Here is a 71,903-nt window from a genome sequence, read left to right on the forward strand (position 1 = left end):
AAGCTTCACATGCTGACCCTCAAGAATTGTAGCAGCTGAAGCCAATTCAGACTAAATTGGGTTGTTGTCGTGGCCTCGGACCCCAATCTCCTCCTTCTGCAACGCTGTCCCTGTTCCTCCAGGGTCAGGGACAACTGAGGCTTTTCTTGTTTAGTCATTTAGTCGTGTCCGACTCTTCGTGACCCCATGGACCAGAGCAGGCCAGGCACTCCCGTCTTCCACTGCTTCCCGCAGTTTGGTCAAACTCATGCTGGTAGCTTCGAGAACACTGTCTAACCATCTCGTCCTCTGTCATCCCCTTCTCCTTGTGCCCTCCATCTTTCCCAACATCGGGGTCTTTTCCAGGGAGTCTTCTCTTCTCATGAGGTGGCCAAAGTATTGGAGCCTCAGCTTCAGGATCTGTCCTTCCAGTGAGCACTCAGGGCTGATTTCCTTCAGAATGGAGAGGTTTGATCTTCTTGCAGTCCGTGGGACTCTCAGGAGTCTCCTCCAGCACCATAATTCAAAACTGAGGCTATATACAAATTAATGGCCACAAATGCAGCGCGGTTGTTCTCTCGCACCACCACCAACTGCATTTCAAGTCTCATTCTTATATCGCTGTACAGACCGGAGAGGGGCAGGAACGTCTTCAACCGATGGCCATTACCTGATCTGTTTCCCAGCTTGGAACTCCAGTTCCCTGAAGCTTTCATCAGCCCAAACACGATGGCTGTCCGAAAAGTTGGTCTCAGGGACTGGATGGATGGCGAAGAGCGGTGGGAGGCTCCAGCTGAGGAACCCACTAGGGAAGCCACAGAAGAAGAAGGCTTAGAGCTAGAGGAGTGATGGTGGGACACAGAAGACAGATCAGAGAAGGGAGGAAGCTGGGAGGTGGAAGAACAAGAAGAACCAGACGCAGGGAGCCCTCCAAGGACAGGGCTGGCTGCAGAGGGGCACACTATGGGTTCAGGATCTGAAGGAGAGGACAGGAAGGGGCCAGGCGTTAGCGACAGCTTCCCAGCAGCAGGTCGGTCCCTCTGCATTGAGCTCCCCTCCCACTTTGACTCCAAGGTCATGCAGAACTTTACACGTAGTTGAGCGGAAAGCTAGGAAAGCCCAAGGGGGGGGTGGGATGTCCTCCTCTCCAGAGCCAGTGTGGTGTAGTGGTTAAGAGGGGTAGTCTCGTAATCTGGGGAACCGGGTTCGCTTCCCCGCTCCTCCACATGCAGCTGCTGGGTGACCTTGGGCCAGTCACACTTCTTTGAAGTCTCTCAGCCCCACTCACCTCACAGAGTGTTTGTTGTGGGGAAGGAAGGGAAAGGAGAATGTTAGCTGCTTTGAGACTCCTTTGGGTAGTGATAAAGCCGGATATCAAATCCAAACTCCTCCTCCTCTTCTTCTTCTCCGCCGGAATTTGTGTCTGCTTGGAAGATCTCCAGAAGAGGATAGGTAGAAGGAAGAGGAGGTGTCAAGAGCCAGACTTGGCAAAGTCTTCATGGAGGCAACTGTGCCCAAGTGATCTCTGTTGTACAGTGGTACCTCGGGTTAAGTACTTCATTCGTTCCGGAGGTCCGTACTTAACCTGAAACTGTTCTTAACCTGAAGCACCACTTTAGCTAATGGAGCCTCCTGCTGTTGCCGCGCCACTGGAGCACAATTTCTGTTCTCATCCTGAAGCAAAGTTCTTAACCTGAAGCACTATTTCTGGGTTAGCGGAGTCTGTAACCTGAAGCGTATGTAACCTGAAGCATCTGTAACCCGAGGTACCACTGTACTGTATACTAATTTCCTAAATAAAACAGCTGACTCTACTTTGAGTCTCCGAGTCTCCCTTCTGACCTGTTGATGAAGCTGCTCCCCTGACAGTAGGCACCTTTTCCATTTTCAAACCCAGTGGAAGCTGGTCGGCAGGGAAGCTAACCAAGCAGGGGTATTTCTCAAGAGGCCACAGGGTGCCTATGGATCGTGGCCAATGTCATGCGTGCTTGGCTTCAGACAGAAGCGGTCGGAGTGCACTGGAGCTACATCAAGTGGTGTTGTGTAGGCAGCCTAAGATTCTGAGTCACAACAGAAAGCTGTTGGCAAAGGGGCCATCTCTTATGACTAAACCAGACCTTCTCTGATGGATTCTCCTGTCTGCCTACCACTACCCCTCCTTTTGGTCTTAGATGTTAAACCCACACATGGCCTGTGCTGTTTGTAAGTGCTGCATAGATCCTGGCCATTCTTGACATCACTATAAACAAGAAGAATTAGTATTTCAAGTGGGGTCTGCAACAAAAATGTTGCAATGTGGAGTCTTCCAGGAAGCTACAACCCTTTCCAGGATATTGCATTCCAACCCGCCTCCAGCCTTGTTTTGTGCCCTGCGCAAAAGAAAGGTCAGCTACAATTCCATGGCAACTGAACATGCAGAATGCTCAGTGGATGGCTTTTGAGGTCTCCCTACCCTCTCCCAAGCTCCCAAAATATTTATTGGACGTCTGCACGTAGGGTTACCCCAGGTCTGCAGACTCCACCTTCTTGTGCGCAAGTGCTGCCTTTGGGGTTGTAGACACTTGGAAAATACAGATTTTCATTCACGGGGCATCCAGCGAAGCTGAATACAGTGGTACCTCGGGTTACAGACGCTTCAGGTTACGTACGCTTCAGGTTACAGACTCCGCTAACCCAGAAATAGTGCTTCCGGTTAAGAACTTTGCTTCAGGATGAGAACAGAAATCGTGCAGTGGCGGTGCAGCGGCAGCGGGAGGCCCCATTAGCTAAAGTGGTGCTTGAGGTTAAGAACAGTTTTAGGTTAAGAACGGACCTCCATAACAAATTAAGTTCTTAACCCGAGGTACCACTGAATTGGAAGACGGAAGTACAGAATGCCATGGCCTGTTCTTAGCATATGTCATTTCTGAAGAAACTGCATTGGCTGCCAATATAACAACAGGCTTAGTTTCAAGTCTCACTGGTAAAGAACTAAGCAACCTAGGACCAAGCAATAATAATTTATAATAATACTAATTTATTACTTATACCCCACCCATCTGGCTAGGCTTTCCCAACTTGAAGGGCCAACTTATTCTCTATGTGCTTGCCCCAATCACTTTGGTCTTTGAAAGAAGCACATTTGACTGTAACACATGCCCATATCCTCCAACATTTCCCCTATGAAAATAGGGACATCCTATTCCATTATTATTATTATTATTATTATTATTATTATTATTATTATTATTATTATTATTCTATTTATACCCCACCCATCTAACAGGGTTGCCCTAGCCACTCTGAGCGGCTTCCAACATACAGCGGTACCTCAGGTTACAGACGCTTCAGGTTACAGACTCCGCTAACCCAGAAATAGTACTGTAGCACCCTGCTTGTGGTTAACGCTTAGCTGGAATGAAATATTCAACGCAGCAATAGAGAAATTAAAATAATTATTTATTTGTCAGACAAATAAATGAGAGGCACAGTGGTATATGGTTACCAAGCTCTGGCCTGGCCTCCTGCCATTATGGCCAGCACTTATATTCCCTTAATCCAGCCCCCTTTGCTCCTCCTTTGGCTGCCTCTGTCCAATCAGCCTGGTTGGATTTCCTATTGGCTGATTGCTATAACCAATCCTAAAAGATACACCCATATCCTCCTGTCCTTATATGGAACACAAAGAGCTATATATTGTTACATCTATAAATGACAAATAAGTAGTAATATATCTTACATGTGTCTCAACAAGGAATCTTAATTACCAGCTCACCTCTTGCCCTCCTTGCCCTATTGCCTTCTAAAACAAATGGTTAATCTTAAATTTTTATCTTAAACATATGTCAAGGATCTTGAGTTTCACATCAACATTGAAAGATCTCCTTCATTTGAAGGTTTCTAAACAAATGTCTGACAGCTTATATATCAGGACAGCTTGGATGGCGTCTTCCTGTCTGGCAGGGGGGCTAGACTGGTGGCTGACTTAATTTCAAAATACAACTCTTACAACTATATGAAATAAAAATCTAGCATTTGTTAAATCCTTTGCATAATTACATCTATGCCAATACACTTAATACACAACACAGGTAGCCTCTTAAAAGGAATAAGGTCTTTGTAAAGTAGAAAAGGGAACTCAGTAAAAAAAGGAACACAGTAAAAAACCGCTTTAAAAGAAGCCTCTTCAGTTTAACACTCCCCCCCTTCAGCCAGCTGCTTTTCCCAACATTTATTGCCCTCTAACTCTCTCAGTTTAAGAGGATTAGAGGGGTCACCTTTGCACGTCCAACTGCCTTCGGACTTCTTCAAACGGGAGTGATGAATCCAGGGGGTCACCTCAGCTACCTTCACCGCTGTTGGAGTAGAGAGCAAGACGGTGTAAGGTCCACGCCACTTAGGTGCAAGTGGATCACGTTTCCACTCTTTCACCCATACGCTATCGCCAGCCTGGAACTGATGAATCGGCTCGGCAATGCTGCACGGCGTGCGCTCGAGGGCCCACCTGTTAAGAGAAACAAAAACACGGGAGAGAGATTGCACTTGTCCCTGTGTCACATGGTCTCCTATTTGTTTAAGATCAGCTGAAATATCCTGAACAAAGGAGGGCGGTCTCCCATACAGGAGCTCAAAAGGTGACAACTTAAGTCTTTTTGTGGGTGCACACCGAACACGAAACAGTGTTATGGGTAACACGTCTACCCTCCTGAGACTTTAGACATATTAGTGGGCTTCTGGCATGCCCTGCAGATACCTTGCACAAGCGTCTGGCGGTAGGTGGTAAGCCTGGCCAGGTGAATTGCATTGTTTGGATCCCAATTAGGATCTTCCAAGGGAAAGTTGTCCTGGAGATGACGGTCAATATTATAAATATTTCCCACTCTGGCCTGCTCACGCAAATATATCTGTGCCTTTTCAATTATGTCTCTCCTTTCCTCAGTGGTGAACAGAGTATTCAGGAGCTGGCGGCAATCTGTCCAAGTAGGACTATGAGTATTTATTATTGAAGTCACCAAGTCCATCATAGCCTGAAGTTTTTCTGCAAAAGATGGGGTGTGTGTTTTCCAATTCATCAGATCCGTAGTTGTGAATGGAATGTACTGGAGGGTCGAAGTTCGAGGTGGCCGTGGTCCGAGTTGCCCGTTAACCAGCACAGGCTCCTCAAGTGCATCAAATACTCTTCTGAGAGGGGCTACTACGTGATCTTTCTCTTCGCTTTGCTCTAGGGGCCTCAAATCATAGGGGATGGTATTTGTCCCAAGGCGTTCTTTTAGCAGCCTTATACGCCTGGCTGTATTGCTTGCTGACCGATTAAGGTCTCCCTGTAACTTCTGTAATAATTCTCTAGGACTTGGATGTACAGGAGTTTGGGGTAGGCAATCAGTTGTTCCACTAAAAGAGACTGTAGATGGAGTTCTACTGGGACTCACAGATGGAATAACCGCTTCTGCTTGGGCTTTATTATAGGCCTCCAATGCCTCCTGAAGATATTTATCATAATCTATCAAGGAATCAAGTTCTGTGACTCCAGCCCCATTATTCATTCCACTTTCTTGCCTTGGGGTTACAACTGGTGGAGTGTTTGGATTAGGCTCCCTTCGATGTGGAGCATAGGGTGGAGGTGGAAGCAGCTCTTCCTCTGGTCCCTCAAAAATGGGTTTGAGTTTATTTGGCAAGATTCCTTTCCTAGCTTCGGCTTTTACAGCCAATAATTTGCATCGTTGGACTTTGCATTCCCTTATCCATGGAGGATTTTTATTTAATGTGCTCAGCCAGGAATCTATATATGAAAATTGTTCTGGGCACCCTCCAGTTTCTTTGGCGATGTTAGACCAAAGTTTGCTTACTAAATTTATATCAAAGGTTCCTTGAGATGGCCATTCAGTATTTTGCTTCGGCCACTCTAATTCACATAACGTTCTCAGGCGCTCTGGCGTCATTTTGACTCCATACGCCCCTGAGAAGGCTTTCTTAAAATTATTTAACATACATTCAAGAGGTGTGTTTTCCCCTTTTGAACCCCCAACTCCCATTGTATGGCCCTGTGAAGTATCCACTCAGTCACTCACACACTCACACACACGCTTCGTGGGTTTCCTTGCCTGGTGAAGTCGCCTTACCAGGAACCGAAGTACTGCCCACTCCACACTCAGGTCAGCTACAGATTGCTCTGTACTTTCTCACACATACAATGCGCTAGATACTTCACCACACACTACCTCCCAACTTTCCTTTCCCTACACCAGATCACCATCTGATGTACCCAGCCACCTAGCGTACTCAGTTCCCCTTTACTGAGACGCAGAAGTTTGATCAGGACTTCTCTTCCTCCCAATTAATTGGAGGGCCAAAACCCCTTAGTGCACTTACCCTTAGCTGGTTGCCTGTTTATTTCTCTGGTCCCCCCCGGTCCGTCGCCGTCAGTGGGCAGGGTATCAGACAGACGAGACTGCTGCGTTCCCCTGGAAAAATTTTTCCAGTGCGCGCTGGGTAGGCAATCAGTTGTCTTCTCTCTTGTACCCCGTCCAGTAAGGCGAAGGGGCTGCGTTCCAGCAGACCACTGATCCGAGTCGCAGGCACCATAAAATGTAGCACCCTGCTTGTGGTTAACGCTTAGCTGGAATGAAATATTCAACGCAGCAATAGAGAAATTAAAATAATTATTTATTTGTCAGACAAATAAACTGAGAGGCACATTGGTATTATTTTACTATTTACTCATTCCTAATTATATTTATCTCTGCCTTTGTTATCTTCTGTAACATGTAGGGTCAGTGTCCTTACTCAGTCTGTAATTCCAGCTTTTACGACTTTGAGATTTGTTTTCTGCTATACATCAAGGGGCCCCCTTGTCTAGGAGGAAAACATTGCCAGTGTTTTCTTAAGCAGCTGGTCTGCCTGGCATGAAACATTTGAAAATCTAAGCCCTCTCTTTAATATACAAGTCCTGATCAAACATTAATAAAATGCAGGCTTATGCCTGATGCCTCAGTACCTCGGGTTAAGAACTTTGCTTCAGGATGAGAACAGAAATCATGCGGCGGTGGCAGGCCCCATTAGCTAAAGTGGTGCTTCAGGTTAAGAACTGTCTCATGTTAAGAACGGACCTCCAGAACGAATTAAGTTCTTAACCCAAGGTACCACTGCATATAAAAACAGAATTAAACATTTTTTAAAAACTTCCCTGTACAGGGCTGCCTTGAGATGTCTTTTAAAAGGTTGTACAGCTACTTATCTCCTTGGCTCAGGGGTTGCATAACTCCATACCCTTCAACATTTCTCCTATGAAAATAGGGATGTCCTAAGGAAAAGCAGAGCATTCCAGGATCAAATCAGAAACCGGGGCGGCTTCTGTAAATCTGGGGCTGTCCCTGTAAAACTATTTAGGCCCTGTTTCTAGAGTTCTTTTATTTATTAATTGTCACAGGCATTCTCTGCAGCGTGACACAGACATGCTACTGCTGAACACAATGCACTGTTTTGTCTTGCATATACCAAGTGTTTTTTAAAGTGCATGCCGCTTAGGTATTTATATCTTGAGAGGTATAGAAATTCTGCTTAGAAAGGTTAAGTGCTACACAGAAAGGAAATGCACATGTACGCAGATTTCCCCAGCGCACTCTGTGGAGCAGTCACACGTCTGCCTAGAAACACCAGCTCTCTTCAGCTGTTTGTTCTGAATGTGAAGGAGCCCTCAGGAATTTTCTGGGACAGTCCCTGTTCCCTTAGGAGTCCTGACCCTGTGCTGGAAACCTGACATGCAGAGAAGTTGGCTCACGTCACACTGAGCCAATTGCACATTGGGCTGAAAGTTTGCCAGCATACCGTGGTGCAATAAATTGGGAAGAGCAAGCCCCACACACTTCCTCGGGCCCCTGTGTATGTTAGAAACACCTGATGAGATCTGCTATCATGCATGCACATATATTCCATAGATCCTGAATCTGGAGGGGGTGGGAAACACAGTCCCACATTTTCTTCTTTCTCGTGGTCCTCGCTTAGCTCCTTGGGACACAGCCTTTCCCAATCTGGTGAACCTTTGGGATGTTTTGGACTACAACTCCATTCAGCCCCGGTCAGTGTGCCCAGTGGTCAATGCCAGATTTACGTATAAACTAATCCAAGCTATAGCTTAGGACCCCACTCTCTTGGGCCCCCCCCAAAAAATGTAAAGGAAAAAACACCTGGATGTGCATTTCCAAAATATAAGATAAAAAGCAAACAAAACATATGAAGAAGAGCCGCGGAAGGGACATGGAAGAGACTTGAGGGCCTCGGATATAAGGTTGCCAGGTTAATGGGCTAGATTGACGGGATAATAAGGACTGACAAAACCCGGAACCAGGAGGAAGGGACGTTGGATGAAGATTGGATTTGTTTGTATCTCTTTTCTCTACCATTAGAACTGTTTTATAAAATTGATGAATGTTAGAAAAATGTTGGAATGAAATTACTTGGCTTTAGCAAAGATGTTTCAAGAATTATGAAAGAATATTATGGTTATGAGAAGTCGGTAAAGATAAGATTTATGTTTTAAGCTTTAAGGTTTATTTTATTATAGAAAGATAAGATTAAAACAGTTTAGGGTAACGCAATGACAGAATATTATGAAACATGGAAAGGATTTGCTGGGATAATTAATAACTAGGATACAAAGAAAGGGAGGAGGAGGAGGTCTAAGAAAGAAGGCAATGACAGTTAAGGATCTGAAAATAATGAATTTGTTTTTAAATGTTTTTAACGGTTTGTGATGTATTTTTGTATTTTTTCCCCTGTCGCCTTTTCTTATTTTGAATTTTTATTCATATGGTGGGAAGGGGTTTGGTGTTTTTCTTTTTCTATTTTGTCAACTATTTTTATTTTATACTTTCTTCTGCTTCTATTTTATTTTTTATTTTTTGTAACATTTTGAAAATTTCAATAAATATCTTTTAAAAAAAACAAAAAAAACCTAAACCTACGTACAGCAACAGTGTTTTGTGTTGCGTCGGCAACACAATGTAAGCCTGCTAGCCTGCTCCCTAAAATATCACTGGTTTGCTCGTTTCTATATATAGGGTGCCTATATTCTGCATGGTTGCACGGCAACATGTAGCATGTAGGTCATGAATGTAGGTCAAGCTGTTGTACAGTCATACCTCATGTTACGTTTGCTTCAGGTTGTGCGTTTTCAGGTTGCATCCTGCGGCGACCCGGAAGTACTGGAAAGGGTTACTTTTGGGTTTCGTCGCTCGTGCATGCGCAGACAAGCAAAATGATGTCACGCGCAGGCGCAGAAGTGGCAAATCGTTACCCGCGCGCGCACAGACGCAGGTTACATTCTTTTCAGGTTGCGAACGGGCCTCCGGGAACGGATCCTGTTCGCAACCAGAGGTACCACTGTACCTCTTCTCTAATATTAAAGAGTGCTTGTAGACTGGTGATCAGGCAGCATAGACTAAGGGTATGAGTCTTATGCCTACTGATTGATTTCATGTAATACATAATTTATTTATTTTGATTCCATTTTGGCTTTAGATACCTATTAGGCCCATAAATTACCATATAGCATCTATTCAACACAAAAAACAGTGACAATTTGCAGTTGACAAAGGACAGCTGGACATATAAAGGGCCCCATTACCTTCAGGAGCTTAGGGCCTCATCAAACCTAAATCCAGCCCTGTCAGTGGTGATGAAATTTGGAGTTCAGCCAAATCTGGAAGGAATGCAGCCCTATCATATTGGAAGAGGACTTTGGATGCTAAGGGCACAATCCAAGGATTAATTCAAGTCTTCTTGTTGAAATGTATGGGAGCTTTGCAAGCGCAGGGTACTGCTCTTCTATGCAGCTCTTAATTTGTGTCGGGGAAATTTCCTTGATCACTGCGACTTCAAAATTAGAGTTAGGCATCCTTTGACAGACATCTTCCTTTCGCTTCTTCCTCAGCCATCTGCACCATGTTTCCACTTCCTTTCATTTGCATTCCGCCACATGTGAGGAGTGAAGCATTCCATTTCGCAACCATGGGGTTTTACCTTTTGGTCGGGAGTTGTGTACAGTTACTGGAAGACGCCTTGTGTTTTCCTGAAAAGGCATGAACAAACAGCAGTGAGACATGCTTCAACCAGGCATGTCAGCAAAATAATCCATCTGGTGATGTTTGTGCAGCTTAGGAAATGATCGGGATGCTATTTATCAGCAAAACAAGCAGTTCTCCCCCTAGATAATGGCTGGAGTTTGTAAGCAAGATGATTATGTTTTGGGAACCATATCTAGCTTAAGCTCACTTGCTGGGCATAGGCAGTCCTCTGCATGTGGTGGTGATGTGCATCTGAATGCAATGTAAGGCTCATCCAAGGCCTTTTCCATTGGCCGGAGGCATCTTTAGGTGTGAGCGGAGATGCACATCTTCATCACTTGTTGCTAAAGGCAACTCACTGTGTGTGGCTACACCTGGGTTGAGGCCAAAGGACAGATACAAGGCAAAAGCATAGGATCTAAGAGAGGTATTTTTGTATGCAACCGCAGCGGCTCGTATACTTGTGGCCAAGGGATGGAAAGATCACGGGGCTCCAAAAATAACAGATTGGCAAATCAAATTACAGGAATTGGTGGAGACGGCTCAACTGACTAGTAAACTCAGAGGAAACTCAAAGCAAAAATTAGCGGGAAAATGGGATGTTTATAAAAAATATGTTCAAAAATACAATAATAGTTTTGACTCCGTGCTAGCATTCGAGTGATAAAGGAACTAAAAGGAGTTGGACTACAATTAATGATTTATTATGTTTTCAGAATGTATTAGAAAAATTATATAGAAAGGTTTATTGTTTTGTGTACATTCGAATGTAAGATAAAACATATGCAAAGGGACTTGACAGGAAGTCAAAGTTGAAGAAAAGACTTGGGAAGATAAAAGGGGGAGGGAATATATACTTTCATTATTATCATTTTCTGTGCGGGTGTGGGTGTGTTGTATGCAATGTTTGGGAGGAAATAAGACGGTAGATAACAAATAACAAACTAAATATTGATGTATGTATTTTTTATTTCTTAATTATATTTAATGGTGGTATGGCTGTATTGTTTTTTGTAACATAAAACCATTCAATAAAAAATATTTTTTAAAAAAGCATAGGATGGGTGAGGCCTGGCTTGGCAGCATTACAAGTAAAAATGATCTAGGTATCTTGATGGATCACACACTGAGCCAGAATTGGGATGTGGCGGCTCAAAACCTTAAAGCTGCCATTGCAAAAGTATGGTGCTCATATCACAGGGCTTGAACAACAGAATCTCTCTCTGCCTCTCCACTGTGGCTTCGCTCTCCAGAGCGTTCTACGAACATGCCTGATCTCGTGAAATAAAACCAATTTCTCTGGAAAGACACTGAATGTGTTTTATTTGCAGACTCAAGATCTCAGAGATATGCACGCAAATATGATGATCACCACACCCACTGGCCTATTGCATAGCCAAAAGCAGTAGAGTTCCCAAAGAGTGCCACATTTTGGGAAACAACCGAATTGATTCATTAAAGGAAACATGAAGTGTATGGCCTACCTCTATTATTTATTTTCGTCACTGAGTAGTCATACAGTTCAATCACTTTTCTGAAGAACTCATTTGGCATAAAAGAAGCTAGGTGCAAGCTTTCATTGATATACGGTATCAAGCTAGTTGTCAATTCTCTCTGAGTGTTGAACATGTATCACTGAACTTAATAAATTCCTGTATAGCACTAGTGATCCACCTACCTGAGCTGCGACTCCGCAGGGTCTCAAATTGAGTGGGGGTCTTTTATAGCATTGCCACTTAAGGACCTTTTAACTAGAGATGCTGCAGACTGAGTTTAGTTTTGTATTCAGGTTATGGTCTTTGAGACGAATCCACCTGTTCCTTCTCCAAAAATCTCCTGAGAATATTGTGCAGTAAGCTAAGGTTTTGCTGGCTGAAGATATTGAGAGACTTGTTCTGTCACTTAAGATGATCAAGGCTGGAACCAAGCCCATTATTTAATGCATGCTCAGAGATCATCTTTTCTTTCTTAAAGCCTCAGTGATTATGTCATGGATGGTGTTAAGTTGTGGGTGAACATATCAGACAACACAGCGATTCTTCAGACAGCTCTTGTTTATTCACAGGCCAGAACAGAACTGAAGTCAAGGGTTCAGCCAACCTGCTTATATAGAGTTCAACTACAAAGCAACAGTAACAACTTTCTGTAACTATCCAATCACTGAACGTCACTTTCAATTCCTTATTTGCATATGTGGACCTGAGTGAAAACTATCTACAGTATCCCCCTGCTGGCCCAGGGTGAGAACTTCAGTACATAGCAGATAGGCTGGAGGCAGAGGTATGGTGGGAGGAACCAGCTGGGGAACCACCAAAGGAAGAAGGCTCAGAGCCCCTGATGGTGGAACTATGATGAGTGGTCAGAGGGAGGAGAGTGGTGTCGGAAGCTGAAGAGGTAACAGGGTTTAGTGAGCAGGGAGAGTCTGTGGCAGATGGCAGTCCAGAATCAGAATCAGAATGGGAGGAGAGGCCAAGAGGCAGAGATGAGTCACGCTGGTGTCTCTCCCTCCTGCTGTGACAAGCTGCCTTCTCTCCCAGAACCAGAAGAGAATGAAGAAAATGGAGGAGAGATTAGTGATGCACAGACCCAGTTTCCAATTGCTTGGGAGGGGGGAACCATGGAGAGGGTAGTTAGGCAGCTGCGGGGAGACAGGGACCTTCAGTCGTTCACCTGCTTCATGGGGGCAAGACTTACCGGAGATGGGTTGCTGTGCCCATTAGGCCTGACACTCCTGTACAGATTGTGTTTTTGCTAATAAAGAGTTAACTCCAACATGCATGGAGTGATTTACTGCTAGCTCACTCCTGACACTTTATAGGTGTAGGATTTTGGCCTGCCAGTGGAAACAAATACTTCCCTTATGCTCTGCTCTAGCTAAGTTTTTAACTTCTGATCTCCACAACCATTTGATACCCTAGCACTCTCTGGGCTTTCAAAAGGATTGCATGACTCAGACCTGGGGTGCCCCAACCCTCAATGTCCTTGCATGCATATCAGCTGTTTTGCAATGCTTCCCCAATGTTATTGCATGATTGCCACCACCTCCATAATGAGATGAGACTCCTTCCTCATTCAAGGAGACATTCAATATTTGGACCAAACCCCTGCCACTCAAAGTGACTTTCACATGATGGACTGGAGAACAAGCTACATGTGGTACCCTTCACAATGCCAAGTGAGTTGTCGGCATCCTTGAGATAAACAGTGCCAAAGTGATTATCCAAATAATTATGGTAAGCTGAACCGTGGCATACAAGTTGGAACAAAGCTGGGTGATTTTATCTGCAAAGAATTGTGTGATACTGTTCCAGCAGGATGTAAACGACTTGTCTTTTGGTGAATCATTTTTACTAGCTAGTTAGAAATCCACCAGAGAAGCTCTGCCAGACACAATTTTGCTTAAGCAGCCATAGTGCGGGAAGAAAAGGTTATTTACCACCACCACCTCCTGGTGGTGGTTCTATGGCATGTCAGATTTTGCACAGGAATGCTCCTGGATGGACTATGCAGAATTAGATAAATTAACAGGAAGGATTCGAAACCTGCGGAACCAGAGATTCTTAGAAGATTGGAGTAAATATATGAACTATTTGAAAAGCAATTGTAATGAACAGATTACGCTAGTAGGACTGCAAGGAGTTCTGTAAGGAGGAGTATTTGAAATATTGCAAGAAAGACCATGAAGAGAATTATTAGTTAATGATTAATTAAGAGCAATAGAGAAATTAAGAAATGCAGAATAAGTGATAAAGAACAGAAAATCATCAGAGGTGGTTGACGGAAGTCTAAAATATTGTATAAGATAAGAAGTTATGTTAAATGATTGTGGAAAATGATATGTAAAAAACCCCAATAAAAATGTATATAAAAAGGGATGCTCCTGGAATAATGTGTGGATCAGTGTGTAATTATCCCTCAGATTGCTCAGTTCTGAGAAGGCAGGAGAAGGCTGAGGCTTACTCACACTCTTAGGAGGTGGCCCAAGAACTGCCTTTTAAAAAATACCGTATTTTTTGCACCATAACACTCACTTTTTTCCTCCTAGAAAGTAAGGGGAAATGTCTGTGCGTGTTATGGAGGAAATGCCTATGGGTGGCATGCCTACAGATTTTCCTCCTCTAAAAACTACGTGCGTGTTATAGTCAGGTGCGTGTTATAGAGCGAAAAATACGGTACTTCACTTCTTTCTTTACGGTCCAACTGGCCATGAGACCTATAAAGGTAAAGGGACCCCTGACCATTAGGTCCAGTCGTGACCAACTCTGGGGTTGAGGCGCTCATCTCGCTTTATTGGCCAAGGGAGCCGGCGCACAGCTTCTGGGTCATGTGGCCAGCATGACTAAGCCACTTCTGGTGAACCAGAGCAGCGCACGGAAATGTCGTTTATCTTCCTGCTGGAGCGGTATCTATTTATCTACTTGCACTTTGACGTGCTTTTGAACTGCTAGGTTGGCAGGAACTGGGACCGAGCAACGGGAGCTCACCCCGTCGCAGGGATTCGAACCGCCGACCTTCTGATCGGCAAGTCCTAGGCTCTGTGGTTTAACCCACAGCACCACCCGCGTCCCTATTCTATATGAGACCTATACATGGACATTAAATATGTGGGCACAGATGCCCCTGCAGACAGTCACCTCTCCCCCACCCCAATACAATGTCCACGGGAGGGATAGATAGCAGGCCACCATGTCTCATTACTCGCAGGGGCATTTGCAGCCACATTTTGAACATCTGTGCACCACTCACAGAGCTTGTACACATCTGGGCACTACTTATATGTCAACCCACTTTCTCCCCACTTGAATTAGACTGGTGTAGTCTGCACCCACAGGTATCTGAATTTGCATATGAGGAGCAACTTCAAAAGGCATTCCCTTTTTCGTTTGCCTACGCCTTCTAATTTGTTGATTCTCTTATATACACCCAGGCTTGTTTGTTTTCTAAAAGCACACAGTTAGACAACTGTAAATCTGCTTGTTCGGTTTTCTGGTTTTGTGAAAATCTGAGGGATAGATAGATCTCAAATCTCAGGGGTCAAAAGCCGGGGGAGAATATTTATCTGTTCAGGAGCACACAGGACATAGTAACAAGCACAGCTGAAAACAAAAAAAAATGAAAGCATTGAGGAAGTAGTGGTATTGAAAGGAGAGCAGCAGAAAGTGACAATTGATCCACCCACCCCAAAACCCTAAAATAAATTGTTTGCAACCTCAAATACCAACCCCAATTTCCCCCAGTTTATTGGGTTATCCAAATATTGGGTAATCCCAAATATACAGGGAAAAAGAATAGAGACTGGTGTTGTTTGAGGGTAAGGTGTGAACTGCACAAATTATATGGGAACACAAACAGCTGCAAACACACAGTTAACTCCAGGGTGGACAAGCCCAAAACTGGATGTTCCTGTTGCTTGAGACAGCAAGAAGGGAAACATTTTTTTAAAGGCAACGCTAGGACCATCTTATAAATCTCTGAAGTGTTGATTTTTTAAACAATATTTTCATGCTGCTTTTTTAAAACAAACAAACAAACAAACAAATAAAAACACACACATTAATGTGTAAACTGAGTGGAACCAAACTTATTTAGGACATGAGTGCAAAAGACACAGTCCAGAACTGTATTGATATATCTATCAAATGCTCAACTCCTCATAAAACGGCAGGGAGCCAGGCTGTTTAGGTGGGAGTGTCAATTGCCCCAGTTAGCCTCCTGCTTCACATCTTCCTGGGGCAGCATCATTCTCAGAGCATTTTGGAATTCAAAGCGATCTTTCAGCTTCTATGGCCGGACCATCCTAGCCCACAGCAAAGGTGGGCAGCCAGATCCACACATATACCATCAGCAGGCAGTGATCTTTCTATGGGAATAGCTTCACGCTAATACACATATCTACCAAATAGTGGCATTCTGTAAGAAAATGGTAGGAATAACTTACTAGCTATAATGAAGCTAGTGATTCTTCCAATTCCAGGAAACTACACTAAAGTTAATATGGCTCAGTCATTAGTACAAAATCAATTTAATCATCATTCAGAAAGAAAGAAAGAAAGAAAGAGAGGTACAGATAGATAGAAAGAGAGGTAGAGAGAGGTAGAGGTAGAGAGAGAGAGAGAGAGAGAGAGAGAGAGAGAGAGAGAAATTAGCTCCCCTCCCTGATACGGAGGAAGCTGGTCCCCCTTTCCTTCCTGCCTCTGAGCCACCCCGCTCGGCCTGCCGCACAGCGCCCCTGTCCCTCTCTCTGCGGCGAGGCCTGCCTTTGGGCGGGCGCAGGGAGGAGCCAGAGGCGGAGCCGCCCCGAAGCCGGCCGGCGACCCGGACCGGCGCGAGAGGCCGGCGACGTCCACGGCCTTCGGATATGGCGGCGGCGGCGGCGGCGGCGGCGGCGACCTGCGTCCCCGTTTGCCGCCGCCTCGTGCTGCTGCTGCTGCGGAGAAGGCGGCGCGGAGGCTCCCCGCGGCTGCCGTCGGCCGGCAAACGCCTCAGCAGCAGCAGCAGCTCCCTCAGCAGCGGCGTCGTCAGGTGCTGAGGGGAAGAGAAGGGCGTCATGGGAGGCGGGGGACGAGGGGGTCGTCGTCGGTGGGGCGGGGGGACCCGAGCACCCCCCAAGTCCATAAGTGGGGATATTGGGGTCAGGGCCGGCCCACCCCTGAGGCAAGGGGAGGCGACGGCCTCAGGCGGCAGGATTCGCAGGGGCGACGAGGCTCTCTTCCCTCACTCCCTCATCCCAGGGCGCCCTCAGGTGGGCTCGCCTCCTTGGAAGTTACCCGCAGCCGCTGCCCAGATGGCTCGGCCCTGGGTCTTCCTCTCAGGGTTCGAGCTGGGAGAGCAACTCATGGGGGGGGGGGTGAGGTCCCTTCAATGCCCCCCCCCTCAATAAAATATTTGAGGGAGCCGGTTCTCCCCCCCCTCGCCCATCGCACAAAAAAGTAGATGGGTTTTGCCACTCAAATGGCGTACACATGCCGTGTTGTGTGATTGATTATGTGGGGCGGAGCTTACCTGATTGGTTATGCGATTGGTTATGTGGGGCGGAGCTTACCTGATTGGTTATGCGATTGGTTATGCGGAGCAGAGCTTACCTGATTGATTATGTGATTGGTAATGTGCGACGGAGCTTACCTGATTGGTTATGTGATTGATTATGTGGGGCGGAGCTTACCGGATAGGTTATGTGATTGATTTTGCGGAGCAGAGCTTACCTGATTGGTTATGTGACTGATTATGCGGAACAGAGATTACCTGATTCATTATGCGATTGGTTATGTGGGGCAGAGCTTACCTGATTGGTTATGTGATTGATTATGTGGGGCGGAGCTTACCTGATTGGTTATGTGGGGGAGAGCTTACGTGATTGGTTATGAGATTGGTTATGTGGGGCGGAGCTTACCTGATAGGTCATGTGATTGGTTATGTGGGGCAGAGATTACCTGATTGGTTATGAGATTTATTATGCGGGGCAGAGCTTACCTGATTGGTTATGTGATTGGTAATGTGGGGCGGAGCTTACTTGATTGGTGTGATTGATTATGTGGGGCAGAGCTTACTTCGGCCTCCCCAATATTTTATTCAAGTTGACACCCCACGTTGGGCAAAAGATTCTTGTGTTGCGGATGTGTGTGTGTAATTTCTATTATTAAATATTTTTTAAATCATGATTTAAATCGTAAATTTGATTTTAGTCAAATCCACCCTGATTTAACCCAAGCCATAATCCCTGGTTCGGTTGTCACCCTTAGCTTGGGACTTGGGTTTGATTTTCCTGTGTGTGAGTGGGGAGAGGCAAATCAGGTGGGCTTGTTCATGTGTAAACGACCATTGAATGCACTCCCAGCTTGCTTTCGGAAAGCTGCTAGATCAGGCTTCCTCGACCTCGGCCCTCCAGATGTTTTTGGCCTACAACTCCCATGATCCCTAGCTAGCAGGACCAGTGGTCAAGGATGCTGGGAATTGTAGTCTCAAAACATCTGGAGGGCCGAGTTTGAGGAAGCCTGCACTAGATGCTATAGGAGCAACAATTCCCCAAGCAATACATGTGTTGCACATGGTGCATTTACTGTGCATTTTAATTAATTTGAAGCATGAGGGAGGCAGCTTGAAGAAACATCGCTTTCAGGTGATGTAGTTCCTTTCCGTGAGGTCTTCTCATGGAAACAGTATTGACTTGATTGTCGGTAACTCTTTTAAGGCAAGAAGAGCGTAAGCCATGCATGCAGCCCGCCTAGTTCTGCACCTGAATTCTGAAAGTAGCATCTCATAGTGGTGTGACACTGTATATTGGCTGTATGCATAACTCCATCCCTCTTCTTGCTTTAAAGGACCACTGACCCTTCAAGGAAAATGAGGATGACCACATGCACAAGCAACATGGGTATGTGTAGTATTTATAGAATATCCAGAGGTCAGAGAGGAGGGAGGGTGAACCAGGCAATCTATTAGTTGTAGTTCCCCATTTAAGAGAAGGGTTAAGGAGCGACGGTTATTGGCATAGCTGTCAACTTACAGATTTGAAAATAAGGGACCAGCAGCCTCGAAAATAAGGGATCAGCAGCCAAAATAAGGGATCAACAATTACTTTGATAAAATACATATTTTGTTGCGTGCAAATGGCTTTAGATACCTATTAGGTCCATAAATTCCATATAGCATATATTCAACACAAAAAGCAAAAATTTGTTGTTGACAAAACACAGCTGGACATAGAAAGGGCTGCATTACCTTCAGTAGCTTATTTAAGGGACATCATCAATAAGGGACAGCAGCGGGACATGGCTCTGGGATAAGGAAGTATCCCGCCAAATAAGAGACGCTTGACAGCTATGGTTATTGGACAAATGCCTATTTGCTGACGAGATGCTTTAATAGCAGTGAGAACTCACTAATGTGGACATTTTATTTATTTTAGATATTTTTTACCAACCTTCTGCCTCGTACCAAAATCACCCAAGGTAACATACATCCTAAAAAGGTTTTAAAAGAAGATAAGTCAGATAAAATTAAAATAAGCAGGAAAAGAACAACAGAAAATGACAACGAAAAGTTATAGGATCTGTTACTTTGAGCTGCTGTCTATGTGGAGGACTGGAATGTGTGGCTTTTTGTTGGCTGTCAATATTGGTTCGTGGTATCTTACATATTTTTTGGATATTTTCTATTCTTTCTCAGAAGTTTTAATTTTAATTCCGACTAGCTTTCTCTTTGAATGTGGAAGGTGGTAAATTTGGGAAACCACATGAAGGGTTGTGTTTGTTCTTGAGCCCAGGAACCAATGCTAAGAAGACAAGATGATTTATTTTTAAACTCCCTCACAAATTTTGGGAAGTCATTTTGTTGGAGGGAAAAAGCCTTGTCTTTGCCTTTTTCTCTAAGGGCGAAAGCTGTGACAACAAATGATTTAAACAACCCTTCTGTGTGCGTTTTTAGCTTTCTTATGCCATATACCGCATTTTTCGCTCGATAACACGCACCTGATCATAACACGCACATAGTTTTTAGAGGAGGAAAATAAGAAAAAAAATTCTGAATGAAACAGTGGATGTATCATTTTTGTGCTTCATGCTGTGGCCACAGACATGTGATTTGACGGTGAGTTTGGGGTAGCCCAATGCAAAAATCCTGAGAATCCATGTGGATCTGTGCTTTGTAACCACGTTTTTGTACCATTGCAGCCCCAGGCAACAGTGGGTGCGTGATTTTATTGGTGCAGGCTGTAGCCATGGATATGCTATGTGATCTGATGTTGAATTTAGGGTGACCCTATGCAAAGATCCCGGGGATCCATGTGGATCCATGCTTTGTAACCACGTTTTTGTACCATTGCAGCCCCAGGCAACAGTGGGTGCGTGATTTTTTTGGTGCAGGCTGTAGCCATGGATATGCTATGTGATCTGATGTTGAATTTAGGGTGACCCTATGCAAAGATCCTGGGGATCCATGTGGATCCATGCTTTGTAACCACGTTTTTGTACCATTGCAGCCCCAGGCAACAGTGGGTGCGTGATTTTTTTGGTGCAAGCTGTAGCCATGGATATGCTATGTGATCTGATGGTGAATTTGGGGTGACCCAATGCAAAGATCCTGAGGATCCATGTGGATCCATGCTTTGTAACCACGTTTTTGTACCATTGCAGCCCCAGGCAACAGTGGGTGCGTGATTTTTTTGGTGCAGGCTGTAGCCATGGATATGCTATGTGATCTGATGGTGAATTTGGGGTGACCCAATGCAAAGATCCTGAGGATCCATGTGGATCCATGCTTTGTAACCACGTTTTAAGTGGGGAGGGAAGGAAAAACATAGAAGGGACAAGGAGCACCGAGAGGGGTGTGCGGAGAAGCAGCTGGCTAAGAATGCAGGAGAGGGGTTTTACCGGAGGGAGGAAAGGAAGGCAAAAGTTCCCCCAGCCACCCACCCAAGCCAGCCAGCCAGCTAGCTCTCTCTCTCTCTCCCCCCCCCCACCTGCATGTTGCCTGCGAGTCCCTAGACGCAGCAGCACCGGAGCACGGAGAGGAATTACGGTAGAAGGAAGGACGCTCTGCTTTCCCCTCTGCTGTCCTGGAGGGGAGGGGTTTTCTCTGCTCTTTGTTCCGTTTGAGCAAACACAGTAACGAAACAGAAGAGGGTGGGCAGTAAGACCCTGAGGCAGAATGCAGGAAAGCAACAGCTTTCTCTCTAGGGAGGCTCCAGTTGCTGCCAACCTAGCAGTTCAAAAGCACGTCAAAGTGCAAGTAGATAAATAGATACCGCTCCAGCAGGAAGATAAACGACATTTCCGTGCGCTGCTCTGGTTCACCAGAAGTGGCTTAGTCATGCTGGCCACATGACCCGGAAGCTGTACGCCGGCTCCTTCGGCCAGTAAAGTGAGATGAGCGCCGCAACCCCAGAGTCGGTCACAACTGGACCTAATGGACAGGGGTCCCTTTACCTTTAACAGGAAAGTGTCTTCCTTTTATTCTTTTTGCTATGCGTTCCCACTGCCTCTCCCTTTCCCTCCAATATGGCAAATTTAGAAAAGGGGTTGTGGGGAACTCAGGGAGAAGCCTAGTTGGGCCTAGTTTTCCATCAAAACAAAGAGTGGTTGAGAGCTAGGCTGCTCTTCAACCTGCCCAGTGCACTGTGGGAAAATCCCTGCATTGCTGATGATAGGAATGCTCTAGAACAGGCATAGGCAAACTCTGGCCCTCCAGAATTGGCCTCCACAGTCACTTAAGAACTCATTGTGAAAACCATGTTTATGGAAGGCAATCTTACTCGGCTATGAATGATCGCCAAAGAAGAAGAGTAGTAAGACCATGATCCCCACAGCACCCTGGCCTAGGGACTTGCAGGAGAATTCTGAAGGTTCGGTTTGTATTGTTCTGTGTAGTTAGGCTCATACAGTGGTGCCTCGCAAGACGAAAAGAATCCTTTCTGTGATTCTCTTCATCTAGCGGTTTTTTCGTCTTGCGAAGCAAGCCCATTGACGGATTAGTGGATTAGCGCTATTAGCGGCTTTTAGCGGCTTTTAGCGTCTTATCTGCTGATCGGATCAGCTGATAAGCGGCTTAGCGGCTTAGAAAAAGGTGGGGAAAGGGGAAAAAAACCAGCAGGAACTCGCAAGACATTGTCGTCTTGCGAAGCAAGCTCATAGAAAATTCGTTTTGCGAAGCACCTCCAAAACGGAAAACTCTTTCGTCTAGCGAGTTTTCCGTCTTGCGAGGCATTCGTCTTGCGGGGCACCACTGTACTTCCAAGATAAAATAGGTCACGAGTGCTTTGGCTAACAGTAGATATGGTTGGAATAAAGTGTCTGGTGCTTACTTAGGTGTCTGCACCATTTGTCTCCACCCTGACATATTGGAAGCTTATTGGAAGCTTGGGGGAGTGGGGGTGCCTAGGAGCCACTTTTCAACACACAGCCCATTGATTTTGTTCACCCTGTATGCAGGGCCGGATTTAGGTTTGATGAGGCCCTAAGCTAAACCACAGAGCCTAGGACTTGCCGATCAGAAGGTCAGCAGTTCGAATCCCCGCGACGGGGTGAGCTCCCGTTGCTCAGTCTCTGCTCCTGCCAACCTAGCAGTTTGAAAGCACATCAAAGTGCAAGTAGATAAATAGGTACCACGCCAGAGGGAAGGTAAATGGTGTTTCCGTGCGCTGCTCTGGTTTGCCAGAAGCGGCTTAGTCATGCTGGCCACATGACCCGGAAGCTGTACACTCCCTCGGCCAGTAAAGCGAAATGAGCGCCGCAACCCCAGAGTCGGTCACGACTGGACCTAATGGTCAGGGGTCCCTTTACCTTTAAGCTACTGAAGGTAATGGGGCCCTTTATATGTCCATCTGTCCTTTGTCAACAACAAATTGTTGCTGTTTTTTGTGTTGAATATATGAAATCAATCAGCAGGCAGAAGACTGAGGGTATCTTAGTCTATGCTGCCTGATCATCAGTCTACAAGCACTCTTTAATATTAGATAACAGGTACAACCGCTTGACCTATGTTCAACTGTGCTGCACTGCAGTCTGCAGTCTGCAGCTGCATGCTACATGTTGTCATGCAACTATGCAGAATGTAGGCACCCTATATATAGAAATGAGCAAACCAGTGATATTTTAGGGAGCAGGCTAACAGGCGGGGCCCATTACTTACATCATAGGAGCCTACACAAAACGCTGTTGCTGTAGGTAAGTTTTATTTTATTAGTTTTTTATCTTATATTTTGGGTCATTGGTATTTAACACTGAGTAAAATTGCTAAAACGTACAAAACAAGTTCTAAACTGTGTTGGAAATGTAAAGAGAAAGAGGGCATATTTTACGGAGCAGGCTAGTAGGCGGGGCCCATTACTTACATCATAGGAGCCTACACAACACAAAACACTGTTGCTGTATGTGGGAGTTTTTTTCCTTTACGTTTTTGGTGGGCTCCCAAGAGAGTGGGGCCCTAAGCTATAGCTTGTTTCGTTTATATGTAAATCCGGCACTACCTGTATGGGAGTTATTGTTTTTGGCTATCGAGGAAGGAAGGGTTGTTCAGCCAGTGCAGTTTCCATGCATTGCAAGGTGGGTGGGGGGGAGGAAATATTTACAATGGTAATACAATAAGGCATGAGATCCCTTCCTTGACTAGCTCTTGGGGGGGATGTTTGCACCTCTATTTGGAGGAACAGAGTACAATTTTATGTTGGATGTTAATGTTCAGAGCTTCTGAAATGAGGATTTTCGTAAGGATTCTTGAGAGCATCAACTTTGGCTATATGCCTTTTTGATCAGTCTTATTGGAACAGGATGCCATGCTGTTGCATAAAGGTTTGTATCATCAAACTCCCTCTGGGTTACTGTATAAACCAGCTTTTCCCAACCTTGGGTTTCCAGCTGTTTTTGGACTACAACTCCCATCATCCCTAGCTAGGAAGACCAGTGGTCAGGGATGATGGGAACTGTGGTCCAAAGACCAAAGGCTGGGAAACACTGATATAAACTCTCCTGACGAGGTCAGAGTGATACAGCTTCGTTCCACATTCTGTATTATGAGCTGTGTGTTTCCTTCCTGGGATTTGTCTGTTGCTGTCTGTGTTGTGCGATTTGCTGCAGAATTTGTGGATTGATTCACTGTGACTGACTGGAAGGAGATGCATGGAAATGTCTGGCTTTCCCTCTGTTTCAATATGGCAGCCATGTTGTGTTTGTGCTGCACCCCCGTAACAGCTCTCGTGTGTTTTGTTATGCCCTACACAGCACTTTAGGGACGCGGGTGGCGCTGTGGGTTAAACCACACAGCCTAGGACTTGCTGACCAGAAGGTTGGCGGTTCAAATCCCCGCGACGGGGTGAGCTCCCGTTGCTCGGTCCCTGCTCCTGCCAACCTAGCAGTTCGAAAGCACATCAGAGTGCAAGTAGATAAATAGGTACCGCTCTGGCGGGAAGGTAAACAGCGTTTCCGTGTGCTGCTCTGGTTCGCCAGGAGCGGCTTAGTCACGCTGGCCACATGACCCAGAAGCTGTACGCCGGCTCCCTCGGCCAGTAAAGCGAGATGAGCACTGCAACCCCACAGTCGGCCACGACTGGACCTAATGGTCAGGGGTCCCTTTACCTTTACACAGCACTTTCTCAAATTCCCAAACCTATCCACTGATCCAAACGGGTTGCTGATCCCTTTCCTAGGTGCTGCAGCCATCTTGTGCTTGTGCCATTTATACGCAGGTTAAGGTGCTATAATGGCAGCGTTTATTAATGCAGACTTTAGGACGACATCTTTGCTGAGCGGTAATATGTTGGCCTTAAAACTTTAGTCTTTTAACGATTCGTTTTGTCCTTTGTATTTTATAGTACCGAAGCAACTATTATCTCAGGGAAAAAGCTGGCTGCCCAGGTCTGCGAGGAGATACGGAAGGATGTAGACTCCTGGCTTGCACTTGGGAACAAGAGGCCTCATCTCACCGTTGTTTTAGTAGGAGACAACCCAGCCAGTCACACGTATGTGAGAAATAAAGTAAAAGCAGCGGCAGCTGTAGGTAAGCCTTTTTATTCAAACAGTTTTCCGAACAATGGCAGCTTTCTGGACACAATGCACATTTCCTTTCAGAGGCTGCATTCCCCGGGAGGTAATCTCCATGCTGGCAGCGGGCACAATTTGTGGCATTATAATATTTATACCCTGCCCATCTGACTAGGTTTCCCCAGCCACTCTTGGCGGCTTCCAACTGAATATTAAAAACAATACTGCATCAGTCATTAAAAACTTCCCTAAACAGGGCCGCCTTCAGTTGTCTTTTAAAAGTAAAATAGTTGTTTATTGCCTTGACATCTGCTGGGAGCTCTGTCAGTCTCTTTACTCCCCTTCCCACCCCCACTCCCATCTCTCCATTTTGGCTCCCCGCTGTTCCCCATGAATTAACAAATTTTGGAACTGATGACTTGCAGAAGGCTCCTCCTACAGGGCCAGACTTTGGTAATATGGCTCCCTGAGCGAGGACAAAATCGGGCAAACCCCCCGCCCTCAAATACCGTATTTTTCGCTCTATAAGACGCACTTTTCCCCCTCCAAAAATTAAGGGGAAATGTGTGTGCGTCTTATGGAGCAAATGCAGGCTCCTTGGCTTCAGCGATAGCAACACGCTCCTGGCTTCAGCGAAAGGAACCTGAAGCCTCCGGAGCGCAGCAGGAACTCGTGCTGCGCTCTGAAGGCTTCAGGGATAGCCAGAGGCTTCGGGTTCCTTTTGCTGAAGCTGGGAGAGCAAGACTCTCCTGGCTTCAGCAGAGAGGGACAGCTGTGCAGTGCCCCTTCAGCCAAGCGGGAGGAGAAATGGAAGGGGCTCCGTTTCTCCTGCCGCTTCGCTGAAGGGGCGCTGAGCAGAGAGAGGGAGAATTTTTTTCTTCTTGTTCTCCCCCTCTAAAACAAGGTGCGTCCTATGGTCTGGTGCGTCCTATAGAGCGAAAAATACAGTATTTCTTATTTGTGTTCCCCCTTGCTCTCCCCTCTCTTTTCCCATCCAGGCTCCCCACCCTGAGGCTCATTCCCAGACTACTGCATCTCTCTCTCTCTCTCTCTCTCTCTCTCTCTCTCTCTCTCACACACACACACACACACACACACACACAGATACATTACAGTAGAGTGATCCTGAGAGCTAGAGAAGGCTTGTAGCACCCCATGGCTGTGGGTTCCTCACCCACGATCTGTAAGGAAAAATATATTTAAAAAATAAATAAACGAATAATTAAATGCTGAGTGTGAATTTATTTTAGTATTCTAATTAAAAATGCTACCGATAGATAGAATTGCACAATCTGAATTTTGTTGCATGTGACTAAGCGTAACTAATGTTTTGCTGATGATATTGTTTGCTTTCTCCTTTTACTTTAGGCATTTGTAGTGAAATAATACTGAGGCCCAAAGATATTTCTCAGGAAGAACTTTTAGATCTGACTGGCAGATTAAACAAGGATCCAAGAGTCAGTGGTATATTAGTTCAGTTACCTCTGCCAGGTAATGTTATTTTATACAATGTCACAAAGTCGGGTGGTTTTGAGGAATAAATGAGAAAAATCAAGTACACTTAACTTAGTATAACCCTTGCAATGAGAAAAAGGGTTTATAAATAACCAAACTATTCAGTACCTTGACCGTATTGGTAATTATTTTTCCAACATACATGTTTCTGCCCTCAGTAGTAACCTTATTATGAAAGCTGAAAGAGATTATTCTCATAATTTATTTCAAATGACTGCTTCTGGGGGTAATGGCCATATTTTCAATACCATTTTTTATTAATGTGCTTGCAGGCTAGAATGCTGATTTTATTCAGCCGAATCAACCCTGGCGATCAATGGGGTGACAGATGTCGCAGCCAGATCGCCCTCACATCCACCCTGTCACCCCCCCCCAACTGTATTACCTGGGTTATAAAGGCACCCTAAAGACGTTAAAGCAAAGATTATGGGATAATGCACACAGTGACTTGCGATCTCGATCACACGCAGTCTGTAGTCCGCTGGCAGTAGGAGTACAATATGGGCATGTCTTTAAGTTAACATCTTATATTAAAAACCTGACAGTACCAAACTATCGAAGGCTTTTCACCAAAGCCAGACTGAATGTCTTCCCCTCTGCAGTGCTAGATGGTAGGTTGAGAGGAGTTCCCTACCAGGACAGACTTTGCTCGTGTGCTCAAGACATCGATTCCATAAAACACATTTTGTTGCACTGTGCAAAATATGAGCAAGCCAGGGCTGAACTGATACTACCCTTGATGGTACCTTTCCCGGGAAAATCAGAGGCTCACTATGTCAGGTTCCTATTGGAAGACCGGACAAACGCTAGAACATTAGCAGTGGCAAAGTTTTTATTGGTGATTACAAGAACCAATGATCCCTGTATTCTGAACAAAATGCTTGTTTAACCTGGAGGTAGGCTTTATGAATTGTGTATTGTTTTGTAACGATTTGTTGGGTCTCTGGACCGTAATAAAGATTGATGATGATGATGATTTTATTCACCTGCTTGCAGTTTCTACCCTAGAACTATTCGGTGAGGGAAGATTATACATTTCATAAATAAATGAGAATGAAAGATTGACCACATGGTGGCAGTGTAACATAAACTGAAGCGGGCTCAGCACTGTGCGTTGACTCTTTGCACCATAGACAAACTTAAAACTTGTGTGGTGAATGCAGGTTAGGCTGTGCTCTTATGTACTGCAGAGAGCAAAGGCAAAGCTATGAATTCTTGTGCATGGAGGTAGCTCTAAAGACAAGCTTTAAAGCCTCAGCAGTATTGCTCAGAGCATCAGTTGCCAACTTGATGTTTGCAAGGGCAGTTGACGTATGACCTGTGTATCTGACATAATTGAACCTGATTACTCCAAAGGTTGGGACGCGGGTGGCGCTGTGGGTTAAAACACAGAGCCTAGGACTTGCCAATCAGAAGGTCGGCAGTTCGAATCCCTGCGACGGGGTGAGCTCCCAGCTCCTGCCAACCTAGCAGTTCAAAAGCACGTCAAAGTGCAAGTAGATAAATAGGTACCACTCTGGCGGGAAGGTAAACGGCATTTCCGTGCGCTGCTCTAGTTCACCAGAAGCGGCTTAGTCGCACTGGCCACATGACCCAGAAGCTGTACGCCGGTTCCCTCAGCCAGTAAAGCGAGATGAGCGCCACAACCCTAGAGTCGGCCACGACTGGAACTAATGGTCAGGGGTCCCTTTACCTTACTCCAAAGGCAGTAAAAGATGTCTTGAGGAAAAACACTTTGTATGTTGCACTGTTGACAGATTTGTCTGTGGAAATGATCAGATTTAACTCCAAACTCATGATTTCCAAGATCATAGCCAGAATGCACATATGGCTCTTGTCACTGGATTGTGGACCTAGAATTGTAATAAAAGGGTGCTCCTTTTTCATCACCAAGTTCTTTGGCTTGGTGAATTTTGAAACCAAAAATAAGAAGGCAGGCAAAACCTCAGCAGTCCTTTTGGACAGCCGAAAAACATTCATTGTTCTCCCATTCAACCGAATAGGAGCCCGAATTGCCACAGTCCAGGTTATTGACCAGAAGTTCTGCATGAAACGTCCACCAGAGCGTCTTCATCCTCTAAAGGCAGCACAAACAGTCTGATAGGTTTTGCTTTTGTGGATGGTCTGTGGGAGGAGATCATCCGTCCAGATCAGGTTGACAGTAATGCTAAAGATATGTGCTGGCGATCTCCAGAAACCCACAGGACAGATTGTGGACATCAAAAATCTAGGAGTACAGTGGTACCTTGGTTGTCGAACTTTTTTTTTTTTTTTAGAAAAGTTTTTATTGTTCAAATAATTCAGCATTAATACACACATATTGTGAAAATACAAACATACATTTCATACAATCCTTAAAAATGTTCAAACATACCTACACTCAATCCCACAGACAATTCCTTTTCCCATCACCACCCACCACCCCTCACCCCACCTTTGTGTTAGACTTCCAATCTACTCAATTGCAATTTCTTTCCACGTCTATTACCTTCTTTCACACACCTTTAACCTAATTTCATGCTTCTTTTTTTATTAGAATAAACAAGTTCCGTTTTAAATATTAAATAAGATGGATAACAATGTGTAATAGAAAAAGAAGCTTGGGTGTCGAACTTAATCCATTCCGGGAGTCCATTCGACTACTGAAACCTTTCAAAAACCAAGGCACGGCTTCCAGTTGGCTGCAGGAGCTTCCTGCACTCAACTGGAAGCTGTGTCGGACGTTCGGCTTCCAAAAAACGTTCGCAAACCGGAACAGTTACTTCCAGGTTTGCAGCGTTCGGGAGTCAATTTGTTCAGGAGCCAAGCTGTTCAACTACCAAGGTACCACTGTAGTGATAAATAGATCCTAGAAACATCCTCATGCTCAACACTGTTTGTTCTCCACTGAACATAAAGCTTATCAGACAAGTTCCAGATAACAAAAAGGACATGAAATCGTATTTTCCAGGTCACATTGATGAAAGAACTGTGTGTAACACTGTTGCCCCTGAAAAGGATGTGGATGGATTTCATATTTTCAATATAGGACAACTGTGTCTTGACCAACCTTCCGTTATACCTGCCACTGCTGCTGCTGTCTGGGAAATAATAAAAAGAACAGGTAAGAGAAATGAGGTATTTCAGAGAAATATGGGGTATCAAGTTATACGATCTTACGGTGCTTAAATCCTAAATGAAAGTGTTGTTTAGTCGTTTAGTCGTGTCCGACTCCAACCCCATGGACCAGAGCACGCCAGGCACTCCTGTCTTCCACTGCCTCCCGCAGTTTGGTCAGGCTCATGTTTGTAGCTTCGAGAACACTGTCCAACCATCTCATCCTCTGTCATCCCCTTCTCCTTGTGCCCTCCATCTTTCCCAACATCAGGGTCTTTTCCAGGGAGTCTTCTCTTCTCATGAGGTGGCCAAAGTACTGGAGCCTCAGCTTCAGGATCTGTCCTTCCAGTGAGCACTCAGGGCTGATTTCCTTAAGAATGGATACGTTTGATCTTCTTGCAGTCCATGGGACTCTCAAGAATCTCCTCCAGCACCATAATTCAAAAGCATCCATTCTTCGGCGATCAGCCTTCTTTATGGTCCAGCTCTTACCTCCATACATCACTACTGGGAAAACCATAGCTTTAACTATACGGACCTTTGTTGGCAAGGTGATGTCTCTGCTTTTTAAAAATGAAATAGGAGATGCTATAAAATTTGGATTTGCACTGCAGTTTGTTGCATTGGATATGCTTAGCCCATCTTTTTGTTTTAAGGAGTGCGCCAAAATATTTTTTGTTAATATTTGGCAAATCGGGAAAAGCTGCCTGGTACAAGGTGCAGAGAAACCACAGTTTTCTCTCTTTTTTGATCCCTGTTGCTTTCAGGCAACCAGTGTGGTATAGCGGTTAGAATGGTAGGCTAGAAATGAGGAAATGGGGGTTCAAATGGGAGACTGGATTAGTCACCATTTTCCAGCTTAAACTACCTGGCAGAGTTCTTATGAGGATAAAATAGCAGGGGAACCATGTGCATCACCTTGAGGTCATTGGAGGAAAGACAGGACATAAATGTAATAATTTAATACTAATTTCTCAAATAGGTTGTGTTTGTATTTATTTTTTTTAGATGTGTGATACGGTCACTCTGGCTGGACCAGTCAAAATTTGGGCAGCTGAGTTGTGCACTGATTTTTTGGGTTGTTTTTAGCAGCAGCCCCCAAGGCAGTGCATTACTTTAACCCAGTCCAGAACTTAATTCTTACCAGAGTGTAAATCAAGAGTACGTACCTCACATAATAATAATAATAATAATAATAATAATAATAATAATAATAATAATAATAATAATAATAATAATAATAATAATAATTTATTTATACCCCGCCCATCTGGCTGGGTTTCCCCAGCCACTCTGGGCGGCTTCCAACAGAACACTAAAATACAATAACCTATTAAACATTAAAAGCTTCCCTAAACAGGGCTGTCTTCAGATGTCTTCTAAAAGTTTGGTGGTAATTTTTCTCTTTGACATCTGGTGGGAGGTCATTCCACAGGGCGGGCGCCACCACCGAGAAGGCCCTCTGCCTGGTTCCCTGTAACTTGGTTTCTCGTAGTGAGGGAACTGCCAGAAGGCCCTCGGCGCTGGACCTCAGTGTCTGGGCAGAACGATGGGGGTGGAGACGCTCCTTCTATATAGAGCTACAGAAATATGTAAGCTCTGGTTTAAAGTCTGGTGTCGATATAAGATGTGGTATTTCAAGATGAAATTATCTAGCAAGCTATTACCTCTGAAAGGCATACAGGTTTGCTGTATTGTAGTACCTTGGATCCCGAACGCCTTGGTACTCGGATGTTTTGGCTCCCGGAAGTGAGTGTTCCAGCTTGCGAACATTCTTTGGAACCTGAACGTCCAACGGGGCTTCCGCAGTTTCTGATTGGCTGCAGGAGCTTCCTGCAGCCAATCAGAAGCCACGCTTTGGTTTACGAACGTTTTGGAAGTCAGACGGACTTCTGGAACGGATTCCGTTCGACTTCCAAGGTACAGCTGTAATGTCAGTCACATAATGGTTGATTCAGCAAAGAAGGAGCACTTAACTATGGTACCCTACCACAGTTTCTATACTAGAAAAAGAACAAATGTTTCCAAAAGTGACGTATGATAGCTAGATCTGGTTTTACTGGTGCAGGCTTTGTTCTATCTCAATGACTGCCCCTCGCCACATGAACCAAACTGGGCTCTGCATGTGGCATTCAAGGAGGTACAGAGAGTGGCAACAAGAGAACTTTTTAGTGGTAGCTCCCAGATTATGGAATGCTCTCCCCAGAGAGGTATTTCTGATGATGTCGCTATCTACTTTTAGGTGCCAGGCAAAAAATGTTCTTTTTACCCAGACCTTCTTTACCCAAGCCCTTAATTTGGAGGGTTTCAGATATTTGTGCCCTCTTTCAACTGGTGGAGTGCGTTAGACCTGCCTTTTATATGTATGGAATTCTTAAAGGTTTTATTCTGTTTTGACACTATGCTGGTTTTAATCTTCGTACTATTTTGTTAGACGATTTGGGTTATGTATTGTAAAGAAAAGCCACTAATCACAATTCAAAATAATCTAACATTTCAAATCTGTACGATCGAAGGCCTTTCATTCCATAGGAATGAGTCACTCTCTTCGATATTATTTTTCTCGTTCTTAAAGGAATACAAACATTTGGAAGAAACGTCGTCGTCGTCGGGAGATCAAAGAATGTTGGAATGCCTATTTCAATGCTTTTACATACCGACGGAGGACATGAAAGGCCCGGAGGTATGTTGAATAACATTCTGTTTTGTTGAAACCCTCAGCACAGAGAAAAGGGAATGTGCAAAGGAAGAAAAAATAGTTCGTAAGCATCTAAATGCATAACAGGATTTAGAATGTCTGATTTTCAAAATAATGTTTTAGATCCTTAGCTTTTAGGAACATAACCCATTTTGCTATTTGTATACACTTACTTGCCCATATAGTATGATGAATGCCAGCTGTTTTTAACAGAATCTCCTGGACATTTGGCACTGAGTAATTTTGACCTTCCAAACTGTGATCATTCGGACTACTCTAGAGTTTGAGTTTCAGATAAGATGAGGATATTTTCGGATGTCAGTGTTTCTTTTTAATATCTGTAGGGAAAAAGAAGACCACGGTTACAAAGTTCTCATGCACACGCCCCATTTATTTCAGTGGGCCTCGCACAGAATAATTTTCCAGTGGATTGTGCCAAAAGTGCATTCTAGAATGAAAACCTTGTGTGATAAGACACTTGTATTGTTTTCGAGACTTCTAGAAATAGAATATATTTTACAGGGCCTGATACCGTACTGCCAAAATAATGGCAAACGAAAGAAAGTGCTGCAAACAGTTTGCTAACACTACGTCGATCATTTTAATCACAACTGCATTGCAGTTTTGTAAATGATCAGTAATTGGGACTAATATATATGTATTTCAGGTGATGCTACAGTTACAATTGCTCACAGATATACACCCAAAGATCAGCTGAAGATCCATACGCAGCTTGCTGATATTGTAATAGTTGCTGCAGGTAATGTAGCACTGTCAATGTTTTACAATACAATAAAATTCAAATATACACACACATCCCGCTTTACAAACATTCATTATGGAGAAATTCTCATGTCCAAAAATGAGGAATTAGTACCCAAACCTTGCTATACACACGGCAGATTCAGATATCTGCCGAGGAATGCAAGGAGTGATTGAACAAATAAGAGAGCATTTCTTCTAGGTGTTCCCAAGGGTTTGTTTGGTCTTTTTGCTTTGTGGTAGGGAATGTCAGGAGCTCGTCCTACACTCGAGTAGGACCCTGGCAGAGACACATGCCCGACTGGCATGTGCTCACCCTCCTGATCTTTCGTTCGGGAGCTTCAAAAGCTTTCTTCAGCTGAACATCACAACGACCGATGTCAGCAGACACCGGCACACTTAGGGATCCGCAGAGTATTCGCAGTTTGCGTAACAGACCTCAGCAACACAGCATTTTGGCTAATCTACTTTAAAGGTAAAGAGTAAAGGGACCCCTGACCATTAGGTCCAGTCGTGACCGACTGTGGGGTTGCAGCGCTCATCTTGCTTTATTGGCTGAGGGAGCCGGCGTACAGCTTCCAAGTCATGTGGCCAGCATGACTAAGCCGCTTCTGGCAAACCAGAGCAGTGCACGGAAACGCCGTTTGCCTTCCCGCCAGAGCGGTACCTATTTATCTACTTGCACTTTGACGTGCTTTTGAACTGCTAGGTGGGCAGGAGCAGGGACCGAGCAACAGGATCTCACCCCGTCGTGGGGAATCAAACAGCCGACCCTCTGATCGGCAAGTCCTAGGCTCTGTGGTTTAACCCACAGCGCCACCCGCGTCCCTCTTTATTTACGCATCTACTTTATTTACATATAAATACACATGGAGCACTGCAACATGGCTCCCTCTCTAGCATCAGACAGCAAAGAGAGAAAGAACAAAGGACAATAGTCCCACTTCACGGAACACAGTAACACAAACATCATGTCTCTGTCACTTCCCACACTGTGGAGTCAAAACATATGCCGTCATGTGATAGACAACAATCCCATGACTGCAATCACAGAGCAGGAATTCTAACAGGTAACACATTAGAGAATTTCCCATAGGAATCAGTTACAATCATTGACTCGTATGCGAACCCTTGCCTAGTTAACAATTTCCAAGGAACGCATTATGTTTGGTAAGTCGGGCATGCTTGTCGTAAGTCTGAAAGTCACTATTATGTTGTCTCTGTGACCACAAACTTAGCATGTTTCATGCTTGTGTCGAAGTAAAGTGAAAATTACATACAATATGGATTTTATGGGGGCGAGCTATGGCGCAGGCTCACTTTCGCACTGAAGAGTTCACATTTTCACTAGCAGCTATTTATGCAAAGCGGCCCAGCATTTAACTTGCCTAGAATTTGGCAAGTTAATTTGCCTAGAATTTGGCAAGAGCTTGGGAACAATGGCATTTTAGGAATAAAAAAAAAATCAGTCAGAGTGTCTAGCATTTACAAGAATAGTACAGAATTAATAAATAGGGAGATGGAAAACTTTGGTCCTGGGTTCTACCGTCCTTATATCCAAATTACAGCCAGGTTTACAGTTGCAGTATTGGAATTGTAAAAATGTTGTATTTATTATGCAATAGGTTTAAGTTATATAAGCAAGAGGTTTTATTTTGAAATCCTTGGGGGTGAGGAGGAGCTGATAGCTCATGGTAGCCCAAAATGTCTGTGGAAAAAAATCAACCTCAAACTTAGAAATGCCTTAATTGCCTAATTACACCTGAGTATTTGCAGAATTCTTGGTACGCCAATATAATTATAGGCCTGTTTAATTCTACAAATACCAACATTTTCTGAGTATTATTTTTCCCCTCTTCTGACATTGTCACTGCTTTGCCCTTCCTCCAGAGGTCTGTAATTCTTCTTCGTAACTTGCCCTTGAAGGTTGTAGTGGCAGTGCTGGCCTTCTTTGCTATTCTGCTAGTCTATAAGGGACCTTATGGTTTCTAAATATTTGTTTCAAGCCATGCACAATGTTATAAACACACCACTACATACCCTCCCAACATTTCTCTGATCACAATAGTGATGTCCTGAAATATACTCGGAGTCGAGAGTGGATTTCATGCTCTTTATTCAGCTCATAGTGGTGAGGAGGGATGAAAGTTTCCCCACAATATCTGCTTTATATACAGTGGTACCTCGCAAGACGAATGCCTCGCAAGACGAAAAACGCTCAAGACGAAAGAGTTTTCCGTTTTTTGAGTCGTTCCGCAAGACGAATTTCCCTATGGGCTTGCTTCGCAAGATGAAATGTCTTGCGAGTTCTTGCGAGTTTGTTTCCTTTTTCTTAAAGCCGCTAAGCCGTTAATAGCCGCTAAGCCGCTAATAGCCGTGCTTCGCAAGACGAAAAAACCGCAAGACGAAGAGACTCGCGGAATGGATTAATTTCGTCTTGCGAGGCACCACTGTACATTATTTACACAATGGGCTGCACGTGATTGACTAATTTCGGAATTCTCCTGTAGGCCAATCAGGTTGTGGATTCACTTCCATCTGGAGCTGGATTGGGTGGCTCCTGCAGACCAATCATACTGCTGCATTGTTCTAGGACCAATCAGACTGCTGCATTCTGAATCCTATTGTTCTAGGACCAATCAGACTGCTGCATTTTGGATCCTACTCAACTCAGTACATAACATGCCCTATTCTAATAATAATAATAATAATAATAATAATAATAATAATAATAATAATAATAATAATAATAATAATAATAATAATAATTAATTTTATTTATACACCACTCACCTGAGTTGCCCAGCCACTTTGGGCAGCTTCCAACATATATAAAAACATAATAAAGCGTTAAACATTTAAAAAACTTCCCTATACAGGGCTGCCTTCAGATGTCTTCTAAAGCAGGGGTCAGCAAACTTTTTCAGCAGGGGGCCGGTCCACTGTTCCTCAGACCTTGTGGGGGGCCAGACTATATTTTGAAGGGGGGGAAATGAACGAATTCCTATGCCCCACAAATAACCCATAGATACATTTTAAATACAGTGGTGCCCCGCAAGACGAATGCCTCGCAAGATGGAAAACCCGCTAGACGAAAGGGTTTTCCGTTTTTGAGCTGCTTCGCAAGACGATTTTCCCTATGGGCTTGCTTTGCAAGACGAAAACGTGTTGCGAGTGTTCCGATTTTTTTTTGCTTCCCCCCCCCTTTTGCTAAGCCGCTAATAGCCTTTTAGCCGCTAATCCGCTAAGCCTTTAATAGCCGCTAAACCGCTAATAGCCGCTAAACCGCTAATAGCGCTAAGGCGCTAAGCCGCTAATAGGGTTGCTTCGCAAGACGAAAAAAACGCTAGACGAAGAGACTCACGGAACGGATTAATTTCGTCTTGCGAGGCACCACTGTAAAAGCACACATTCTACTCATTGTGGCAGGCCCCACAAATCACCCAGAGATGTATTTTAAATAAAAGGACACATTCTACTCATGTAAAAACACAATGATTCCCAGACCGCCCGTGGGCCGGATTTAGAAAGCGATTGGGCTGGATCCGGCCCCCAGACCTTAGTTTACCTACCCATGCTCTAAAGGCTGTACAGTTACTCGTCTCCTTGGCTCGCATACCCTTACCATCTATCATTTCTCCGATGAAACTATGGACATAATGACTGAGGTATTAGTATCCCTCATCAAATATAAAGTGCTTAAAAGCTTAAGTATTCACATTTCTCCCCCCCCCCCACCCCTCAGGATCTGTGAATCCTAATTGGATTGGTGGTTTCAGGTGTCCCAAAGCTGATTACTTCTGATATGGTTAAAGAAGGGGCAGCAGTGATTGATGTCGGGATCAACCATATCCACGATCCTCTCACAGGAAAGACCAACTTAGTGGGGGATGTGGACTTTGAAGGTAAGCAAAATGGCAGTGGTGGTGTTTTTTTTTTTTGGGGGGGGGAGTAGGAATTTGTTCCAGTTACAACTGCTCTTGATGCAGGGAGTTTAAATAACACATTATTTTTCCTTTGGCCAAAAGAGAAATATTAAGAGCCATACTGAAAGTTAACCCACATATTTAGGGGAATTGGACACCCTAGAGAATCTGAAGGGTGCTTTACCCAGCTATTTCCTTGTGTAACTTTTGAGAAAGTTCATCTCATGGGGCTTATCAGTACTTCAATTTTCTCTTGTAATTTTCTTTTATGTTAAGCATTTTAATAGTGTTGCGTGTGTGCATATATTCATAGGATTTAAACATTAACCAACAGTGTTCTGCTAATATAGTTCTTTCACACACACACAAAACCCCCCTAGTACCTAATGTAAAATGTGTCCCAGGTTTGTTCAAAGAACTATGTATTTTCTCCTTACTTGGCTCTTTCTAACTAAAGGGAGATGAGTATTCTGGGCTAATATATCCTATTTGGCCTGAACTTCTCCACTTTAAAAAAAGCCCCAAGAATGAGGGTTTCCAAAGCAGAGGATCCAGTTTGTCAAGGATGGATTTTGTTGCTTTTAGAAGCTGAAAAAACATTGAAAGTACTGAAGGCATTGCAAAATGATGATACTGTTCCACCAAGTTTAGCAGCTGTCCCAGAAGCCAGCTATCCCAGAAGCCAGAACAGCAAGAGTGATTTCTGCTTTCACTGCGCAGCAATCCCTCTTGCTGTTGTGACTTCTGAGATTCAGAATCCCCCCCCCCTTGTTTTCCTCCTCCAAAAACTAGGTGTGTCTTGTGGTCTGGTGCGTCTTATAGAGCGAAAAATACGGTGCACTATCAGCTCAGACCTGTTCCAGTCTCCAGGTCTTGTATTCCCATAAATTTCAATGAAAACATGATAGTTGCTTGAGAAACAACAAACCTTTACCTCTTCCCACCTCCTTGTGAGGTACCCCACCAAGAACAGGAGTTATGCTTTCAAGATTTATGAGCATCCCTCAATTTCTTCTGAAATAAACATGGTTTTTACCTTTAGGACTGAAGTAAAGAACTCAGCACTAATAAATTCTTGCTCTCAGTGTAGAGATTGGAGTAGTGGAGACTGATTTGGCCAAGGACTCATAATGAATCTGTAACAAAGGAAGACTTCAACCCATCTTCGGAGTTGATTTGCAGATATCAACTGTGATTAAGCTTATGAAATAATAAATTCGATGAACAGACTCTAAAATCCTGGGATTGGGGGGAAAGCACCATTTTGAAATGTATTGCCTATTGGCCTCTGTATTAATAATTTGACCGGCAAACAGAAATGTTGTTCCTCACACTGTTGTTTGTGGGTTGATTTGTTTGATGACCAGCATATTAACTTAAGTTTTATTGCATTTTCTATTGTTCCCCCCCCCCCCCAGAGGTAAAGAAGAAAGCTGGTTTCATCACGCCTGTCCCAGGAGGTGTAGGACCAATGACAGTTGCTATGCTTTTGAAGAATACATTAATTGCGGCCAAGAAGCTTATTTATTAAGATCTATGAATTCAAGCCATTCTCTTTATTGATACATATACATTTATTTTTCTTACAAATATATTTATTTCTAAATTGTATTTATTCATGTCAGAATACGGACATCGGGTTTCTTTGCATACTTACAAAAATGTTTATTACTTCTGCTGCTGAATATGCACCTCCTGTCTTCATGTATGGATGTGTGTGATTTCTCTACGTTATTCCAGCCTAAGCACCTGGTCCAAGTTTGAGGTGTGCGGTTTTTGCAAAACACCCCTCGCCAATGCAAGTCTCTTTTGCAACAGAAAATGAGAGCTAGGCCTGAGCTTTAACTGCATGCCACACTCTAGCCAAGGATAATAAAGGGCTCATACTTTGAACTACATTATGCATAAGGGGGGAAACTCCCAGAACCCAGTATGCTCGATAGAAATAAATCAGGAATTTGAAAAGCCAGGTGTCGATAACTGAACATGTATGAAAACACTAAAAACAAAGTGAATTGTGTGTGGTTTTTGAAAGCATGCCTAGTATTTGCTATTGCTGTAATCCCAAGTCAGAGGTGAAAAAGTCATTCCAAAGGGAGTTAATACACTTCATTGCAGTCTGCTTCTATGTCTAGTTTTGCCCTCGCGTCCCAAAACACAGTATCAGTATCATTCCTATTTAGATTAATAGATGTGAGCTGACCAATTTCATTCTCATTGAAGAAGCATCATTTCCGTCAAGAAGGGACAGGAGAACATTACTTGATTCTGTATTGGAGAATTCAAAATATTTTTAAAATGACTGCATTATTGATCATCAACTTTAAAAAAATCCTTCTGAATTGTATTTCCATTCCAGTGAACTGTAATATTAAAACAATACCCATGATTGCTGAAACTAAACCATACGGATGAAGGACCTGATTATTATTTTTTCATTGACTCATTACAGAAGTTGGTGCAAGACCAACTAGGTGTCTGTCGGTCTTTATTCCAGCTGGAGGAGGGGCTTGAATATAAAGACTCATTCGGTAGTTGTTGCTATAGTTCCAAGCAAGTGCTTGAATGAAGAAAGATTTTCTTCAAATGAATGGATATATCCACAGTAAATCAATTGAGGGAAATGTGATCTTTTTGTTGCTTCATATGTTGAAAAATGTAAGATGGGAACATTTAAGAATTAAAGTTAACTACCATATCTTTCGCCCATAGGACGCACCGCCCCATAGGACGCACCTAGATTTTTTTTTTTTGGGGGGGGGGAAATAAAGAAAAAGCGCAAGGCTTGCGGACATCTGCCTGAAGCACGGGGCGTGCTCCGCAGCGTGCCCCGTGCTTCGGGCTGCAGGCTGCTGCCCGCAAACCTTGCGCACCCGGTGGGACCTCCCGCCGGGCCTGCAAGGCTTGCGGATAGCTTCCTGAAGCCTAGAGAGCGAGAGGGGTTGGTGCGCACCGACGCCTCTCGCTCTCCAGGCTTCAGCAAAAGCCTGCATTCGCCCCATAGGATGCACACACATTTCCCCTTCATTTTTGGAGGGGGAAAAGTGCGTCCTATGGGGCGAAAAATACGGTATATTTGCCTTGCCATTTAGATTCGGCTACACTAAGATGTGGCAGAAGATCGCAATGACTATTTTATAAGTTACAGTATGAAAGCCTACATCATAGTGCAGCTGAGCTTTACAGACCAAGAACTTTTGTGGCTTGAATTAACATCTTAACTGGAAAAGAATTCTCACCTTTCCCTTCCCCTTCCCCTTCTCTGCCAGCTCCCCTGACCTTCCAGATATTATTATTATTATTATTATTATTATTATTATTATTATTATTATATCATTTATACCCTGCTCATCTGGCTGGGTTTCCCCTGCCACTCTGGGCGGCTCCCAACAGAATATTAAAAACATGATAAAACATCAAACATTAAAAACTTCCCTAAAAAGGGTTGCTTTCAGATGTCCTCCAAAAGTCAGATAGTTGTTTATCTCCTTGACATCTGATAGGAGGGTGTTCCACAGGGCAGGTGCCACTACCAAGAAGGCCCTCTGCCTGGTTGCCTGCAACCTCACTTCTCGCAGGGAGGAAACTGCCAGAAGGCCCTCAGAGCTGGACCTCAGTGTCCGGGCAGAACAATGGGGGTGGAGACGCTCCTTCAGGTACTCTCCTCATCCACCTGAGGCAGGAGTGTCTTAATTTGTGGCCTCAGAAATGATGCTGGATTGCAACTCCAACCCGCATAGTGATTAATGAAGAGACAGGTGTGATAATTGTCAGTACGGTAAGTGTTTACAATGTAGAAGATAATAGCTGTGTCAAAGTTATTTGTGATGACACTTGCACAAAATGAGCAATTGCCAATATCGGAACAAGAATAATGATGAACGAAGCCATCATACTTCCTACCAACACACGATTTGCTAGGTTGTGATTCCACTGCCTCCCACAGGAATTCCTGAAAATTGATATCTGTCAATGTGCTTTAAAAAAAATATTTTTTTTAATTTATACCCTGCCCACCTGGCTGGGTTTCCCCAGCCACTCTGGGCGGCTTACAGCACATAAAAAATTGTAAAACATTAGACATATAAAATTTCCTGATACTGTGGTACCTCTGGCTAAAACCAGGAGATAAAAATGTCTGCAAGAGTGAGAAACCACCTCCAGTTTCATTTGCCTTTCAGGAAAAGGTTAAAAATAGTACACATCCATTTGGAGAGTAAGATCCTCCGGATACAGATACTGCTTTGGGCAGAAAAATTAAAGATACAGCAAAATCCTCCAACCAAAATGGGCTGACCCAGCACCTAAGAGGCTTTCAAATTATGTGACTGAACATGCTTGAGCAGAAAATGCTGAGCTGTATCTCAATTAACCTGCATATTCCATTTTTTAGAATGCAAGGGGACTTACAAGTACAGTAGTACCTTGGATGTCGGACAGTATCCGTTCCAGAAATCCATTCGACTTCCAAAACAATCGACTTACAAAGCACGGCTTTTGATTGGCTGCAAGAAGGTCCTGCAGCCAATCGGAAGCCCCGTCGGACGTTCGGCTTCCAAAAGAACGTTCAATTCAAGAACTCTGGAATTTACTGCGTCATAAAACTTCAAATGGCAGGCTTGGACAACAGCCCGGACTGAAGATAAGAGTGAGTCAGGAAAAAGCTGCGCTGACAAACTGTCAAGGGAATACACACACACACACAAATCTGAAAAGCAGAGGGGTCAATAAGGGTCAGTTGGGGGGAGTGAGAACTCCAGGGCAGGTGTGGTGGGGGTGGCAGAAATACAGAAGCCAAAGGGGCAGCATACCTCCAACATTCCTCAGTTGAAAATGTCTGTCTTGTTATCTGAGGAATGTTGGAGAGTGTGAAATTTCAGAAGTTCTCAAAGCTTAATCTGGTAAAAAGGTAAAGGACCTCTGACAGTTAAGTCCAGTCACGAACAGCTCTGGGGTTGCAGCGCTCATCTCGCTTTACTGGCTGAGGGAGCTGACGTTTGTCCGCAGACAGTTTTTCCAGGTCATGTGTCCAGCATGACTAAACAGCTTCTGGCGAATCAGAGCAGCGCACGGAAACACCGTTTACCTTCCCGCTGGAGTGGTACCTATTTATCTACTTGCACTTTGACGTGCTTTCAAACTGCTAGGTTGGCAGGAGCAGGGACCAAGCAACAGGAGCTCATCCCGTCATGAGGATTCAAACCGCCGACATTCCAATTGGCAAGCCCAAGGCTCAGTGGTTTACACCACAGCGCCACCCACGTCCCCTTAATCTGGTAAGGTAAAGGTAAAGGGACCCCTGACCATTAGGTCCAGTCGTGAACGACTCTGGCGTTGTGGCGCTCATCTCGCTGTAATGGCCGATGGATCCGGTGTACAGCTTCCGGGTCATGTGGCTGGCATGACTAAGCCGCTTCTGGTGAAACCAGAGCAGCGCATGGAAACGTCGTTTACCTTCCTGCCGGAGTGGTACCTATTTATCTACTTGCACTTTGATGTGCTTTCAAACTGCTAGGTTGGCAGGAGCAGGGACCGAGCAACGGGAGCTCACACCGTCGCGGGGATTCAAACTACCGACCTTCTGATCGGCAAGCCCTAGGCTCAATGGTTTAACCCACAGCGCCCCCTGCGTCCCCTTAATCTGGTAGTGGGGCACAATTTGGCCTTTCACAATATTTCTGCAAATTATCCTCCTTTTAATCCTTTGCAGACAAAATGGAGATTGCAGAATGCACACCAAAAAATATACATTTCCTACAAAAGATACACCAAACTTTTGATTCCTGAGTCTGCGACTAAAATTTCTAAAAGTTAGAAATTGGTTACAGCAAATCTCACGGCGCTGTCCCTTGGATCGCTCCCTCTCTCGTGAGCAACTGGATCACAAACGTGTGTCTGGCTTGTTCCATATGTGCACATCCAGCAAAGTCAGTTTTGCACCTTCATTCTCCTATCACTAAGCACGTTTTCCCCTCAAGCAGTGTCCTTGAATGCACAACGGTGCCCGCAGGTAACAGGAAGCTGGTGCTTTAAAAAGAAATCCCACCTGATCCCTTTGCAAGATAGCGGCTTCCTAAATCAATGTCTAGTTGCTCTGGGGCTTCGCTCCTGTTTCCAGATGCACAATTCTCTTCAGTTGCAAAGAACAGAAGACGGCAATTTGTGCTCTGTAAATGTGCGAGAGGCAAAAGAACACAAACAGAAAGAACAGAAATATTTGGAAAGAAGAACAGGGGAAAAGAGCCCACAAGCACGGATGACTGGTATGACTTTTGAGTTTTACAGAGACAGGAATAAAGATTGCTAAAAGGTTCTAGAATACATGATTTTGTGATTAAACCAGGGTGGGAAACTCTTACGGGTTTTGTTTGCAGAATAATCAAAGTTTTGTTGATTAATTAGTGAGAGAGTAAATTTCTGTTGAGCCTGTTGAAGGGCACATCTTTATTTTCAAAGGCATTTTGGTGTTGATGTGTTACTGTGGTAGGAAAGAAATATACCAAATATCCCTTTGCTTTCTAATAATGGGGTAGCTCTTGCTTATGAAATTCCAAGTTCTCTTACATGCCGTTCAGTATCTCAAAAACACACCTGCATTCTAGTTTTGCTCATGGGCAAAGGTAATTTACAACCAGGCTGAAATCGGATGCCCGCTTACCTGGGAGTAAGTCCCCTTGAACTCTGTGGGACTCTGTGGGACTCTGCAGACATGCAAATATTTAAAAAGTAGGTGATTCACTAAAAAAAAAATAAAAAAAATTGAGGCTATTTTCCAGTAGTTTAAATGGAATTAAGTAATATATCACTTTCCCCACTACGTTTTGGGATGAACATTTATGATTTAAGTGAGAACTTTTTTTCTTTCTTTCAAGAATCCATATAGTCCAAAGGCATGTTAAGTGTGTACCAGCATGTTTGTCCATCCTTTTACAGGAACCTGTCTGATGAGGAAGGTATTGCAATTAACATTCTAGACAGTCCATCAAAGGACTTTCAAATATTCCCCCCCCCCTTTCAAATATTTTCCTTTCAAATATTTTCCAAAGCAATTCATCATCATCATGGGTTAAAAAGCTAAAGGTAAAGGGACCCCTGACCATTAGGTCCAGTCGTGACCGACTCTGGGGTTGCAGTGCTCATCTCGCTTTATTGGCGGAGGGAGCCGGTGTATAGCATGTGACCAGCATGACTAGGCTGCTTCTGGTGAACCAGAGCAGCGGAAGGAAACGCCGTTTACCTTCCCGCCGGAGTGGTACCTATTTATCTACTTGCACTTTCATGTGCTTTCGAACTGCTAGATTGGCAGGAGCAGGGACCAAGCAACGGGAGCTCACCTTGTCATGGGGATTCGAACCGCCAACCTTCTGATCGGCAAGTCCTAGGTTCTGTGGTTTAACCCACAGCGCCACCCGCGTCATCATGGGTTACATCAAAACAAATACTGGATCGTTTAAATTAGCAGGAGTTCATTTCATTTCAAAAACGATGTTTGGACAAATGAAATCTCTGCAACTTTCTGTCTCAAGTTACCTGCTGCTTGAGTTATACCATGATGATACCGCTGGGTGAAGTGATGGCTGTTGTCACATGGTCACCCCTCCAGTTTCCTCAAACACAGCTGGAGAAGCAGCAAGGGCAATTGGTGCTTTGAAGCCGCTTCATCAGGAAGACATGGAGAATCATAGAGTTGGAAGGGACCCCGAGGGTCATCTAGACCAACCCCCTGCAAAGCAGGAGTCTCAGCTAAAGCATCCATGACAGATGGCCGTCCAATCTCTGTTTAAAAACCTTCAAGGAAGGAGAGTCCGCCACCTTTTGTGGGAATCTGTTCCACTGCCGAACAGATCTTACTGTCAAAAAATCTGGACGAATGTTTAGTCTTGGACTACTGCAATGCGCTCTATGTGGGGCTACCTTTGAAGGTGACCCGGAAACTACAACTAATCCAGAATGCGGCAGCTAGACTGGGGACTGGGGGCGGCTGTCAAGACCATATAACACCGGTCTTGAAATACCTCCATTGGCTCCCAGTACGTTTCCGAGCACAATTCAAAGTGTTGGTGCTGACCTTTAAAGCCCTAAACGGCCTCGGCCCAGTATACCTGAAGGAGCGTCTCCACCCCCATCATTCTGCCCGGACACTGAGATCCAGTGCCGAGGGCCTTCTAGCGGTTCCCTTACTGAGAGAAGTGAGGTGACAGGGAACCAGGCAGAGGGCCTTCTAGGTGGTGGCACCCACCCTGTGGAACGCCCTCCCATCAGATGTCAAAGAGATAAACAACTACCTGACATTCATAAGCCATCTGAAGGCAGCCCTGTTCAGGGAAGTTTTTAATGTGTGACATTTTAATGTATTTTTAATCTTTCTTGGAAGCCACCCAGAGTGGCTGTAACGTGAAGCCATTGGTTCAAGTCCTACCCTCCAGAGCAGGAGAAAACAAGCTTGCTCCCTCCTCCATGTGACAGCCCTTAAGATATTTGAAGATGGCTATCATATCTGCTCTCAGTCTCCTCTTTTCCAGGATAAATATTCCCAGCTCCTTCAAGCGCTCCCCGTAAGGCTTAGTTTCCAGACCCTTGATCATCCTGGTTGCCCTCCTCTGCACACGTTCCAGCTTGTCAACATCCTTCTTAAATTGTGGTGCCCAGAATTGGACACAGAATTCCAGGGGTGGTCTGACCAAGGCAGAATAAAGTGGAACTTCCCTTGATCTGGGACACGGGTGGCGCTGTGGGTTAAACCACAGAGCTTAGGACTTGCCGATCAGAAGGTCGGCGGTTCGAATCATAAAACCCACTGACGAATACCCCTTCCTCTTGGTTCATGTGGGAACCAATGACACTGCAAGCAATAGCCTCCAGAAGATCAAAAGAGACTACGAGGCTCTCGGCAGGAAATTGAAGCAACTAAGTGCACAAATTGTCATCTCATCTGTCCTCCCAGTTGAACGACGTGGCCCAGGGAGAGAGGGAAAAATAGTGGAAGTGAACAGCTGGCTTCGCAAATGGTGTAAACAGGAACGGTTTGGATTCTTAGATCACGGACTGCAGTTTCTTGAAGATGGACTTCTGGCAAGCGATGGGCTGCACCTCACAACGGTTGGGAGAAATGTTTTTGCCAAAAATCTCAGAAACCTCGTCAGGAGGGCTTTAAACTGACTAATGTGGGGGAGGGAGACAGTGCTCCTGAAGGTAGGAGTCTATCAATTGATGAAGATGATCATCCAAATGTCATAGACCAAATGGAGCAAACAGCACGCAGACCTAGTGGTGGGAGGGAAAAATCCTTAAATAAGAGACACGGGGGAATGATTAATGGACTTCAATGTCTGTACACTAATGCGCAAAGCATGGGAAATAAACAAGATGAGCTTGAGCTCTTGGTACAGCAAACTAAATATGACATAATAGGCATCACTGAAACCTGGTGGGATAAGTCCCGCGATTGGAATGTAATAATGGGGGGATACAATCTATTTCAGAGAAACAGACCAGACAAGAAAGGAGGAGGAGTGGCGTCATATGTCATGGATGTGTATACCTGTGAAGAGATCCAAGATTTAGAACCTCAAAGCCAAAGTGAGAGCATTTGGGTCAAAATTAAGGGAGAGAAGAATAACAGAGACCTCATTGTGGGAGTTTACTATAGATCCCCAAGCCAAACGGAGGACATAGATGATGCCTTCCTGGAACAGATGGCCAAGCATGCAAAAGGAAGGGAGATAGTAGTAATGGGGGACTTCAATTACCCGGATATTTGTTGGATGTCAAACTCAGCCAAGAGCATAAGGTCAAACAGATTCCTCACTGGCCTTGCAGACAACTTCATTGTCCAGAAAGTGGGAGAAGCAACAAGATGAACAGCCATTTTAGATCTGGTCCTAACCAATGTTGATGACCTGGTTAGTGGGGTAGAAGTGGAAGGATCATTAGGCGCGAGTGATCATGCTCTTCTGAAGTTTACTATACAGCGGAAAGGAGCAGCCAAGCATACTAGGACTCAATTTCTTGACTTTAAGAAAGCCGACTTCATAAAGCTTAGGGAAGTGCTGGGTGAGATCCCATGGACAGTAATACTAAAAGGAAAGGGAGTTCATGATGGCTGGGAGTTTGTTAAGAGAGAGATAGTAAAAGCACAACGTCAGGCAATACCAATGAGACGGAAACATGGATGGTGCCTAAAGAAGCCAGGGTGGCTATCTAAAGAACTTTTAACTGAGTTAAGATTTAAAAAGGATGTGTACAAAAAATGGAAAAGGGGGGAAACCACCAAAGAGGAATTCAAACAAATAGCCAGCACGTGTAGACACAAAGTCAGAAAAGCTGAAGCACAGAATGAACTCAGGCTGGCTAGAGAGGTTAAAAGCAACAAAAAAGGCTTTTATGGGTATGTTCGTAGCAAAAGGAAGAACAAAGAAACAGTGGGGTCACTCAGAGGAGAAGATGGTGAAATGCAAACAGGGGACACAGAAAGGGCTGAACTCCTCAATGCCTTCTTTGCCTCAGTCTTCTCCGATAAAGAAAACAATGCCCGACCTGAAGAATTTGGAGCAAATGATTCAGCAAAGGAAACACAGCCCAGAATAACTAAGGAGATAGTACAAGAATACTTGGCTAGTTTAGATGTATTCAAGTCTCCAGGGCCAGATGAACTGCATCCAAGAGTATTAAAAGAACTGGCAGATGTGATCTCAGAACCACTGGCAGTCATCTTTGAGAATTCCTGGAGAACAGGCGAAGTCCCGGCAGACTGGAGGAGGGCAAATGTTGTCCCTATTTTCAAAAAGGGGAAAAGAGAGGACCCAAATAATTACCGCCCAGTCAGTCTGACATCAATACCAGGGAAGATTCTGGAGCAGATCATTAAGCAAACAGTCTGTGAGCACCTAGAAAGGAATGCTGTGATCACCAATAGTTAGCATGGATTTCTGAAAAATAAGTCATGTCAGACTAACCTGATCTCGTTTTTTGACAGAATTACAAGCCTGGTAGATGAAGGGAACGCAGTGGATGTAGCCTACCTTGATTTCAGCAAGGCATTTGACAAGGTGCCCCATGATATTCTTGTAAAGAATCTGGTAAAATGCGGTCTTGACTATGCTACCACTCAGTGGATTTGTAACTGGCTGACTGACCGAACCAAAAGGGTTCTCATCAATGGTTCCTCTTCATCCTGGAGAAGAGTGACTAGTGGGGTGCCACAGGGTTCTGTCTTGGGCCCGGTCTTATTCAACATCTTTATCAACGACTTGGATGATGGACTCAAGGGCATCCTGATCAAATTTGCAGATGACACCAAACTGGGAGGGGTGGCTAACACCCCAGAGGACAGGATCACACTTCAAAACGACCTTGACAGATTAGAGAACTGGGCCAAAACAAACAAGATGAACTTTAACAGGGAGAAATGTAAAGTATTGCACTTGGGCAAAAAAAATGAGAGGCACAAATACAAGATGGGTGACACCTGGCTTGAGAGCAGTACATGTGAAAAGGATCTAGGAGTCTTGGTTGACCACAAACTTGACATGAGCCAACAGTGTGACGCGGCAGCTAAAAAAGCCAATGCAATTCTGGGCTGCATCAATAGGAGTATAGCATCTAGATCAAGGGAAGTAATAGTGCCACTGTATTCTGCTCTGGTCAGACCTCACCTTGAGTACTGTGTCCAGTTCTGGGCACCACAGTTCAAGAAGGACACTGACAAACTGGAACGTGTCCAGAGGAGGGCAAACAAAATGGTCAAAGGCCTGGAAACGATGCCTTATGAGGAACGGCTAAGGGAGCTGGGCATGTTTAGCCTGGAGAAGAGGAGGTTAAGGGGTGATATGATAGCCATGTTCAAATATATAAAAGGATGTCACATAGAGGAGGGAGAAAGGTTGTTTTCTGCTGCTCCAGAGAAGCGGACACAGAGCAATGGATCCAAACTACAAGAAAGAAGATTCCACCTAAACATTAGGAAGAACTTCCTGACAGTAAGAGCTGTTCGACAGTGGAATTTGCTGCCAAGGAGTGTGGTGGAGTCTCCTACTTTGGAGGTCTTTAAGCAGAGGCTTGACAACCATATGTCAGGAGTGCTCTGATGGTGTTTCCTGCTTGGCAGGGGGTTGGACTTGATGGCCCTTGTGGTCTCTTCCAACTCTATGATTCTATGATTCTATGAATCCCCGTGACGGGGTGAGCTCTCATTGCTTGGTCCCTGCTCCTGCCAACCTAGCAGTTTGAAAGCACATCAAAGTGCAAGTAGATAAATAGGTACCACTCCAGCGGGAAGGTAAACGGCGTTTCCGTGCACTGCTCTGGTTCGCCAGAAGCGGCTTAGTCATGCTGGCCACATGACCTGGAAGCTGAACGCCAGCTCCCTTGGCCAATAAAGCGAGATGAGCGCTGCAACCCCAGAGTCGGCCATGACTGGATCTAATGGTTAGGGGTCCTTTTACCCTTTACCTTTACCTCCCTCGATCTGGACACTAGGCTTTTGTTGCTGCAGCCTAGAATAGCTTTTTTTTGCTGCTACGTCGCACTGTTGACTCATGTTAAACTTGTGGCCCACCAGACCCCTAGATCCTTTTCACATTTACGGCAAGCTGCAGGTCTCTGTTCTTATTTTTCCATTTTGTGCACAGGCAGAATGCTGGAATTTCCCCCAAAATAATACAGAAGTGAAGTTTCTGTGGAGGATTTAAAATGCAATGTTTCACATGCAAAAGTGAATCAGGCTGGTTTATTTAACAACCTCTCTTGTAGACAAGAGTTAATGAAGAAGAAATAAATGCCCTGTGCTGCAGACATTTCAAGGTAACACAATATTCTGGACATTTATTGGCCATGTTAATTTTTCTTATCTATTCCTCCCTTCCAGCAGGACATCTGGCCAGTTCTACATACCAAGAAAACGTACAATCCTGTCTTGAAGATCAACACAGCTATTGTATTAATGGTATCTGCATATTTAATAAAGAACTACAGGTGCCCACCTGCAGGTAAACAAGTATACAAAATAAAACAAAATAAAAATTTATTATTATTATTATTAGTTGTGCAGCAATCTCGATGTTATGATGTACCTGAAAAAGCTCTTTACTCTTGGGGCTGCAGAAGCCATCTTGACAAGTGATTTGGCTATTAATTGATGCCCCTTTGGTTATGACTACTGCAAGCTAGGTTTTATCTTCCAGGCAGCCTTTCCTTAGGAATTTTATTATATTTTCCCCACTCTAGGTGCCTTGCAGGTTACAGTGGTGAGAGATGTGAACATTTGATGTTGAACTCCCATGCGCAGGACCCTTATGACCATTACATTGCTGTCGGGATTGGGACTGGAATATTGCTAATAGGTATACTTGCTGCCATCTACTGCTGCCTAAGAAAAAGGTACAAAAGAGAAGACGATAGCATTTGTCTTGCCTGTTGCATTTTGTAGGGGATGTTCCACTGGTGGTGCAGATATGTCTTGTTTTTGGGTGTACAGTTCCTGTTTCCTTATCCAGTGCTTTTTTTCTATAAAAATGTTTAGGGGTATTCTCATTTTGGCTCAAGAAAACCACCATTTTATAGTTCAAATCGGGGGAAATAAATAAAGTGCCGTATTTTTCGCTTTATAAGATGCACCAGACCACAAGACGCACCTAGTTTTTGGAGGAGGAAAACAAGAAAAAAATATTCTGAATCTCAGAAGCCAGAACAGCAAGAGGGATATCTGCGCAGCGAAAGCAGCAACCCCTCTTGCTGTTCTGGCTTCTGGGATAGCTGTGCAGCCTGCATTCGCTCCATAAGATGCACACACATTTCCCCTTACTTTTTAGGAGGGGAAAAGTGAGTTTATAGAGCAAAAAAATATGGTAGTTTTCACTCAGGTCCACATATGCAAATAAGGGATTGAAAGTGATGTTCAGTGATTGGATAGTTACAGAAAATGGTTACTGTTGCGTTCTAGTGGAGCTCTATCTAAGCAGGCTGGCTGAACCCTTCAGTTCAGTTCAGTTCTGTTCTGGCCTGTGAATAAACAAGAGCTGTTTGAAGAATCGCTGTGTCATCTGATATGTTCACCCACAATTTAACAGTAACCAGGGGTACCACTGTAATCAGAAATGACAGAAATGACATCTCAATTCCATTCATTCTGCCTTTTCTTCCCTAGGTACAGAAAGACCAGACTCCTCCTACAAAGTCTGCCATGAGGAAACAGCACTGTGAAGGTCTTCTGGGTGGTGTATGAGTTTGCTGATGAACTAGGTGTGGTGGCCAAAGAAAACCAGAGTCGGCAAAAGACTTTGCGGGCTGCTAGCTGCTAAGATCCTTCTCGCCTGCCTTGTCCTCAGCTTCTGAGAACGTTGCAGAGGCCTTGCGCCATGGACGAGGCGAAATATGTGCTCTCTCCTCCCGAGTGGCACTGTTGATCTGTGTGGTTCAATGTTGTCCCCTCCGAGTGGTAGTTTTCTGCAGAGTCTTGGGTCTCTTTTTTGCATCTAGAGATGTGGGGGACTGAACTTGGCTTGCCGATCGGAAGGTCAGCGGTTCGAATCCCTGCGACGGGGTGAGCTCCCGTTGCTCTGTCCCAGCTCCTGCCAACCTAGCAGTTCAAAAGCACACCAGTGCAAGTAGATAAATAGGTACCACTGCAGCGGGAAGGTAAATGGCATTTCCGCGCGCTCTGGTTTCCATCATGGTGTCCCGTTGTGCCAGAAGCAGTTTAGTCATGCTGGCCACATGACCCGGAAAACTGCGGACAAACGCTGGCTCCCTCGGCCTGAAAGATGAGCGCCACAACCCCATAGTTGCCTTTGACTGGACTTAACCGTCCAGGGTCCTTTACCTTTTATCTCCAACCTACAAATGAATATTCTTTCAACTGGGCAGTTCATTCCACTGGAAAGTTAAAGGAAAGATGGATAGTCCTTCCAGACCTCACCAAACCTCACCTTGGGAGGAAGTGTTGCCTAGACCAGGAGTTGTCAACCTTTTGGAGTCTATGGGTGCATTTGCAAACTGGAGACACTGTCATGGGCACACATGCACATAACTTATTCTATATTTGCTCCACTAGAATATTTCTTTCAAGCCTAATTTTGGAGAGGGGAGGTGACTCCTTTGGGCCTCTGCATTGGCAATGCCTGGCATAGACAAGGCACAGGCACCCCAGCGTCAAGATTCAAGGCTTGTTGGGAACTCATATGAGAAGGACCCTTCTTCTTCTTCTTCTTCTTCTTCTTCTTCTTCTTCTTCTTCTTCTTCTTCTTCTTCTTCTTCTTCTTGAATTTATATACTGCCCTATACCCAGAGGTCTCAGGGCGGTTCACAGAATAAAATCAATATATAAAACCACAAAACACCTAATAAAAATAAAACAACAGCCCAATAGCCCCCTCCCACAAAAAAACACATTTTAAAGGGTACAGTGGTACCTTGGGTTAAGAACTTACCGTATTTTTTGCTCTGTAAAATGCACCAGACCACAAGACGCACCTAGTTTTTGGAGGAGGAAAACAAGAAAAAAATATTCTGAATCCCAGAAGCCAGGACAGCAAGAGGGATCGCTGCGCAGCGGAGGCAGTGATCCCTCTTGCTGTTCTGGCCTCTGGGATAGCTGCACAGCCTGCGTTCGCTGTATAAGATGCACATCCATTTCCCCTTACTTCTTAGGAGAGCCCAGAGCTCAGGTTGCATGTGGGTGTGGCCTACCAGCCTCTCAGCAGCCGCTGTTGTCCTCTGCTTCTCAGTCTTTTTTCAATGCTTCCAGGGGCAAGCGAAGAAGGAGTCGTGCGGCCAATGGCTCCCAGCTGCAATGATAACCAAGTGAACTGAATCTCTCCAAAGGGAGATTTTACAGCCTGCATCTTTGCTAACCCAAAGATTGCATGATCTTTTTTTGTGAGGAAACCAAGTTCTTTTGTTTTTAAGTTGTTTGGAACCATTTTCCCCACATCTTTGTTTCACTACCAGCAGATGCAGACTTATTTGATGCAACTTCTGAAAAATCTATGAGTAAAATGTTCACTTGTTTGCAAAGCTAAGTGTCTCTGATTTATTCTAGCCTAAGCATTTTCATGGGGAATGTTTATTTAAAAGTGGGTGAGAGCAGATGTACATCTAACCAACTTCCAATGTGCTTGGAGCAATTACCATTGTGCAATTGGCCTTCGAAACCTCTCTCTCCAACATGTGTTCCTATTGCTATCATTTCACACACAGATCTACTACTTGCCTTCCTAAATGGCTTCCAGGAAATGCATGTAGAACTCCTCCATGTGAGGACCAGGACCCCTGATTGGTCCAAAGTCCCTCCTCACAGGGAGGAGCTGCGTGTTCATCCATTAGTAAGTGGATATAATTCCTTCTGACATAGCTTGAATACACAGACACTGGGGAAACTGGGCCACGTCAGAGGCTAGAGCTTGCTCATGTGTTCCCACAAATGCCATTTCTTTCTTTACAGATTTATCCATCGCTCCATAACCAGAGATGTACAGTAAGATGGGGTAAAATACAAAATAGCCAAATTCTAAAAACGATACACTACAATTGTATAATTCACATTCTGTAAATATTATGGACACGGGTGACGCTGTGGGTAAAAGCCTCAGCGCCTAGGGCTTGACGATCAGAAGGTTGGCAGTTCAAATCCCTGTGACGGGGTGAGCTCCCGTTGCTCGGTCCCAGCGCCTGCCAACCTAGCAGTTCGAAAGTACACTAGTGCAAGTAGATAAATAGGGACCGCTTACCAGCGGGAAGGTAAACGGCGTTCCGTGTGCTGCGCTGGCTCGCCAGATGCAGCTTGTCACGCTGGCCACGTGACCCGGAAGTGTCTCCGGACAGCGCTGGCCCCCGGCCTCTTGAGTGAGATGGGCGCACAACCCTAGAGTCTGTCAAGATTGGCCCGTACGGGCAGGGGTACCTTTACCTTTACCTTTAAATATTATGGAAGAATAAACCTGTGGATGGTGGGGCCCAATATCATAGCTGTCAACTTTTCCCTTTTCTTGCAAGGAATCCTATTTGGAATAAGGGAATTTCCCTTTAAAAAAGGGAAAAGTTGACAGCTATGCTCAATATATGATCAGCATTCTAAGCGCATTGTTATGATGGTTTGGGTGGAACGAGGAGAGGGACAGAATGGTGCTATTCGGCTCCCAGTTGAGTTCTGCAGGAATGCTTTAACTTTCACTATTCTTTTGCCGCATAAAATTAAATTACACCATTGATGGAAGGGTAGAGTGGTGTGCAGCTGAGGTCTCAGTAACCTTAGAACCCTAAGTACTACTGCTCCCATGCTGTGACCTCATCACCACCCATTTTTGGCCCCTATTGCATCAGTGTAACACAGGCACAGGCACACTCGGTCCTCCAGATGTTTTGGGACTACAACTCCCATCATCCCTGACCACTGGTCCTTTTAGCAAGGGATGATGGAAGTTGTAGTCCCAAAACATCTGGAGGGCCGAGTTTGCCTATGCCTGGTGTAACCCCATGATGGCAAAATGCGGTGATGAACCGATATAGAATTTTCAAAGGTGGTATAGACGCCTGCTTCTTGGGAGAAAAGCAATGACAAATCTAGACAGCATCTTAAAAAGCAGAGACATCACCTTGCCAACAAAGGTCCGTATAGTTAAAGCTATGGTTTTTCCAGTAGTGATGTATGGAAGTGAGAGCTGGACCATAAAGAAGGCTGATTGCCGAAGAATTGATGCTTTTGAATTATGGTGCTGGAGGAGACTCTTGAGAGTCCCATGGACTGCAAGAAGATCAAACCTCTCCATTCTGAAGGAAATCAGCCCTGAGTGGTCACTGGAAGGACAGATCCTGAAGCTGAGACTCCAATACTTTGGCCACCTCATGAGAAGAGAAGACTCCCTGGAAAAGACCCTGATGTTGTGAAAGATGGCGGGCACAAGGAGAAGGGGACGACAGAGGACAAGATGGTTGGATACTGTTCTCGAAGCTACCAGCATGAGTTTGACCAAACTGCGGGAGGCAGTGGAAGACAGAAGTGCCTGGTGTGCTTTGGTCCATGGGGTCACGAAGAGTCGGACATGACTAAAGGACTAAACAACAACATAGTTGCAAGATCTGCTGGAAGAAGGAAATCAGTTTGGCTGTCCAGCCAGCGTAACTCGATCAGACGAGTGGACCGCAAATCACTTTGCGCATGAAAAACATCTTTTTTATTCATATAAAATGTGCAGAAGCGTTCAGTCATGTGCTATTCAGAAACCAAGGGGAACACAAAGGTGAGAACACACGCCTCTAGAGGCCACTGTTGCACCATTAATCAGCTTCGGAGGCTTGCTGCTTTTTCCACTTGCTAAGCAGATTTCCGAAACGATTGCTCATTTTTAGTTTGTGCTGAACTAACCATTTTAGTTATGCCTGCAATTAAAAACTGCTTAATAGGAAGGCTAAGCTCCACATTTCCACTCCCACTGAAATTAATGGAAGATTTTGAATCTGCAGACATATATCATCCCAAAATTAAAGCTAAATGTGTCATTTAATTATTGAATTTATATACCGCCCTATACCCGGGGGTCTCAGAGCGGTTCACAGAATAAAATCAAGATATAAAACCACAAAATACCTAATAAAAATAAAAACGGCCTGGTTAAAAAGGAACATTTTTGCCTGGTGCCTAAAGGTGTATAATGAAGGCGCCAAGGTAAAGGGACCCCTGACCATTAGGTCCAGTCATGGCCAACTCTGGGGTTGCGGCACTCATCTCGCTTTACTGGCCGAGGGAGCCAGCATACAGCTTCCGGGTCATGTGGCCAGCTTGACTAAGCCGCTTCTGGTGAACTAGAGCAGCGCACGGAAATGCCGTTTACCTTCCCGCCAGAGCGGTACCTATTTATCTACTTGCACTTTGACATGCTTTTGAACTGCTAGGTTGGCAGGAGCAGGGACCGAGCAACAGGAGCTCACCCCATCGTGGGGATTCGAACCGCCGACCTTCTGATCAGCAAGTCCTAGGCTCTGTGGTTTAGAGCACAGCGCCACCCACGTCCCTCCGACATGCTCCTAGTGACTAAATGATTCCTGTAGCTGCCTCTGCCTTTAACGTACAGCTGCAATGGATTTACCCAGCTTCCTCGCCTGCTGCTAACACGCAAAGCAGAACCGGAGCCCCAATGGCCTCGCCTGAATCCCGTACACACACACGCGAAGAAGAGTTTGGATTTGATATCCCGCTTTATCACTACCCTAAGGAGTCTCAAAGCGGCTAACAATCTCCTTTCCCTTCCTCCCCCACAACAAACACTCTGTGAGGTGAGTGGGGCTGAGAGACTTCAGAGAAGTGTGACTAGCCCAAGGTCACCCAGCAGCTGCATGTGGAGGAGCAGGGAAGCGAACCCGGTTCCCCAGATTACGAGTTTATCACTCTTAACCACTACACCACACTGGCTCTCACAAACACACACACACACACACACACATTGCCAGGGTTGCTGCGCCAGCTTCTATGTTGCTGGCTCAACACGGAACTCAGGGCCAAGCAGGCAATATTTATCGGATCTATTTAAAGCTGTGTGCATACCGCTTAATCATTTGCATTTCTAAGTAGTGTACCTGAAAAGAAAACGTACGGAGAATAAAGCCATAAAAAGCCGCCATAAAAACCAGCACTTCCTTAAAAGGCATAAGGAAGCTTCCGTCGAGAGCCTAAAGTTCAGCAAGGACTTTGGTAGGCAAACTAAGGCCTGTGGGCCAGATCTGGCCCAATTGCCTTCTCAATCCGACCCACGGATGGTCCGGGAATCAGCATATTTTTACATGAGTGAAATGTGTCCTTCTATTTAAAATGCACTTCTGGGTTATTTGTGCGGGCCTGCCTGGTTTTTTTACCCAAGTAGAATGTGTTCTTTTATTTAAAATGCATCTTTGGGTTATTTGTGGGGCATAGGAATTCGTTCATTTTTTCTGAGGGATGGTGGACCGGCCCACAGCTGAAAAAGGTTGCTGAGTCATGAGCAAGGAGGATGCATTTGTGATCTCTGTCAGGCTTGGGACTACGACACACCCTAGAATCATAGAATCATAGAATCATAGAGTTGGAATAGACCACAAGGGCCATCGAGTCCAACCCCCTGCCAAGCAGGAAACACCATCAGAGCACTCCTGACATATGGTTGTCAAGCCTCTGCTTAAAGACCTCCAAAGGAGGAGACTCCACCACACTCCTTGGCAGCAAATTCCACTGTCGAACAGCTCTTACTGTCAGGAAGTTCTTCCTAATCTTTAGGTGGAATCTTCTTTCTTGTAGTTTGGATCCATTGCTCCGTGTCCGCTTCTCTGGAGCAGCAGAAAACAACCTTTCTCCCTCCTCTATGTGATATCCTTTTATATATTTGAACATGGCTATCATATCACCCCTTATCCTCCTCTTCTCCAGGCTAAACATGCCCAGCTCCCTTAGCCGTTCCTCATAAGGCATTGTTTCCAGGCCTTTGACTATTTTGGTTGCCCTCCTCTGGACACGTTCCAGTTTGTCAGTGTCCTTCTTGAATTGTGGTGCCCAGAACTGGACACAGTACTCCAGGTGAGGTCTGACCAGAGCAGAATACAATGGCACTATTACTTTCCTTGATCTAGATGCTATACTCCAGGGCAGTCCTGGAATTGCAAAAGCCATCCTGACTTCTGAATGGATCCTGGGGTCTCCCTATTTCTCTCACCAGTGCTGCCACCCCCGAGCTCAGAAAGGCGAAAAGGTCAAGGACCCCTGGGCGGTTAAGTCCAGTCAAAGATGACTATGGGTTGTGGCGTGCATCTCGCTTTCAGGCCAAAGGAGCCGGAGTTTGCCCTCAGACAGCTTTCCGGATCATGTGGCCAGCAGGACTAAATCACTTCTGGTGCAGCGGGACACCAGACGGAAACCAGAGCACACAGAAATGCCGTTTACCTTCCTGCTGCAGTGGTACCTATTTATCTACTTGCACTGGCATGCTTTTGAACTGCTAGGTTGGCAGGAGCTGGGACAGAGCAACGGGAACTCACCCTGTTGTGGAGATTTGAACTGCCAACAGCATACAAATCAATATGGCTAACCTGATCCAAAACACCCACCCACCCCACTCACACATGAAAACAAAGAACACCACAGCCAAGCACAAATGAACAACCACACCCTAGGCCAACCCCAACCTCTTTCACCACCAAAGGAACACAAGCGAACAGCAAAGAACCTGCACAAGGAACGCTGACACCAAACCCTACATATAGTAAGTAAAATAGAAACATCGTCATCCGACCCCAACCCCACCCATCTTCTCCCCTCCACCTCTTTCCCCCTTTTCTTCCTAATGTCTCAACAAATGAAACGAATTTGTAAAAATGTTACATGGGGGTGGGGGGGGAGAATACGAGAGAGAGACATTGCAAACACTTTGGTAAATCAAGAAAATATTTAATAATAATAATAAAATAGCACTGGGAATTCCTGAGTGAAAGCTTCCACACTGAATCCGACAGGCTCCCTGCCAGAGTTCAGCACCTGAACGTCTGATTATGTCCCAGAGTCAATCTGCAAATAAAGTTTGACAATTGGCAGAAAGAGGACAGAAGCTTCGGGGTATTTTCTGCGCCTGAGCCATAGCTGTCAATCGTCCCTTATTTGGCGGGAAAGTCCCTTATCCCAGCTCCGTGTCCTGCTGCTGTCCCTTATTGATGATGTCCCTTAAATTTCCCGGGTTTCAAAGGAAGCAGCTCCTCTCCCTCCCTCCCTGCCGGCCAGGGAGGAGGGAGGTTCCAACTGTGTTGCTTGGCTGCGTTGCTCACCCAGTAAGGAGTCTAAGAACGAATGGGGGGTGGAGCTTGCATGCCTTGTGCCGATCGATCAAATCGGCCGCGTTGCCTGGGGACTTGCCTTTGCTCAGCGCTTCCCAGCAGAGAGGTGACGGTGGTTTTCCTTGCTGCATCCCCTTTGCTGGGTTGCTGCGCTGTGGGAACCACCGCTTGAGGCTTCGTTTGGCTGCTGGCTGGGCTTTCTGCCTTTGGCTCGGAGGGGCTCAGAAGTCAAACATACTTGTGCTCTGAAAATCCCTTATTTTGCCTGCTGATCCCTTATTTCTGAGGCTGCTGGTCCCTTATTTTCAAATCTATAAGTTGACAGCTATGGCCCTTTAACTTGAGAGACCCCTTTCCCACTTCCTAGGCCTGTCCCTTCCCAGTCCCCATTGTAGCTTGCGTCAGAATGTTCCTGGATCTAGTAAGACTCTTCAAAAGATCCGTAGGTCCTGCTTCTTAGAATTAGATGACTAAAGGCCGGGCAGGGCAGGAGGAGGATGTATTTAGAAGCCGTCACCCGGAGATAAGGAACCAGAGTGCAGTGGATTTGCATCTGTGTTGACAGCAGTGGTAATAAATGTCAGTTTTAGCACAGCCTACGGTAAACGTCAAGCCCAGGCCTTGCACAGTAATGAGAAATGGTCTGGGGACCCTTCAAAAGCCAAGAAATTCAGGAAGGAGTTGAGGTGAACATGCTGAACATTACTCAAGTGTTTTACTTTATTTTTGAAATTTCTGTCAAGACTTTAAATTTTTAGGTTTTAAATTTTGGAGGTTTTGTGCATTGTCTGAAATTTGCTTAATACAGTGGAACCTCTACTTAGGGACATACAGTGGTACCTCAGGTTAAGTACTTAATTCGTTCTGGAGGTCTGTTCTTAACCTGAAGCACCTTTAGCTACTGGGGCCTCCCTCTGCTGCCGCGCCGCCGGAGCCCTATTTCTGTTCTCATCCTGAAGCAAAGTTCTTAACCTGAAGCACTATTTATGGGTTAGCGGAGTCTGTAACCTGAAGCGTATGTAACCTGAAGCGTATGTAACCCGAGGTACCACTGTAATCTGTTCCGGAGGTCCGTCCACTGGTCGAAAAGGGAGGCTTGTGCACGTGCGCATTTGGCGGTAGTGCGCTTCTGCACATGCACAGACAGCGGCAGCTCCTTCTGCACATACGCAGATGGCAGAAGCCGCTTTTTGCACATGCGCAAATCGCAGCAAACCCATTGTTTACTTCCGGGTTTGGCGCAGACGCAACTTGGAACATCCGCAAGATGAGGCATATGTAAGTCAAGGTTCCACTGTATTGCATATTTTATTGTTCTAATCTGCTTTGAGAGCTACCTGGTGGGATATAATTTTTAAAACAAAAAGGGGTAAATATTTTTTTTAAAAAAAACAACGCTTCCTGCTTGCCTCTTGTCTCCACTCTGTACTTCAGTCTTTCCTTTGGAAGGGCATGTTCGTTCACATAGCACCCAAAGGTTGGCACCAGATGAGGTTGAGCTTCTGAACAGTGGCATAGCGTGGGGGGCCCACAGGGGTGGTTGTCCCAGATGCAAAACTGTTAGGGGTGCAAAATTTCAGCACCTGGTGCTGCCTCCATACAGCTGTGCGCTTTCATTGCTGGACTCTATTGAAAACAGCTCCCCCCCCCTTTTTCACAATAATATTTATTATCTTTCATACAAAAACATAACAAAAAAGAGGAAACAATAATAAAAGGGGGGAAAGAAAAAGAAAAGGAAAAAAGAAAAAAGAATATGAAACATAAAATACATGAAATGACCACGTAAACTAAAACTTAGTTAATTAATTAAAATTCATCTTCATAAACATATTACTTGACTTCCTCTAATCTCTTCCATCTGAATTTCTTAGTAATTATATATAGCAGTTTCCAATATCATTACTTCATAAAACCATATCACAGTCATAATCATATTTCCTAACTTTTCTTATCATACATTTTCTTATTTATTTATTTAATCCTAATTTAGTCCTAGGCCTAATTGATTCTTTCAAGTGATTACATAGCTTTAATATTACAATATTTATTCAAATAGCCTTTAAATTTCTTCCAGTCTCCTTGGCGTTCCTCTTCTTTCTGGTTGCGGATTCTCCCAGTGAGATCAGCCAGCTCCATAAAGTCCATCATCTCCATCTGCCATTCTTCTACCGTTGGTAGTTCTTGTGATTTCCATTTTTTGGCTAGTAAAATCCATGGAGCAGTTGTGGCATACAAAAATACTTTTACATCTTTTGGGGGGCAGTTCAGAACCTGTTATTCCAAGGAGAAAGGCTTCTGGTTTCTTCATAAATGTATATGAAAACAGCTTTTCTATCCAAACCTGGACGTGATCTCTCCAGACAATGGAATGACTCTTCTTTTCTTATCTCTGCGGCTGCGATCTCCTGGGTCACCTAGACACCATTAGGCAGTTGAATGCACATTAATCTGTCCATTTCTCTCCCGCCACCCAACCACCACCCTCGACGGAGCCCTTGGTGGTGGCAACCCACGCTACACCACTGCTTCTGAATACCAGTTGCTGGAAATCACAGGGGAGGGGGCAAAGTGGCCCTGTGTTCGAATCCTGATAATGGGCTTTGCACAGGCATCTAGTTGGCCACTGTGAGAACAGGATACTAGACTTGGGCTTGATCCAGCAGGCTCTTCTTCCATTCTTACGTCTACATACATGGCCAAATGATCCCGGGCAAAGCAATGACAGCAAGAAAATGGAGGGTTAAGCCAAGGTAACGACTGATGGAGGATGATATGGATCTTGAGTCATCAAGTTTGCGATCTCAGAATGGGAAAGTGTTTTGCAGAATGAAGTGGAAGGCAGGTTCCGGATAAAGATCTCGGAATCAAGGCAGGGCAAACCATACTGGAAGGAGAGGAAGCGCTGAGGGATGAGTAACCAGCAACATCAAAGAAACCGAGAAGCTGGCCAAGTGGGCAAGGAAACACAAAAATTCCAAGGTGGAGAGAGCAGGTGAGTTGAAGATGCCAAGAGCCCCAAGCTGTGAAATGATCGGTTTGCTGAAACTTGCCATGGAAGGAAGGATTAAATATAGGGAAAGACTGCAAGCCAGTGAAAGTGCTCCCTGGTTTTAGGGCAAAACTAGCATCCTGTCTACAAGGGACGTGGGTGGCGCTGTGGGTTAAACCACAGAGCCTAGGACTTGCCGATCAGAAGGTCGGCGGTTCAAATCCCCGCAACGGGGTGAGCTCCCGTTGCTCAGTCCCTGCTCCTGCCCACCTAGCAGTTCGAAAGCACATAAAAATGCAAGTAGATAAATAGGTACCGCTCCGGTGGGAAGGTAAACAGCGTTTCCATGCGCTGCTCCGGTTCACCAGAAGCGGCTTAGTTATGCTGGCCACATGACCCGGAAGCTGTACACCGGCTCCCTCGGCCAATAAAGCGAGATGAGCGCCGCAACTTCAGAGTTGGCCACGACTGGACCTAATGGTCAGGGGTCCCTTTACCTTTACCTTTTTAGGCTCCTGTCTATGCCCCTGTGTGTACAACAGGCTTCCTGCTTTGAAAATGACAACCCACCACAGCAATAGGAGGGGCAGGAGAAGCTGAGCACATTTGGGAGTGGGCTGAAAGATGCAGACCATTTCACCATGTTGGCCTTCATCAAGCAAGTAATACCTGAAGAGGACCCAGATGTGAGTTCCAGAATAGGAACTTCCCAATTGATACCCGCTATAGGACCTTGAGCATGCCAATCGCCTCTCCTTCCTGATTGTTGCTCTTTCAGCTGCCATGCAAAAAATAGATGTCTATCTGATGACATCTGCAAAATGACTTGCGATAATAAACATCTTTCCCTTCCATGTATCTGCCATTTAATTTTCACTTTTACTTTTGAATTATGGTGCTGGAGGAGACTCTTGAGAGTCCCATGGACTGCAAGAAGATCAAACCTCTCCATTCTGGAGGAAATCAGCCCTGAGTGCTCACTGGAAGGACAGATCCTGAAGCTGAGGCTCCAAGACTTTGGCCACCTCATGAGAAGAGAAGACTCCCTGAAAAAGACCCTAATGTTGGGAAAGATGGAGGGCACAAGGAGAAGGGGACGACAGAGGACGAGATGGTTGGACAGTGTTCTCGAAGCTACCAGCATGAGTTTGACCAAACTGCGGGAGGCAGTGGAAGACAGGAGTGCCTGGCGTGCTCTGGTCCAGGGGGTCACAAAGAGTCGGACACGACTAAACGACTAAATGACTAAACAACAACAATTTCTACTCTTTTCTGCGGTGGTGGGGCATTTATCTAGCACTGATTTCCGAACCAATGGATCCTTGCTACAAGAAAAGCGATTCTGACTGAAGATCGGGAATAATTTTGTGACAATCAGGACTGGACTCCCGAACTCTCCTTCATTTGAGGGTTTTCATTTAAAGCAGAGGTTGGGAAGCCATGTGATGTGGATGCTGTAATTGAGTTTCCTGCTCAGACATCAAGTATGGTATTGCAGCGATCCCCTTCAACAATTGCACAAGCAATTGTACCTTTACTAAGACCTGGGATGAATGCAAGAAGCTTTTATTTCAGATGAATTTTGATGATATACCATAATTGGAACTCTTGTACACTAGAGCTTAAGACGTTTTGCGAGGTGTGATAACATGAAGGCAGAATAATAATAATAATAATAATAATAATAATAATAATAATAATAATAATAATAATAATAATAATTTATTATTTGTACCCCGCCCATCTGGCTGGGTTTCCCCAGCCACTCTGGGCGGCGTCCATAGAAACCAAAATACAGTAAAATATCACAGATTAAAAACTTCCCTGAACAGGGCTGCCTTAAGATGTCTTCTAAATGTCAGGTAGTTATTTATCACTTTGACATCTGATGGGAGGGTGTTCCACAGGGCGGGCGCCACTACCGAGAAGGCCCTCTGCCTGGTTCCCTGTAGCTTTGCTTCTCGCAATGAGGGAACCGCCAGAAGGCTCTCGGTGCTGGACCTCAGCGTCCGGGCAGAACGATGGGGGTGGAGACGCTCCTTCAGGTATACTGGGCTGAGGCCGTTTAGGGCTTTAAAGGTCAACACCAGCACTTTGAATTGTGCTCGGAAACGTACTGGGAGCCTATGTAGGTCTTTCAAGACTGGTGTTATCTGGTCTCGGCAGCCGCCCCCAGTCACCAGTCTAGCTGCCGCATTCTGTATTAGTTGTAGTTTCCGGGTCACCTTCAAAGGTAGCCCCAGGTAGAGCACATTGCAGTAGTCCAAGCGGGAGATAACCAGAGCATGCACCACTCTGGTGAGACAGTCCGCGGGCAGGTAGGGTCTCAGCCTGCGTACCAGGTGGAGTTGGTAGACAGCTGCCCTGGATACAGAATTGACCTGCGCCTCCATGGACAGCTGTGAGTCCAAAATGTCTCCCAGGCTGCGCACCTGGTCCTTCAGGGGCACAGTTACCCTATTCAGGACCAGGGAGTCCTCCACACCAGCCCGCCCCCTGTCCCCCCAAAACAGTACTTCTGTCTTGTCAGGATTCAACTTCAATCCATTAGCCGCCATCCATCCTCCAACCGCCTCCAGGCAGAAGTTGCGTGTCTGTAACTGTGCACACCATGAATGTAGACAACAGGCCTACTGTGAACTGATCCAAACAGTTCAAGAAGTATGGTTCTCCATCATTAGCTCTGACCTGTTTGCCCGTTTTAGTTTTGTTATGGATTCCACAATAGAAGTGTGGGTGATGTTTCATGAATAAGCCAAGCAGATCTGCAGAGTACACTTGTTTTAACTCGGTGTGTCCTTCTCACAGAAGCTGGATATACAGTGGTACCTCGGGTTACGGACGCTTCAACTTACGATTTTTCGGGTTACGAACGATTGTAACCCGGAAGTAAGTTGTCCGAGCTCCTGGAGGCCTCACTGCTGCCTGGAGGCAAACCTGGACATCCGCGAGGCCTACGGAGCTCTCTGAGGCCTCCGCGAATGCCGGGAGCCAAGCTGATTGTGATTGTGGAAGAGAACCCTGAGCCTCCATCCAAACAATGAGTGCACGTAAGAAAAGAAATAAATGTTATTTTTTCCCATCTAAAATACTGTCTTATTTATTTTACAGTACAGTACATTGATTATTGCCTTGCTTTTATGGATCAATGGTCTCGTGAAACAGTAAGATTCGTGTTAAATTGCTGTTTTAGGGAGTGTTTTTCATTGTCTGGAACGGATCAATCCATTTTCTATTACTTTCAATGGGAAAGTCCGCTTCAGGTTAAGAACGTTTCAGGTTAAGAACAGACCTCCGGAACCAATTACCGTAATTTTCGCTCCAAAACATGCACTTTTTTGCTCCTAGAAAGGAAGGGAAAATGCCTGTGCGTGTTACGGAGCGAATGCACTCGACCGGAGCCATGGCTGCCGTCAGTCAAGCAAAGCGGGAGCCGCTTGCAGGGCTTTGCACGGCTCTAGCTTTGATTGCTTTACAGCCAGGAGGAGGGGGAGGAGCCGAGGAGGAGGGAGGGAAGGAGAGCCATGGCAGCAAAGCGGCCAGCAGCCGCTTACACGCGAGGAGGGACAGACGGGAGCCATAGCGAGCCGGAAAAAGCGCCGCGCAGCCAGCAACAGCTGCTGCAGCCTCAGCTAACAAAGGTCCGTGCGCTCTCTAAACGGAGCAATGAGGCTGCAGAGGGACGGCAGGGCACAGGAGGGCTCTGAGCCACGAGCGCAGTGAAAACCAGTAAAAAAGTTTTTTAAAAGGCTGCTGGGGACAGAAGGGCACGGGATGAGGGAGAGGGGGAAATTACGATTCCCCCAGCGTCTCAGCTGATCCGCTGAGCAGGACTTGGGTTGCAGGGGATTCGCCATTAGCTGCGTAAAGCAGCAAAGAGGGAGAGAAGGAGCAAAGCGGGAGAGGAAAGGAGCTGCTTACACTGATGTAACTGGCTGCTGTCCGGTTGGCTCCTTTAAAGCAACAGTGCTCTTTCCCTCCCCGCTCAGCTCACTGAAAAGCTCCTTTTCCACACACCCCACGCGAGCTCCTTCTCCCCTTAAACCCCTCTTCTGCATTATTAGCAGCATCCTTCTCCACACACCCCACGCGTGTTCCTTGTCCCTTGAATGCTTTCCCTTCCCTCCCCACTTAAAACGTGGTTACAAAGCACGGCTCCACATGGATCCTCAGGATTTTTGCACTGGGTCACCCCAAGTTCACCATCAGATCACATAGCATATCCATGGCTACAGCCTGCACCAAAAAACACACACGCACCCACTGTTTCATGGGGCTGCAATGGCGCAAAAATGTGGTTACAAAGCATGGATCCACGTGGATCCTCAGGATTTTTGCATCGGGCTACCCCAAACTCACCGTCAGATCACGTCTGTGGCCACAGCATGAACCACAAAAATCATACATCCACTGTTTCGTTTAGAATATTTTGTTCTTGTTTTCCTCCTCTAAAAACTACGTGCGTGTTATGGTCAGGTGCGTGTTATAGAGCGAAAAATATGGTAAGTACTTAACCTGAGGTACCACTGTAAAGAACATGGATCGTCCAGGAAACTTTCAGGGCAAAGTTGCTGGGAAATTGTGCTATTTTTAAAGGGATGTGCACAAGGTGGTTTGCAAGATCTGTAAAAATCATGCCATTATTCAGTGCCTTTCAACCAGTGTGCTGTGGCTCCCCGGGGTGCCTTGAATGATGGTCAGGGGTGCTGCGGGCAACACTGGACTTTGTTCTTCTTTCCTTCCCTTCCTCCTCTGTTGCCCCCTCACATCTCTGCCTCCAAAAGGCTTGCCCAACTGTTTGTTGCAGCAACCCTAGCTACAAGCTCCGCAGGCGAATGGTGTCTCTAGGGTTGGTCAGGGGGTGCTGGTTGCCAGGAGCTGAAGTGGCCTTAGAGTAAGCAAGCAAGCGGGCGAGGGAGCCCAGCCAGCTAGTCTGCCTTCCTTTGCTGTTGGGAATGTTCCGGAGCCCCGTTCGCATCCTGAAGCGAACGCAACCTGCGTCCGCACATCTGTGGGTCACGATTCGCCGCTTCCGCGCATGCACGTGACGTCATCTTGAGCGCCTGTGCATGCACGAGCGGCGAAACCCGGTCGCCGTGGAGCGCAACCCAAAAATGCTCAACCCGAAGCTACTTCAACCCGAGGTATGACTATACTTACTTATGAGTAGTCCCATTGGCCTCTGTGAGACTGTCAACTTCCATCTGGGCTGCATGAGTGTCTCCCGGATGATATGCAAATCCCACCCACAAGGTCCGGCTGGTAACCAGAAATGAAATATTTTTGCACTTAGTTCCTGAATGTTAGACTTAGTCAGCACGAGCGCAGCTTAAAAGGTGATAGTTCAGACTTTCTTTGCTTGTAAGGTCACAGATAAGTTATTCACTTAATTTGCACCCCACGCCAGAGGACCCCAGATGAGTTGCCCTTCCCTTCCACCCCAGATTATCCCTACATAAAGTTATCTTGAATTATTTCCCCCAAATACAGTGGTACCTCTGGTTGCGAACAGGATCCATTCTGGAGCCCCGTTCGCAACATGAGCAGAACGCAACCCGCGTCTGCATGTGCGTGGGTCACGATTCGCCGCTTCTGCGCATGAGCGTGACATCATTTGGAGCGTCCGCACATGCGCGAGTGACGAAACCCGGAAGTAACCCCTTCCGGTACTTCCGGGTCGCCACGGGACGCAACCTGAAAATATTTAACCTGAAGCAAACGTAACAAGAGGTATGACTGTAATACCTTACCCTGCAATCAAGATCACACACCCTCAATTCAATTTCCCCAAAATTAATTACTCATGCAGAAGCACTCGATGGGGCCACTTCTAGCAGCGTCACTGTTTGCTGTGATGTCACGGAAGGCAACCAATGTCTTTTGTGGGGTGTCCAATTACAGCTTTCTAAAATCCTCCTTTGCTTTCTATGAGCAGTTGTCACCTTTACCCTGCAAGCAGGGGGCAAACCCATTAAAAGAATAACCAGGAAGTTCTGTCTTCAGTCCATGGAATTGTTTCCCTCTTATTTTTTAAGTCTACAAATATTATTGTTTCATATTATTTTTCTCTATTCATTTCTACACTGCTTTATATTGTTTCAGGAATCTATGTATAGGTTGGGGGGTTGCCCCTCCAGCAGATATCATGCACATGCAGCCCACTACCCAAATCAGCACAATCACTTTTGTGATTTGTCCCCACAAAACACTTCATCACAAGATTCTTCCTATCTATTCAAGGGGCCTTTGCTGCACGATACCAAATGTAACAATTCACCGATAAATGCATCTATGTACTGGCTCACTGGGAAAACTTCAGAAATACATATGGACATGTGAACTCAGCTACTCAGCAGCCCCTCTGCCCAAGTGATAATTCTTGGCATCCTGATACCTGAGTGCCAGACAGGTAGCCATTCCAGAAATAACAAACCCAGATGAAGACAAAAGGGTGTGATTAACTTGGCTGGGAAACAGGGAAATGTAAAGATCTTTTTTGTTACACTTGATGGGTGTTTGGTGGAGGGCAAGGAGAACCATGGGGCAGGGTCCAGGATGCTCAGATTACTGCCACCAGACCTCCCCTTTCATGATGTAACCGTGATGTATGAGTGATGCAGTTTGGGGGGGGGGTGTAACATGGGGATTAGCAGCTAATAAAAGTTTGGGGGCTCTTTTGTTCATGGCTTCCATCTTGTTCCACCTTGTGTCAAGTGGGAGTCCTGTCACGACAGTCTTCAATAAAGACCAAGCCTACTGGCTGCTGTTTTGCTCTGGTATTCCTGGCTGGTGTCCTTGTTTTTTGTCCAAGGGAGCCCTCAGATTTCTCCGTTAACAATATTTTAAAGAAAAATCTCAAAGCAGTTTACACCGTATTAAAACACCAGCAAAACAATCCAGAACCAAACATTTCTGAAGAAAGTCAAATATAGAGCATACGGTCAAAGCAACATAATTAACAGAAAACTAAAATATTATCTTAAATATTTCAAAATAAAACGCTACAGAGGAGGTCAACTACACAATACATATTTAGCACAAACAAAGTTAACAAAAAAAACCTTAAACATTTTTTTAAAAAAAAACACACACGAAAACTATTGCCAAGTGAAGTCAAATATAAAATGCACATTTAAAACAGCACAATTGACAAGAGAATAAAATATTATCATAAGTATGACACGCAGGCACAAAAAGATGGGGCAAAATAATCCAATATTTAGAGTTTGTTGTCCCTCTGGTCTCACCTCTTTAGTACGACTGGTGAGTCTGGGCCCTGACCATAGCTGTCAACTTACAGATTTGAAAATAAGAGACCAGCAGCCTCGAAAATAAGGGATCAGCCGCCAAAATAAGGGATTTTCTGGGCACAGGTATGTTCAACTTCTGAGCCCCTCCAAGCCAAAGGCAGAAAGCCCAGCCAGCAGCCAAACGAAGCCTCAAGCGGTGGTTCCCACAGCGCAGCAACCCAGCAAAGGGGATGCAGCAAGGAAAACCACGTCACCTCTCCGCTGGGAAGCGCTGAGCAAAGACGAGTCCCGAGGCAATGCAGCCAATTTGATCGGCACCAGGCATGCAAGCTCCACCCCCCAGTCGTTCTTAGACTCCTTATTGGGTGAGCAACGCAGCCAAGCAACACAGTTGGAGCCTCCTTCCTCCCTGGCCAGCAGGCAGGGAGGGAGAGGAGCTGCTTCCTTTGAAACCCGGGAAATTTAAGGGACATCATCAATAAGGGATAGCAGCGGGACACAGCGCTGGGATAAGGGACTTTCCCACCAAATAAGGGACGGTTGACAGCTATGGCCCCGACCACTAGGCCAGGTGGAAAAGGCCTTGCAGGGAGCGGCCTTCATGACTCACAACCATTACATATAATTCCAAGAGTCCCGTGTTCTTTTTCAGAGCACTTATTGTGCATCATTTACAAAAGTTTGCAGCGACGGATATTACACTCGCACGGCTGACAGAAACTTGCTGTTAACAACCCAGGCTCTCCGTTTTCCTGTTGGCATCCATCTCAGCAATGCTCAGCAATGCATGCGGTTTGAAAATATTCTTCCATTTGGTTGCACACCTTGACCCTGCAAAGGGCCTGGTTTAGGAAGAGAGGCAGAAAAAGCCTTTCTTTCTTTCCTGCTGCGGACTTGCTTTTCAAACCTTATTTGAACAGAACAGTTTATGTTTATATTCCGCTCTGATATGTGACAGAAAGGCAGGCAACCTTTGTTCCTTGAATACCTCACATTCCTCCTCCAGGCCATTTGGTTCTCTTATTCCTTTACAGTTGACATACTGTATAGAGATTACCGTTTCCTCTTGACTGAGGCCTGTGAAGTGATCTTGAGATCGCCTTACACATCTTTAAGAGCTTGAAGAGGCAGCAAAGAGAAGAAGAATCAAAGCAGCTGAACACTATGGGGTGGTAGGGCTTTTGCCCAAAGTTACCATATTAAATTCAATGTTTCAGGGAACACTCCATAGATAAACGATGTTGCGTGCACGATACTGAATGCACCTCTCTGGGTTGAGCATATTAAGTTCACAAGCGTAGTTATTGGTTGCCATAGGAAGCTTGAACAAATAAGTTAACTCAGGGATGATTCAGTTCTGCTTTAGAAGAGTTTAGAAGTCACATTCTCTCTTGCTGGGCTGGAATTCGGACAGGGGATACAAAGCCAGGAAAAATATCTACAGTGGTACCTCTGGTGACGTACTGGAGGTCCGTTCTTAACCTGAACCTGTTCTTAACCTGAAGCACCACTTTAGCTAATGGGGCTTCCTGCTGTTGCTGTGCCGCCGCCGCACGGTTTCTGTTCTCATCCTGAAGCAAAGTTCTTAACCCGAGGTACTATTTCTGGGTTAGCGGAGCCTGTAACCTGAAGCGTATTTAACCTGAAGCACATGTAACCCGAGGTACTACTGTAGTTAAGTTGCCGCATCTGTCAGTACAGTGTTACCTCTCTAGTTACGAACTTAATTCGTTCCAGAGGTCCGTTCTTAACCTGAAACTGTTCTTAACTAGAGGCGTGCTTTCGCTAATGGGGCCTCTTGCTGTTGCTGCACCACCGGCACGCAATTTCCGTTCTCATCCTGGGGCAAAGTTCTCAACTTGAGGTAACTCTTCCAGGTTAGCGGAGTTTGTAACCTGAAGCGTTTGTAACCTGAGGTGTTTGTAACTTGAGGTACCACTGTACAGTGGTACCTTGGTTCTCAAACTTAGTCCATTCCGGAAGTCCGTTCCAAAACCAAAGCGTTCCAATACCAAGGCACTCCTTCCCATATAAAGTAATGCAAAATGGATTAATCCGTTCTCAACTTTTAAAGCAACCCCTAAAACAGCAATCTAACGTGATCTAACCATCAATCCATAAAATGAAAGCAATAAACAATGTACTGCAGTCACACAATCAATCAATCGGTAGCTGAACTGGGTTCCACACAGTCACAAAAACAAACGAAAAGAGCAGCAAAAACAAAAATGCAAAATGAATAGCAAAAACAGACAGACCTCAGCATAACACTCAAAACGAATGTGTGGCACTCAAATCGTAACACTCAAATCATCAGCATAACAATCAAATTGGAAGTGTAACACTCAAAACGGAGCACATTCGGCTTCCGAAAAAAGTTTGCAAATCAGAATACTTGCTTCTGGTTTTGCAGTGTTTGGGTTCCAAGCTGTTTGAGTACCAAGGTGTTTGAGAACCAAGGTACCACTGTAATTTAGATAAAGTGGCGCCCCGTGTGCTAGAATTGATGGCTTCTTTATTTGCTTTATTTCTGCGTTCCAAAATCTTACTAATTTCCATTACATTCCAGTCATCATAATAATCCCTTATACAACAATTGCAATATTCGTGTTGACACAGTCAATGATTTATAAAGCTACAAGTGAGGCACTCAAACTACATCCTTGTTCTTCCTGGGTGTGGCAATTATTCTTTCTGTGGTGTTTCTTCCTGTCCTTGTAAGAGGTTATGTCTTTCTTTCCCCCGCTTGTTGCTGTTACCCATCATGCGTTGGGCGGAGCTGATATCCCATTGTCGTTCCAGAAATTTCTATCTGTCGTAGGTTTCCAGGTGTTATGTGTCATTTGGCTCTAAATCTACATAGGACCGAGCTGAAAATGTCACTTCATCAAGACCTTGAAAGGAATTCCTTGTCTAGCTTTCCATTTTCACAGGTTCGGGCTTACTGGAGCTCTGTCCGTAACTGTATTTTTTTTCCTGTGCAATGAACATTTCGCCCCAGAGGGAACATGTTATAACAGAAAACGAAGGTGACTCGTTGTGCAAGGCCTCCCCGTTGCCCCCGGCTTTCTTGCTCGTCCTCCGTCTGCCTCTGTGTTTGAAAGAGCCCATCTTTCATGTTCAGACTACGTCAACAGAGGATGGAAAGGAAGCCCAGAAAGTGGAAGGAAGAGTAGACGGAGAAAAAGAGGGAGCTGCCTTACACCGAATCAGATCACTGGTCCATCTAGTTCAGTATTGTCCTCACTGATTGGCTGAAGCTTGCTAGGTTTCTTTCCGGGGTCCCTATCTGGAGATTATAGAATGATAGAATTGTAGAGTTCAAAAGCAGATGCTTGACCATAGCAGATGCTCTTCCCCAAAGAGAGAAAGGAACGTTGATCTTTTGATC

At 45.2% G+C, this 71,903-nt stretch overlaps 1 protein-coding gene and 1 long non-coding RNA gene across 5 annotated transcripts; one reads left to right on the forward strand and one right to left on the reverse strand.

Annotated features, from left to right (window-relative positions):
• Nucleotides 1-15,572: 15,572 nt before the first annotated feature.
• On the reverse strand, nt 15,573-18,368 carry LOC308571394. The gene is made up of 2 exons (XR_014001378.1): nt 16,787-18,368; nt 15,573-15,929 (listed from the first exon to the last, which is right to left on the reverse strand). It is a non-coding gene; the product is annotated as an uncharacterized lncRNA (long non-coding RNA).
• Nucleotides 16,219-38,890, forward strand: LOC308571191 (bifunctional methylenetetrahydrofolate dehydrogenase/cyclohydrolase 2, mitochondrial-like). 4 transcript variants are annotated; one of them, XR_014001286.1, is made up of 10 exons: nt 16,219-16,541; nt 18,338-18,390; nt 18,925-18,967; nt 24,322-24,506; nt 25,859-25,981; nt 28,956-29,108; nt 31,677-31,784; nt 32,467-32,559; nt 36,307-36,466; nt 37,906-38,890. XR_014001286.1 is itself a non-coding variant. In XM_081166702.1 (10 exons), exons 1-10 carry the CDS (start codon nt 16,378-16,380, stop codon nt 38,016-38,018), a joined length of 1,161 nt encoding a protein of 386 aa, XP_081022828.1. In that variant the 5' UTR covers nt 16,318-16,377; the 3' UTR covers nt 38,019-38,890. The 4 variants fall into 4 exon arrangements, 3 of the variants coding, with proteins under 3 accessions (XP_081022828.1, XP_081022829.1, XP_081022830.1); XM_081166702.1 differs by having other exon boundaries at nt 16,318-16,541; nt 36,341-36,466; XM_081166704.1 differs by lacking the exon at nt 18,925-18,967 and having other exon boundaries at nt 16,474-16,541; nt 36,341-36,466.
• The last annotated feature ends 33,013 nt before the right edge of the window (nt 38,891-71,903 follow it).

Source organism: Podarcis bocagei (assembly GCF_964188305.1).
Source record: "Podarcis bocagei genome assembly, chromosome: 13".
Lineage (NCBI taxonomy): Eukaryota > Metazoa > Chordata > Lepidosauria > Squamata > Lacertidae > Podarcis > Podarcis bocagei.

What these genes read in the sequence shown, in the direction of transcription:
- LOC308571191 (XM_081166702.1), top strand. Translation starts at nt 16,378, where the DNA reads ATGGCGGCGGCGGCGGCGGCGGCGGCGGCGACCTGCGTCCCCGTTTGC. An exon ending in CTCAGCAGCGGCGTCGTCAG is followed by an intron (nt 16,542 to 18,337) that starts GTGCTGAGGGGA and finishes CTTGCTTTAAAG; the next exon opens with GACCACTGACCCTTCAAGGA. An exon ending in AGTTCAGTTACCTCTGCCAG is followed by an intron (nt 25,982 to 28,955) that starts GTAATGTTATTT and finishes CGTATTTTCCAG; the next exon opens with GTCACATTGATGAAAGAACT.